We start from the raw sequence: 72089 nt of genomic DNA, 5'->3' as shown, positions 1-72089 counted from the left end.
TTTCAGCAAACGCCCGATTATTGCTGACCGCGGGGTCCTGGTTTTCAGAATGCTATGTCTTGCAGTGTGGCTCAGCCAAGGTTGTCCTGACATACACATCCTGATATGTCCCTGCCTGTTTTATTGTTGATTTTTTCTCTCCCTCGTCAAATACAACAACATAACTTCCAGTTCCTGTACTTAATGCCATGACTTAGGGAAGGGCGATGTGCCAGAAACTCTTTTTATGACCCCATCTGCCTGCTGAACCAACCCAACAGTCAGGTCAGGTCACTTTTTACTGTCATTTCGACCGTAACTGCTTCTTTCTTTCTTTCTTTTTCAATGTTTTTATTAAATTTCATATATATATAAGAAAAAACATAGCATGATAATGAATAGATTATAAATTCAATAGACTTGAAATTACATTAGTAATAGGATAATAATATCTTATTAAACATCAACCAACAAAAGGTACATTAATCAATCAAGTCGATATAAATATATATGAAAAAAAAACAAAAATAATCATCAAAAGAGAAAAAAATTTGAAAATATATAAAAGAAAATATATATTGAAAAAAATACTAAACTAAACTAACATGGGCAATAATAACAGTTTATAAGTATGTGATAGTGTCAAGAAAAAACTCCGGTACTCCATACCAGAACAAGAATAAGCAGAGAAAGGATCTGAAAAAGGCCAAATTAATTCATATGAAAGTGTCGAATGAACGGTCCCCAGGTTTCTTCAAATTTAATTGATGAGTCAAAAATAGTGCTTCTAATTTTTTCCAAACTCAGATAAGAAATAGTTTGAGAAAACCACTGAGATGTGGTAGGAGGATTTACTTCTTTCCAGCTTTGTAATATAGACCTTCTGGCAATTAATGTTACAAAAGCAATCATTCGTCTGATTGGAGGGGAAAACTGATTACCATCCTCATTTGGTATACCAAAAATTGCAGTAATAAAATGAGGTCGTAAATCGATATTCCAGATTGAGGAAATGGCACCAAATATGTCCTTCCAATAGTTATGTAAAGTGGGACATGACCAAAACATGTGGGTCAATGAAGCCACTTCTAAGTGACATCTGTCACATTGAGGATTGATATGAGAATAGAATCGAGCAAGCTTATCTTTAGACATATAAGCTCTATGTACAATTTTAAATTGTATTAAAGCATGTTTAGCACATATAGAAGAGGAATTAACCATTTGCAAAATTTTTTCCCATTTATTTGTTGATATATTGTATCGAAGTTCTTTTTCCCATTCTTGTTTAATTCTATCTGATATTTCTGGTTGTATCTTCATGATCATGTTATAAATAAAAGCTACTAATCCCTTCTGACAAGGATTAAAGGTGAAAATCAAATCTGAAAAATCCAATGGAGTTGAATTGGGAAAAGATGGAAGAACTTTGTGTAAGAAATTTCTAATTTGTAAGTATCTAAAAAAATTAGATTTAGGTAATTTAAATTTGTTAGAAAGTTGATCAAAAGACATCAAAGTACCTTCAAAAAAAAGATCACGAAAACATTTTATACCTTTCCTTTTCCATATGCTAAAAGCTTGATCTGTCAATGAAGGTTTGAAAAAAAAAATTAAATAAAATAGGGCTATCAAGAACAAAGTTTTTCAGATTAAAAAATTTACGAAATTGAAACCAAATTCGTAGTGTATGTTTGATAACAGGATTAGATATCTGTTTATTGAATTTAACTAAATCAACAGGAAGAAAAGAGCCAAGAACGGAGAATATAGAATATCCCTTTACCTCACTACCTTCCAAATTTACCCACTGTGGACACAATGGTGAGTTCGACCGTAACTGCTGGTACAGTATATAGTAAAGACGCGACATTTTTCAGGACCATGGTGCTACATGAAACAGTACAAAAACTACACTGAACTACGTAAATCAACACAAAAACTACACTGGACTACAGACCTACCCAGGACTGCATAAAGTACACAGAACAGTGCAGGCATTACAATAAATAATAAACAAGACAATAGGCACAGCAGAGGGCAGTAGGTTGGTTGTCCGATGGCTTGGGGGAAAATCGGTCACATAAGTAATCAGCAGAATGGCCGTCCGGGATTCCGTCCGTTTCTGTACTCCCGCCGAGTATTTCATTACCACAGATGTAGTCCAATTTAATGTCCATTGGAGAGCAGAATGGACGGGAGAGCCGGCTGGCTAGGGCTGGCTTTTTTTCCTGGCACACTCGCCTCGCTTCCGCTTCCTCGCACACCGCTTACAACGTCCCCACCTCCGGCCACCGGCATCAAGCGACTCTGAGGACTGCAGGCCCGATTCCCTCAGCAAGCCGAGGTCGCGCAATCTAACCAGCAGATTTTCATGAAGGTTTGTTTTTGGGTGATCTCTGTATGGTAGCAGCATCTGGAGATGGTAGATAGTCGCCCTAAACCCTAATTGCGCCTTAAAATTAAGTTAAAAATCTAGATTAAAGTAGCACCAGATCCGAAAGGCCGCTGCTGCCGTGTGTCACGCCGCCTACAGTCCATTTTCCTCCACAGATGCTGCCTGACCAACCAAGTTCCTCCAACTCCTTTGTGTGTTGCTTCATTGTGTAAGGCGGTTTCGATGCACATGTAACAAATAAAGATCATCTTTACCTTTATAAATAAACACCCTTCTTTAATAGAGTCATAGAGTTTCGGGGAAGTACAGCACAGAAGCAGGCCCTTTGGCCCATCTAGTCCATGCTGAACTGTTTAAGCTGCCTAGTTACATCACCCTTCACCCAGACCATAGCCCTCCATGTACCTAACCAAACTTCTCTTCAGCCTTAAGATCAAGCTCGCGTGCGCCACTTGGCGCTAGCAGCTCGTTCCACACTCACAGAACCACTTATGCAAATGAAACATTTCACTGTATCTTTTGATGTTTCACTGTAAAGGTGACAAATGAAGGTAAGCTCTTATTTTTAAATCATTTCAGTTTAAGATGGCACTGTTGACACTCAGCGACTATTTGCCAGGGGCAAACTAAACTAAGAAGATTGCCAGCTGGTTTGTTAATCACACTTTTGCCTCAGATATGATCACTACAATCGATAGCCTGGAACTTCCCTTTCAGAGCTGAGCTTTTCAACTGCCTGTATGGCCTGACATTTTTTGCACTGTGAACTGAAGACATGAAGATGGAGGATGGTCGCAGCCTGGCACTTAAGGCCAAATCAAGGCAGTAGAGTCCGGGCCTGGAGCGGACTTGGGAGGCGATTCGATGCAGCAGAACCAAGGGGGCCTGGGCCAGGGACCGTACTGAAGCAGGAGGGCCCAGGTCCAAAAGCAAGGAACGACCCGAGGTTTGGATGATTTAAACGCCAGGCCAGATTAAAAAAGGTCAGTGTGTCCGAGCTGGAGGCGAGGAATGGGCCAGTTCATCCCTCCAGGGGACTTACTCGACGCTGCATGGAACTGAGGAAGTGGCCTGCCCCAGAATCAGCAGTGGCTGGCTTCACAGCTGTGGACTCACTTTTGTGAACTACAGTTCTGAATGTCACTATGTTATTTACCTACTTTTACTGTTTGCACGATTTTTCCCTCCTTGCACATTGGGTGTTTGACAAGCTTCCTTTTTTAAAATAGATTCTATTGAGTTTTATTTATTCTGTGGCTGTCCGTAAGGAGACAAATCTCACAGTTGTATGTGGCATACGTACTTTGATAATAAATGTACTTTGAACTTTGATTATTATATAATACGATCCATTTGGCTTATATGAGTGTAATACATTTTATTCAATGAGTCTAGCGGAGACTGGAATAAATAATACCAGGACGTTTCAATGCTTTCCTGTTTTAGATGAAGCATGCTAAATATTACAATGTTAAATTGTGCTAAATTTGGGTAAATACATTGGAGACGTTGCCCATAGCAACTAATGATGCTTGTGAGGAAAATGACAGAGAATGTCCCCTGCTGGAAAAGGCCAGAATTACAGACAACATACGCTGGAATCTTTGATCCCGAAATGACAGTAATGACCAGCTGATGAAGATAACTGATTGCCCTCTGAGATTACACCCTAAGTCTCACTGGACTACTTTATGCCGTCTTCGCATTTACAATGAGATAAACAAGGGTGGCACGGTAGCGTAATGGTCAGCACGCTGCTTTACAGCACGGGCGACTCACCGCTGCCCGTAAGGAGTTTGTACGTTCCCTCCATGACTGAGTGGGTTTCCTCCGGGTGCCACAGACCAAGCACCTACCAGTTGGTAAGCTAATTGTTCATGGTAAATCGTCCCATGATCAGAGGATTGCTGGGCAGCATGGCTCAAAGGGCCAAATGGCCTATTCTGTGCTGTTTTTCAATAAAAACTGGCAATAAATATACTCTATTATTTATATTATTTATATTTATAAGTACTCTGGGAGTATTTGAATACAATTCTGGAGTATTGCATATAGTTCTGATTACCCCATCATAGGAAGGACATTAATGAAGAGGGTACAGAAGAGGTTTACTGGGATGCTGCCTGGATTAGAGGGTATGTACCATAACGAGAGATTGGACAAACTTGGGTTCTTTCTCTGGAGTGGTGGCGGAGGCTGAGGGGAGATCTGCCTGTCTCAGAAAGGCAGTGTCCATTATTAAGGACCCAGGGCATGCCCTTTTCTCACTGTTACCATCAGGTAGGAGGTACAGAAGCCTGAAGACACACACTCAGTGATTCAGGAACAGCTTCTTCCTCTCTGCCATCTGATTACTGAATGGACAATAAACCCATGAACACTACCTCACTTTTTTAATGTGTATTATTTCCTGTTTTTGCACGATTTTAATCGATTCGATATACCTATGTTGTAATTGATTTACTTATTTTTTTTCTTCTATATTCTGTATTGCATTGTGCTGCTGCTGCTAAGTTAACGAATTTCACAACACATGCCGGTGATAATAAACCTGATTCTGATTCTGATAGAGGCTTATAAGATTATAAAAGTAGAAAGATAGTGTCTTTTTCCCCAGGATTGAAATGTCTAATACCAGAGGCCACGCATTTAAGGTGAGAGGGAGTAATTTCAAAGGCGATGTGAGGGGTGAGATTTTCACACAGAGAGTGGAATGCACTGTCTGAGATGGTGATAGAGACAGAAGCATTGGAGACTTCTAGATAGGCAGATGAATGTGAAGAAAATGGATTAATATGGACAAAGTATAGGCAGAAGAGATTAGTCAGCCGTCTGATTACTAATTTAGTTGGTTTGGCACAATATTGTGGGCTGAAGAGACTGTTTCTGTGCTGCACAGCTCCATGAGGCACCCAGATAGCGCAGTGGTTAGCGTGACGCTATTACAGGTCGGGCCGTCGTGAGTTCAGAGTTCAATCCCGGCATCTTCTGCAAGGAGTCAGTACGTCCTCCCCCGTGGAATGTGTGGCGTTTCTCCGGCTCCTCCAGTTACTTCCCACATTCCCCGCATAAAATTATGGAAGGGATAGATGAGACAGAGGCGGGAAAGTTGTCTCCACTGGTAGGTGGGACTAGAGCTAGGGGGCATAGCCTCAAGATTCAGGGGAGTAGATTTGGGATGGAGATGAGGAGGATCTGCTTTTCCCAGAGAGTGGTGAATCTGTGGAATTCTCTGCCCAGTGATGCAGTGGAGGCTACCTCAGTAAATATATTTAAGACAAGGTTGGATAGATTCTTGCATGGTAGGGGAATTAGGGGTTATGGGGAAAAGGCAAGTAGGCGGAGATGAGTCCATGGTCAGATCAGTCACGATCTTATTGACTAGCGAAGCAGGCTTGACGGGCCAGATGACCTACTCCTGCTCCGATTTCTTATTCGAAAGACATACCGGTTAGTAGATTAATTGGTCTGTGTAAATTGTCCTGTGATTAGGTTAGGGTTAAATCAGGGTTGATGAGCGGTAAAGATTGAAGGACCAGTAGGGGCTATTCCTCACGGTATTTCCAAACAAAATAACAATTATCTATGTTCTACATCCAATTTCACACTTATCCAAACCTGGTTTAGGGTCTCAACCCAAAATATCGACTCCCCTCTCCTATCAGATTCCTTCTTCTCCAGCCATTTACCTTTCCCTCCCCCACCTTTTTATTCTGGCATCTTCCCCCTTCCTCCTCAGTCCTGAAGAAGTGTGTCAGCCGGAAATGCCGACTGTTTGCTCGTTTCCTGACAAATGAGCTGGAACTCCCGGTCAAGATGGCGGCAAGGTGCAGCACTCCTGTGACCAACGTCTTCTGGATAGTTCAAGAAACCATTTCTTTTTTCACTTGTTTTATGTCTTTTACGTTTGTTTCTTGTCCTGGATGAGATTCTGGAACTGTTGGAGCCCGTGTTTTTGCTGTTCGGGTGCTTCTGCGCTCTGCAGTCTCCGAGAGGGTTCCGGGAGGCAGAGGTAGCATGAGCGAACCTTGTGGCAAGAGGGCTGCAGGATGGCGGGCGAGCCAGTGTTTGGCCCCATTTCACTGATTATAGGTTCCGCTGTTTGCGGACGAGGATGATCAAAACATGGGTGTCGAGATCTCTGAGGACCTAACTTGGTCCCAGCATAGTGATGTAGTTATAAAGAAGGCAAGACAGCAGCAATACTTTATTAGGAGTTTGTAGAGACTTGGCATGTCAACAAATACACTCAGAAACTTCTATAGTTGTACTGTGGGGAGCATTCTGACAGACTGCATCACTGTCTGGTATGGAGTGGCTACTGCACAGGACCGAAAGAAGCTGCAGAAGGTTATAAATCTAGTCAGCTCCATCTTGGGCACTAGCCTACAAAGTACCCAGGACATCTTCAGGGAGCGGTGTCTCAGAAAGGCAGCGTCCATTATTAAGGACCTCCAGCACCCAGGGCATGCTCGTTTCTCACTGTTACCATCAGGTAGGAGGTACAGAAGTCTGAAGGCACACACTCAGTGATTCAGGAACAGCTTCTTCCCCTCTGCCATCCGATTCCTAAATGGACGTTGAAGCTTTGAAAACTATCTCACTTTTTTTAAATATACAGTATTTTCTGTTTTTGCACATTTATTTTTAAATCTATTAAATATACATAATTGATTTACTTGTTTATTTATTATTATTTTTATTTTATTTATTATTTTCTCTCTCTGCTCGATTATGTATTGCATTGAACCGCTGCTGCTAAGTGAACAAACCTCACGTCACAAGCCAGTGATAATAAACCTGATTCTGATTCGAGGTGAGTGCAGACGTTCGAAGATTGTTTGGGTGTTCCAGCGCTCTCCGAGAGGATTCAGGAGGCTGAGACAGCATGAGTGGACCTTGTAGCAGGTAGGCTGCAAGATGGGGCACAAGCTGATGTTTGGCCCAGTTTCGCCGGCTAAAACTTCCATTATTCGCCGGCTATAGTGATGAAGGCAATTGAAGCATCAAAGCGAGTGCAGAGGGAGCGCCGGCTGCCTATCTTTTGATTGGTTACTTTATACCAGAGAGGGAAGAGCATGCCGCTGCACTGGAGAGTGTTGTTCAGGTTTTTTCTGCATTTTGGATATGGACTTCGAACTATAAACTTTTTTTTCAGTCTTATAGTTTATATATTCTGCATTTTCTCGCTCAATTTTCTTATTTTTTTGTGCGGGAGGAAGGATTTGAGGGGTCAATGCGCCTGATCCATTTTGTTCGTTTTTTGTGCAGGAGGGGGGATTTGGGGGTCAATGTACTTGTTCCATTTTTGTTTGTATTTTTTTGCGCGGGAGGAGGGATTTGAGCTTCCATGTGCCTGTTCTGTCTTGCTCAGTTTTTCGTTTTGTGCGGGAAGAGGGATTTGGGGGTTGATGTGCCTGATCGTTTAATTCGTTTTTTTGTGTGTGTGTGGCGGGGGGGATTTGGCTGTCAATGAACCTGTTCCATTTTTGTTTGTTTTTTTTGTGCTGGATGAGGGATTGGGCGGGGCTCGATGTGCCTGTTCTGTTTTGCTCTGTTTTTCGTTTTGTGTGGGAAGAGGGATTTAGGGGTTGATGTGCCTATCAGTTTTGTTTATTGATCATTACAGAATGTCTCTCTGGTGCTTTCAGCTCCCTCCCCCTTTCTAGTGTTTATGCATCCAGATAGGATGCTTTCTATGATTCATATTGATTAAAAATTAGTAAGGGTCAATGGGGACATGTCAAATTCCTTTAGCCTTCTAAGGAATTAGAGGCATAGCTAAGCTTTCTCTATGGTGGTGTGACCAGGACAGACTACTGGTGATGTTTCTCCTTGGCATTTGAAACTCTCAAAGGAAGGATGTGCTGCCTTGGAGAAGGTTCAAAAGAGGTTGGCGAAAATGATCCCGGGATTGAAAGGGTTGTCATATGAGGAAGGCGCTAGGCCTGTACTCACTGGAATGAGGAGGGTGGTGGGAATCTCATCGAAACCTATCAAATGTTGAAAAGGCTGGATAGAGTGGATGTGGAGAGGCTGTTTCCTATCATGGGAGAGTCAAAGACCAGAGGACACAGCCTCAGAATAGAGGGGCGCCCTTTTAGAATGGAGATGAGGAGGAATTTCTTCAGCCAGAGAGTGGTGAATCTGTGGAATTCTTTGCCACAGGCCGCTGTGGAGACCATAGCAGAGAGTTGATTGGTGTGTAATTGGTCAGGGCATGAAGGGATACAGGGAGAAGGCAGGAGATTGGGGTTGAGAGGAAAAATGGATCAGCCATGATGAAATGGCAGAGCAGACTCGATGGGATAAACAGCCTAATTCTGCTCCTATATCTTACACTGCTAACACCTGACTGTGCAGCCAGATTCAAGGAGAACCTGATCAATAAATTTGCTGATGATACCACAGTGGTGGGGCTCATCAGCAAAAATGATGAAACAATGTACAGGGAGGAGGTCAAACACCTAGAGAGCTGGTGCAGTGACAACAACTTGATGCTTAATGTCACCAAAACCAAGGAGATGATCGTCAATTTCAGACGGTCTCAGCCTGAGCCCACACCCCTCAGCATCAGCGGCTCCACAGTGGAGAGAGTGGAAAACATCAAGTTCCTTGGGGTGCAGATCTCGGACAATCTCACCTGGTCCAGAAACACCACTGGGATTGTGAAATGAGCTCAGCAGAGTTTGCATTTTCTGAGGAAGCTTAAACAAGCATCACTCCCCACTAACATCTTAACTACATTCTACAGAGACGTGGTTGAAAGTGTGCTGACCTTTTGCAACACAACCTGGTACTCCAGCTGCAGTGCTGCCGACAAAAAAGCCTTGCAGAGGGTGGTTAGGGGAGCAGAGAAGGCTATTGGGGTCTCCCTACCTTCTGTCCAAGACTTCTTTCAGAGTTGATGCACCCAGAAGACACGGTACATCATTAAAGACCCCTCACACCCTCTCCATGAACTGTTTGTTCTTCTGCCATCAGGTAAACGTTACAGGAGCGTCAAAGCTAAAACCACAAGGCTACAAAACAGCTTCCTCCCACGGACAGTCAGACTGCTAAATAGCTGCTCTACCTGACTCTGCTTTGGACACTTTTAACTTGCACTGGACATTTATAATTTGTTTTTAACTGACATGTGGCTGTTGTGCTTTACTATTTGTTGCTATGTTTATTATTTAGAGTTGCATTTGTTATGTTATGATTGCACTGCTCCTGGGAAACGCTGTCTCATTCTGCCCTGCAGAGCTGATGTACGGTTAGAATGACAATAACGTTTTTGAATCTTGAATCTTGAATCTTATGCTCTAAGCTGCAACTCTCTTTCCTTGTCTAGCTAATAAAATGGCCACTGAGTGTAAAGAGTAAAACTAACGGTCCTGCTCATAGTTTGAAATAACTGTGAGAAACGTGATGAATCTGTTTGAGTTGAGCTGTTCTCAGATCCTGGCAATCCTGGAGATGAGGAGAAATTTCTTTTGCCAGGCAGTGGTGAACCTGTAGAATATGTGACCACGGGTGGTTGAGGTAGCCAAGTCATTGGGTATATTTAAGGCAGGGGTTGATGGACTATTGATTAGTCATGGCATGAAGAGATATGGGGAGAAGGCAGGAGATTGGGGCTGAGAGGGAAGCGAACCAGCCATGATGAAATAGTGGAAAAGACTCAATAGGCCAAATGGGTTTGCTCCTCTACCTTATGGTCTTGGGAACCTCTGGAAAACCTTAGCTGTTGTGAACAATGTTTCTCACCCTCTGCATGCTACCTTGGCTGAATGGAGGAGTACTTTCAGTAATCGACTATGACAACTGCGCTGCTCCAAAGAGCGATATATGTCATTCTTACCCTTGGCCGTCAGGCTCTATAAAGAGTCAATCTATAGCTGGGGAAGTGATGACTCTCTCATTTTGTTAACCTCTGTTTATGTTCTGTTTAGCTCTGATTACCACACCCTGATATCGCGGACAATCTGCGCAATACTGCCATCACTTCTTATCTGGTTGGTGCGAATTCTTGTATTATCATTTTATCGGTGTGAACTTGCAAATCCTGTCTCCTTTGGCTTGTTACATCTTATTTTTAAAGTAACTTTTTTTATTCTTTCTTACTTCTAATATTTGCATATCTATGCACCTGTAATGCTACTGTGGGATTAATAAAGTGTCTATCTATCTTATGGTCTCTCAATCTCAATGCAATTGGTGCATATTAAGATGGTGTCATGGTCCCTTCTAGCAATCACCCACCTGGCTATTTACCTCAGGAATTGGGCCTCAATCACCTCGTTTAGTTTCCAATCATTCCCGGGTTTCACTAACTACAAACACCTGCTTTCCATCAGCAAATGCAGTATAAAAACCCTGTGACCACAACAAGGAGCTGCCAGTTCGTTGATTGTCTCTGCTGTGAGCAACTTTGTTCCAAGGTTCTTAGGACTACCAGTTCTAGGTCCAGCATCGCTCCTGGATACTGACTCCATGCTCGCTATGTTAATAATGCCTCCTGACTCTGCCTCCATGCCTGTATTCTGCACTTGGGTTTGTCTGCTGCCACCCTCATGTAACAGATGGAACACAAAGCAGGTAGGTGCAGTAAGTCATGAGGAAAGCACTCTGCATATTAGCCTTCCTTGCTAAGGGATGGGGGGGGTTAAAAGAAGTAATTTTACTATTGTACAAGGACACCACACCTGGTGACCTGGGTGCAGTTTTGTTCTCATTATTTGGCAGAGGATATACTAATCATCCTGAAGTGATCCATTTGATCAGGGGTTCCCAATGTTTTTTATGCCACAGACCAATACCATTAAGCAAGGGGTCTGTGGACCCCAGGTTGGGAATGCTAGCCCTGTACTAGATTAACTTGTGTTATCCAGTTGTGAGTGGCTAGAAAGATTGGATCTGTGCTTTTTGCAGATTGGAAGGATGAGAGATAATCTTATTGAAATATAAGGAACAGGACTGGAGATGTTGACATTTGGGAGAGTCTTGCTGATAAAAAGACTTGTGTACAGGGCAAGGATGCAGTCATTTGAAACTATGATTCATTGGACAGCACTGATATCTGGAGATCTCCACCCCAAAGGCTTGTGAGATATTTATAAATCCAGTTCAAATGAGTCATCAAGCTCGCTGATGACGCAACGGTGGTTGGCCTCAACAGCAACGATGAGATGGGCATACAGGAGGAGGTTGAGCGGTTGGTAAAGTGGTGCAACTGCAGCTTCAGTCTCAACGCGGACAAGGCGGAAGAGCTGATTGTGCAAGCTAACCACTCCTCACTACACTACACGTACACGGCTCCTCTGGGGAGAGTGTTGGGAGCACCAAGTTTCTCGGAGTGCACATGGCAGACGATCTCACCTGATCGCTCAACCAACATTCCACAGGAGTGCCATTGAGAGTGCCCCGACCAGCTGCATCCCCATCTGCTGCAGGAATTGCAAGGCCTCTGACCCTAAGGCCCTTCCAAGGAAAGCTGGGAGGATCATCAGGGTCTTTCTTCCACCCATCCGTGACATTTACCAGAAGCGCTTTGTACGTGGGGCCCTTGGCATTGTCAATGATTTCTGTCACAACCGCGGATTCGGCAGCACAGCAGATGCGGCAATTGCGCTTGTGAATGTCCACGTGTAAGCTAATTATTATTTCATTTTGATATTATTTAACTCCATTCTTTCTGTCGTAGTGCATGTTGAGACTTGAACCCAGCACAGCAATACTTTGCTGCCTGCTTGCATTCAGCCTCACCTGAGAAAATTGGACTGTCAAGTCAACTGGCTCTGAGGACTAAAGGTATTCATTTTTTATTTAGTTATTCCTTTCAGCTGCAGTGTTGGCCTCAGGTTCCATCTGAGAGTCATAGTTAATGGCCCTGTTTGGCCTAGTGTTTATTGATTTCTTTTCCCTCAAACTCTGTTCGCATTAAAGTCTGTGAACTATCAATCTGCTTCAGAGTCTCACATTCCGCAATTGGGCCATATTCGAACCCAATGACAATTTCTCCCATCTGTCCAACAATCTATCATCAGGCAGGATGTACCATAGCATGAGGACATGGAGGAATCAGCTTTTTCCCCTCAGGCCGTGAGACTTCTGAACACCCTGCCTTCACCCAGGTCTCGTAGTCTATGAAGTGTCACCAGTGTTGTGCATGTTTACTTTTTAACTTGCGTCATGAATGGACCTCGGTATTTGCCAAGCTATTTGAAGTTCTATTACCCGATGTGTTGTGTGTGAGTTATATGCACTGTGTTGTGCACCTTGGCCCAGAGGAGCGTTGTTTCGTTTGGCAGTGTGCATGTGTATGGTTGAATAACAAACTTGAGAAGTGATGGCTACACATTCAATCAGGGAATTGCGAGCAATGTGGAACTGGGACAGAAGACCATAAAAATCATAAGATATAGGAGCAGAATTAGGCTATTTGGCCCATTGAGACTGCTCCGCCATTTCATCGATGGTTGATCCATCTTCCCCCTCAGCCCCAATCACCTATCTCCTCCGTGTATCCCTTCATGCCCTGACCAATCAAGAATCTATCAACCTCTCCCTTAAATATACCCAATGGCTTGGCCTCCACAACCGCCTGTGGAAACGAGTTCCACAGGTTCACCACTCACTGGCTAAAGAAATTCCTCCTCGCCCCATTCTAAAAGGTCACCCCTGTATTCTGCGGCTGTGTCCTCTTGTCTTAGACTCCACCATCCTCTCCACGTGCACTCTATCAAGGCCTTTCAACATTTGATAGGTTTCAAAGAGCCCCCCACCATTCTTCTGAACTCCAGTGAGTTGAGGCCAAGGATAGCCAAGGTCATATTCAATGGTCAAAATCGTATCTTTCGTCTCTTGCACAAGTGCTGCATGCGTGCAAAGATGCAATGAAAAACTTACTTGCAACAGCATCACTGGCAATGTAGCATCACTTAAGTGGCATTTGCATGAAAAAGCACACATTAAATATGAATCAAGTGCAATTTTTACAAGAAAGCACAATTAGAACAATAAATAATGGACGTCTATCTTGGGGTAAATTTCTCAATATGCGCATAGTGTTGCTAAACTGCTGTGATTAGGGTTGTACTGGTTAGATCAGGACCTGACTGGTTGAAGGGAAGTAGCTGTTTTTGATCTGTGTCCCGATCTGATTGCGAATGTTGCAAAATATGATGGAGCTGCTTATGACGTGTCTCATTCAATTAGATCACATTCAACGAAGTGTTTATATTGCAGAAGAACACACATACATGGTAAATATTGTTAAATTGTAAAATAAGACGCACATTTGTCTGTGAACGTCAAAGGAAGTAGGGTGGAGATGCATGTTTGTCCAAAAAGATTTTGTTTTGAAGGTTGCAATCTATTTTTAGGCCATAAGACATGATAGACTGATGGACCAGTATAGCACATTCAGACCATTCAGCCCACAATCCAGCTAAAAAGTCTGATACTAGCCTCAGTGGAATGCTCCTTTCAGCACATAGATCTTCAGAAGGGTCACACACAAAAATGCTGGAGGGACTCGGCAGATCAGGCAGCATCTATGAAACAAATAAACAGCCGACATTTCTGGTCAAGACCCTTCCTCAGGACTGAGAAGGAGGGGGGAATACGCCAGAAAAGAAAGGTGGCAGGGGGGATGGGAAAGAGGATAGCTGGAAGGTGATGGGTGTAGCCAGGTGGGTGGGAAAGGTAAAGGGCTGGAGAGGGAGGATCTGATAGGACAGTGGACCGTAGAAAGGGAAGGATGAGGGGACACTAGGAAGAAGTGATAGGCAGGTGAGAAGAGGTAAAAGGTGGGGAATAGAGGAAGGAAAAAGAGGGAGGGACACTTTTTTAACTGGAAGCAGATATGTATATTCATACCATCAGGTTACAGGCTACCCAAACAGATTATTAGATGTTGCTCCTCCACCCCAAGGGTGGCCTCATCTTGGCACAAGAGGACCAATGTGCCGGAATAGGAATGGGAATTGGAATTACAATGTTTGGACACTGGGAAGGTCTGCTTTTGGCAGATGGAGTGGAGGTGCTCGATGAGGTGGTCCCCCAATTCACAGCGGGTCTCACCGGTGCAGAGAAGGCCTTCAAAGGGGATTGGGCTTGGGCTGACATGTTGATCTAAATTGTCACTTTTCTTGTAGCTTAACTTTCTTTATTCTTGCTTGCATATCTCGACAGTCGCCTGTTGTCCTGTAAATTTTCAATAAATTTTTAGCAATTTGTAGAGTAGCTGATTCTACTTTTTCCCGTAGTTTCTTTGTCTGGCGCCTGTGTCACGCCAGCATAAACCAACTTGCTTCAGAGGCGGTCCTTGTCAAGTTTGAGCTGGTTTTCAGTATAAAGCCAACCACGACTTCTTTGTCTTTCTTCATTTCTTTCTTTATTCTATCTTGCAGTAGAGTGAGTTCGATTCTGTTATTTCTTTGTTACGAAAACCTAACAAAACAGCTATCATTTTTGCCTCCTCCTTGACTTCACAAGAATTTTCTGGACAATCAGATCCAAAATGCAGTACAGAAATGGTGGTTTCATCATCACCATGTGCTGTGTCATATGACATGGCCGCATGACCATGACTGTTCTGGGCAAACTTGTCTACGGAAGTGGTTTGCCATTGCCTTTTTCTGAGTATTGCCTTTACAGGATGAAAAGGTAGTTTATGGTGACATGTTGGAAAGTCGAAGAATGCACAAGAGAGAACCTGCAGATGTTGGAAATCCAGAGCAACACACGCACAAGATGCTGGAGGAACTCGGCAAGCCAGGCAGAAAGAGGACAGTCGACTTTACAGGCCGAGACCTGTCCATAATGTCGACGGTACACTCCACGGTGTCTGTGTTTCTTTACAAGATGCGTGACCACTCCCCCCCAGCCAGTATCAATACTCCTCAGAGACGGTCTGCGCGGCACCAGCGGTGGCATAACCAGGACTTTTGACAAGCACCAGCCGCTCATACGACCATCCACCACCTGCTCCCATGGCTTCACTAGTGAGGGGGGAGGTGGGGCTAAGCAGGTGTTACCCCTTGCCCAAGGGTGACCCGCAGGCTAGCCGAAGGAAGGAGCATCGTGCACCTCCTTTGGCAGAGACATATCTCCACCCCGCCACACTGAAATGGTGGGGTACTGTTTAAACTTGGAGGCCTTTTGCTATCAATCTGGAGATAGAAATTCAAAATACTGCCTCACTAAGGAGCGTAAATGCAATTATTATGTTATACCAATCATTGCAAGAAAACTGGTGACCATCAAACCGCCAGTTGTTCATAAAAACCCTAGCCAGTTCACAAAAGTCCTTTGGAGAAGGAAATCTGTTGCCCTTGCCTCACCTGTCCTTCATGTGACCCACAATAATATGGTTAACCAAGAACTGCTCTCTCCTCAAGAGGACCTCAACCTTGTTGTAGGGTTTGGAGGCTTGTGTACCTCAATGACCTGGAGAGCTGTGTTGGCTGGAGTCAGGGCCTTGTGCTTTGGCTCTTGGTAGGGTCACCAATGGCAAATAGGTCAAAGGGTAGAGGACAGACAAAGAGTGGTCCACCAGTCCTCCAGGTTCTGGGGTTCAGCTCAGGGCTAACAACTCGGACTGGTCAAGCAAAATTGTCACAGAAGCAGCACTGAAGAATCCTTCTAGATCAGTGTGCAATTGAGGAAGCTGAAACACACCTGGAACACTTTAGAGAAGATGGCCAAGGACAAACAGAGATAGAGGACCTTCATTGCTGCCCCTAAACACCAGCGGCATAATGGGCAATAAATAAGTAATTTTACTACTCTCTGAATTTGCTGTTCTACCAAAAACAAAGATCAACAGTGGTTATTCTGAATATGGCTGCAAAGAAAAAGGTCGGAAGTCTTCGATTTACTTTATTGTTGGAGAAGACCAAGAGTAAGGGAAGCGCTCCTTCCCTCCGCTAGCCGGCAGGTCAGCCTTGGGCAAGATGTAGCACCTGCTTAGCCCCCAATCAGGGTCACTAGAAGCTATGGGAGCAGGTGGTGGTATGAGCAGCCGGTGCAGATCAAGTCCTGGTTATGTGACCGGTGACACCAGGCAGACAATCTCAAGAGAATTGATCATGGCTGGGGTCACCCGCCTTGTAAAGACACTTCTGTTGAAAGGTTTGCCAAGAACAATCGTGATCAAAGACCATAATCACCCATGTGATATGACATGGCATGTAACAATACATACATGTATAAAACATGCCATGTACCTTACTGCAATTTAGTTTTTATTATTGCACTACTGATTTTAATTTAATTTTGTTTATATATGTACTTACTGCAATTCATGTTTTTCCTTTACTGTTATGTACTGCTGCTGTATAAGAACAAAATTCACAACACAACATAGGCCGGTGATATTAAGCCTACTTCTGAGCATTATGAAGGACCCCACGCACCCCTCATACAAACTCTTCTCCCTCCTGCCGTCTGGGAAAAGGCACTGAAGCATTCGGGCTCTCACGACCAGATTATGTAAGGGTTTCTTCCCTCAAGCCATCAGACTCCTCAATACTCAGAACCTGGACTGACACCTTACTGCCCTATTGTCCTGTTTATTATTTATTGTAATGCCTGCACTGTTTTGTGCACTTTAAGCAGTCCTGGGTAGGTTTGTTGTCTAGTGTAGTTTTTTTTTTACGTAGTTCAGTCTAGGTTTTGTACTGTCGTGTAACACCACAGTCCTGAAAAACGTCTCATTTTTACTATGTACTGTACCAGCTGTTATGGTCGAAATGACAAAAGTGACTTTATTTTATTGTCACCAAACAATTGATAGTAGAGCGTACAATCATCACAGCGATATTTGATTCTGCACTTCATGCTCCCTGAAGTACAAATCAAATTAAATAAAAATTTAAATTATAAACCATAATTAGAAAATAGAAAAGGGAAAGTGAGGTAGTGCAAGTTGGGTCCGGATATTTGGAAGGTAAGGCCCAGATCTGGGTCAGGATCTGTTCAGCAGTCTTATCACAGTTGGAAAGAAGCTGTTCCCAAATCTGGCCGTACGAATCTTCAAGCTCCTGAACCTTCTCCCGGAGGGAAGAGGGACAAAAAGTGTGTTGGTCGTGTCCTTGATTATCCTGGCAGCACTGCTCCGACAGCGTGAGGTGTAAAGTGAGTCCAAGGATGGAAGATTGGTTTGTGTGATGTGCTGGGCTGTGTTCATGATCTTCTGGAGCTCCTTCTGGTCTTGGACAGGACAACTTCCATACCAGGTTGTGATGCACCCTAGAAGAATGCTTTCTACAGTGTATCTATAAAAATTAGCGAGGGTTTTAGGGGACAGGCCAAATTTCTTCAGCTTGACTTGACTTCAATTGCACAGGTTCCTGATATTCCACCGCTCTCACTTTAGTGTTCTTTTAAAGACAGGCCAAACGGAAGGGCCCTTTGCAGGAGTTAGGGGGCATGGCCAGAATCTCACGCAGTAAACCACAGTCAATTTACACTAGAGCACTATATGCTCTAGTTTGTTATTCATGAAGATTCTGAGGCCTCTGTTAGTCAGGGTCTACCATGGATATTACATCCTAGCTGTCTAGATGCGCAAGCCAGGGCAGGATGATATGGAGAGCAAGCTGTTGCCCATGTAGCAAGCTCCATCTCTCCACGCATCCAATGAACCCAAAGGAATGGTGGGGACCTAAACATTTTGGGACCAGCAACACCGCAGGAGTCGCCAGTCAGCATTGAACTCCACATAAGACTCCCTCAGGGGCCCCAACAAAAGGATTTTTCCCTCGAGTTTTACTCCCGCAGCCTTCCCAATCAGTGTGCACAGTCGCAAGGCAGCAGAGGTTTGAGATCAGAGTTTTCCTTCTCCTGGATGAGCTGCCAACCACAGCACCCCCACCCACCTCAAAGTGACTGGTTTTAAGGTGCCAGTAAGCCGCCTTTGCCCCTTCTCTTTCAGTAGAAATAATCCCGCCAGGTTTAAAGGTCAAGCTACACATGAAGGCCAGGATCTGGACTTGGTCGTCAGAGGCTATTTGAGACACACACCATTGAGAATATTTAATAGGTATTAGGAGCTTACCCCCATTACAGCCTGAAGGAATTATCGATAAAGATGTTTTAATGTTTTCTTCACCTGGCTGAAATAAGTGTCATTATAATAAACCTTTTGTTTATTCTCATTATTGCTTGTCTTGTCTGTTTACTGTTGTATAACCCTTGTTAGGAGTTTACTGCCTATGCCTTGGTCAAACAGTAGCTTATCTTTCCCTTGTCAATAAAAGATATTTTTTACAATGCTATGATGTGTTCATCTCTGCCATGACTTAAAAATAGCAAAGGGACCTTTGAGTAGGTCTTTGAGTAGTAGTAAACAAGGATGAGTAGGCCTTGAAACCCAGGCAAAGAATGGAGCTCTTTTTTAACACTGTTACATGATATAAAATTGATTTTTTCCAGAGTGAAGTGTGGTAAGAACAATTTCCTAGTTGTTACACACCCCACAGTGAATCATAAGCATGAGATTCTGCTGATGCTGGAAATCCCTCACACACTCACACATTCCTTTTAAAATGGAGATGACAAAGAATTTATTTAGCCAGAGAGTGGTGAATCCTGTGGAATTTGTTGCCACAGGTGGTTGTCGAGGCCAAGCCTTTATGTACATTTAGGGCAGAGGTTGATAGATTCTTGATGATTCAGGGCATAGAGGGATATGGGGAAAAGGCAGGAGATTGGGGCAGAGAGGGAAAATAGATCAGCCATGATGAAATGGTGGAGAAGACTTAATAGGCCAAATGTCCTAATTCTGACATTTCAGGCAGAGGCCCTTTTTCAGGACTGAAAAGGAAGGGGGAAGAAGCCAAAATAAAAAGTGTATCAGACAGCTACCCCTGAAGTAAGTCATCCTTACAAACTGAAGATGATTTTTCCTGATAGATATTCCAACTCTGTCCCTACCCCTCCCCTGATTCCATCTGCCCGTCATCCACCGCCCCTTCTCAAACCACCGTTCGCTTCTGATGTTCCTCCATCTTCCCTCTCTGCTCTCAGTCCTGATGCTGGGTTTCAGCTGGAAGCATCAATCCCTTTCTAAATTCCTCCAGGCTGTTGCTTGCATCAGACTCCAGTACTGGCAGCCTCTACAGAGCCCTGTGATTGAGGGAAGTACAGTTCCCATACCAGGCAGTGATGCAGCCAGTCAGGATGCTCTCAATCGTGCCCCTGCAGAAAGTTCTTGGGATTTGGGGGGCCCATACCAAACAAATATCAAACCTGTGGTAAAAGAGGTGCTGTTGTGCCTTTTTCACCACACAGCTGATGTGTGCAGACCACATGAGGTCCTCGGTGATGTTTACGCTGAGCAATTTAAAGCTGTTCACCCTCTCAACCCCAGATCCATTGATGTCAATAGGGGTTAGTCTGTCTCCATTCCTCCCGTAATCCACAACCAGCCCCTTTGTTTTTGCGACATTGAGGGAGAGGTTGTATTCTTGATACCGCTGTGTCAGGGTGATGACTTCTTCCCTGTAGGCGGCCTCATCATTATTTGAGATTAGGCCAATCAGTGCAGTGTTGTCAGCAAATTGGAGCTGTGGGTGGTGACACAGTCATGGGTATACAGAGTAAAGGGCTTAGTACACAGTCCTGAGGGGCTGCTGTATTGAGGGTCAGAGGGGCAGAGGTGAGGGAGCCCACTCTTACCACCTGCAGGCGATCTGACAGGAAGTCCCAGATACAGCTGCACAAGGCAGGGTGAAGGCTGAGGTCTCTAAGATTCTTGTCAAGTCTGGAGGGAATTATGGTGTTGAATGTTGAACTTTTTAGTACAAGGACAGCATTCTCATATAAGCACCCTTCTCCATATGTGTAAGGACAGTGTATAGAGCTGTGGCCATTGTGTCATCTGTCGATTGGTTGTGTCAGTAGGCGAATTGTAGGGGGTCCAGTGTGGATGGTAGTATGCTGCAGATGACCAGCCTCCCAAAGCATTTGCTTATTATTGAGGTGAGTGCGACAGGACACCAGTCGTTCAGACATGTTATCTTGGCATTTTTAGCAGGATGTTTTGAAGCAGGAGGGCTGGGAGAGGGAGAGACTAAAAATGTCTGTAAACACAGCTGCCCGTTGTGCCGCACACACTCTGAGAACATACCCTGGGATGACGTATGGTAGAGCCTTGTCTACCCATTGGAAACGAGAAGTCTGGAGAGATACATGAATGGGAAGGGTACGGGGTGCTATGATCTGTGTGTGACTCGGCAGCATTAGGCAGAGTAATTGTTTGGCACAGACTAGATGGGCCAAAGGGCCTGTTTCTGAGCTGTAGTGGTCTATGACTCTAACCGAAACAGTTAGAGCATTGGAAAGGGAAGTGGGCGGGGGGGATGTTTGAGATCTGAATTGGGTTTTGGGAAAGAGGAGGGTAATGGGACTGATGGGATTGCTCTTCTAGGGGTCTCCAGTGCCTTTCCAGTTCCCTTTGAGACCTCTGTTTCCACCACAGTATTAGTAATCCTCAGATGTGGTCCTCCTGGTGATGGGGTGGGAGTGGAATTGATGATCTTGGGCTGGATACACTGGTGGACTACCAGCTGAGACACAGACAGGCCTGCCAAGTCCATTCAAAGGGCAGTCGGGATCTAACCCTGTAACTCTGACTACTGTGGAGCCAAGTCATTGGGTGTATTTAAAATGGAGGCTCTTGAATAGTGAGGTAGTCAAAGGTTACAGTGAGAAGGCAGGAGAGTGGTGTTGAGGGGGTTAATAAATCAGCCGTGATTAAATGGTGGAGCAGGCTTGAAGGGCTGATTGGCCTAATCATGTTCCTATGTATCTTACAATCTGCTGGCAGACTGCAATCACACTTCGACCCTCTCTGTGCAAGGACGACCTATCACCATCCCTATAAGACATTTGGTGAACCCGATGGATGATTAAGTCAGTCTGGCAGTTTTATTAACAAAATCTAATTTTTCTGTTTTACTTACTGCCCATTACGCCGCTGGTGTTTGGGGCAGCGATGAGGGTCCTCCATCTCTGTCGGTGTTCATCATGTCAGTAGCTTCCTCTCGGTTTTCACTACTGTCAGTCACACAAGTCCCGGGTGGAGACTCAGGAATACCGTCACACTCAGATGTAGAATGATTCTTCATTTCTGTTTCCATGACAACTTTGTTTGACCAGTTAGGATTGTTGACCCAGAGTTGAACCCCTGAGCCTGGAGGACCGGTGGACCACTCTGAGTCTGACCTTTTCCCTTTGACCTGTCTGTCATGGGCAACCCTACCAAGAGCCAAAGCATAAAGCCCTGACTCCAGTCAACATAGTTCTCCAAGTCATTGGGCCATGCAAGCCTCCAAACTACGACAAGGTTGTGGCCCTCTTGGACATTTTCTGTTTCACTTGCTCATAAACTTTGAGTAAACCCGCCAGGTATTGCTTAAAGACTGCTCCATCAAGGAGACAATGGCTGATGTACACACCAGCTGCAGTTATGGTGTAAACATAAGGTGATAAGAACGTTTAGAGCAGCCACGGCAGGAACATTTTCCTCAGCTGTGTCATACCAGACAGAAACCAATAAGTTTGCAGTACATCTGAAGGGTCCATTAGCACAGTCGCTAGGTTCCAGAAGCAGAAATCTGGTTCTGACTGTTCTGGCCTCTGTAGGCTCAGTTTATTCTCAATGAACATCCATCATTAAGGAGCCCCCATCACCCAGGCAGACAATCTCTGGAGTTTTGATAATGGCTGGGGTCGCCCGTCTTTGTAATGACACTGCCCAGACGAAGCCAATGGCAAACCACTTCTGCAGAAAAATTTGCCAGGGGCAATCATGGAGAGGCCATGGTCGTCGCCGTCATGCGACACGGCGCATAATGGACGGACGAATGACTGTACCAGGAAGCAAATGAACAATGTTTGCAGAGCTTGCAAGCAGGAGCTGAAGGATAATCTGCCCAGTTCTGTTTAACCGGTGTGAAGTGACCACCAGGTGTCAGGAGAGAGCCAGCAAATATTGTGTCAAGCAACACACTCAAAATGCTACCGGCGCTCAGCAGGCCGGGCAGCCTCTGTGGAGGAGAGTACAGTCAGCATTTTGGGCTGACACCCTGAGGCAGAACTGGAGAAAGGCAGATGAGGATGAGGGGAGAGAGAAGCACAAGGTGATAGGTGAATCCGGGAGGGGGAGGGATGAGCTGGGAAGTTGATTGGTGAAAGGGACACGGCTGGAGGAAGGGGAGGCCGATAGGAGAGGGCAGAAGGCTATGGAAGAAAGTAAAGGCAGAGGAGCATCGGAGGGAGGCAATGGCAGGCAAGGAGATAAGGTGAGAAAGAGGACAAATGGTGAAGGAGAGGTAGGGCAATATCAGAAGAACGAAAAATCATTGGAGGCTACCCAGACGGAATATAAGGTGTTGTTCCTTCAACCTGAGGGTGGCCTCATCACGGCAGTAGAGGAGACAATGGCTTGACATATCGGAATGGGAACGGGAAGTGGAATTAAAATGGGTGGGCACTGGGAGATCCTGCTTCCTCTGGCGGACGGAGAAGCCGTCTCCCAGTCTACGTTGGGTCTCGCAATCTAGATCGGGTCTCACTGATATACAGGAGGCCACACTGGGAGCATCGGACACAGTATATGACCCCGAACAGGCTCAGAGGTGAAGAGTCGCCCCACAGATTTTCTCTTGTTTGAAATATTCATTCAAGACTTCCAGAGGAGATTGCCAATGAAACTCCAAGATGCCAAACATCCTGGTGAGCTGACCAACGTTAATCTCAGGCATTCATCCAAAAGGACCACAACCTTGTCGTGGTCTGGAGGCTTGCGAGCCTCAATCACCCAGAGAGCTATGTTGGCTGGAGTCAGGGCTTTATGCTTTGGACCTTGGTAGGGTCACCCATGCCAAACAGGTCAAAGGGTAGAGGCCAGGCTAAGAGTGTCCACCGGTCCTCCAGATTCGGGGGTTCAGCTCAGGGCTAACAACCCTGACTGGCAAAAACAAAACTGTTACAGAAACAGCAATGAAAAATCCTTCTCCATCTGAGTGCGACGGTATTCCTGAGTCTCCGCCCGGGACTTGCGTGACTGACAGGAGTGAATAGTGAGAGGAAGCTACTGACAGGATGAAGGAAGCCCTGAACACCGCCAGAGACGGAGGACCCTCATTGCTGCCCTAAACGCCAGCGGTGTAACGGGTGGCAGGTAAGTAAGTGATCCAAATACACTCAAAAGCATTGCGTGTGTCTAGTATGGAAGTTGAAGTTGCAACAAGGCAAAGGTTAAGATAACGTCCAGGCAAGGATGTGCGCAGTCAGCTCAGACAAGAAATGTCTTTAAGAACAGTTTTTAAGGAACATACCTTCCCTTTACATACTGGGGCTGATCAGCATATGGACACATGTTTAGGATAGGGATTCCCAATCTGGGGTCCATGGTTATCAGTAAGGAACCATGGCATCAAAATAGGTACAGAACCCCTGGTTTGTTTGTTTATTTATTTTTATTTACTGAGGTACAGCGCAGACCAGCCCCTTCCAGCCCTTTGAGCCGCACCTTCGGCAATCCCCTGATTTAATCCCAGTCTTACCACGGGGCAATTTGCAATGGCAGTTAACCTGCCGACTGGTAAATCTTTGGACTGTGGAAGGAAAAGCCAAGCACCTGGAGGAAATCCACGCGGTCTGGGAGACAGGGTACAAACTCCTAAGCGACACAAACAAAATGCTGGAGGAACTCAACGGGTCAGGCAGCATCTATGGAAAAGAGAAGGCAGTCAACAAGTTGGGCCGAGACCCTCCTTCAGGACTGAGAAGGACAGGGTGGGTGGGGGGAGGGGAGATGCCAGAATAAAGTGGCGGGGAGGGGAAAGCTGGAAAGTGATAGGTGAAGCCAGGTGGGTGGGAAAGGTCAAGGTTACCACAAAGAGGGGATCATCACTTCCCCAGCTATAGGTTGACTCATTAAAGAGCCTAGTGTCTGAGGGTAAGAATAGCCTCATATAGTGCTCTTTGGAGCAGCGTAGCGGTCTAAGTCTGTTACGGAAAGGCTCCTCTGTACAGCCGAGGTGGCGTGCAGAGGGTGGGAAATGTCTAGAATTGCCAGGATTGTCTGTAGGATCCTTCGTTCTACTACAGCCCCCAGTGTGTCCATCTTCGAGCCAGCCTTTCTAATCAGTGTACACTTATTGTAATTCACAGCTTTTCTTTTCTATTATCATGTATTGCATTGCACTGCTGTCGCAAAGTTAACAAATTTCAAGACGCATGCCAGTGATATTAAACCTGATTCTGATTCTGGAAGATGACAGCTCCAACAATGCCACACTCACTCATGTTAGACTCCTTGTAAATAAAGTTTCTGCAACTAATGACAGTCACTCTCTTTCCTTCAACATAGAAACATAGAAAACCTACAGCACAATACAGGCCCTTCGGCCCACAAAGCTGAGCCAAACATGTCCTTACCTTAGAAGTTACGAGGCTTACCTATAGTCCTCTATTTTACTAAGCTCCATACTATCTAAAAGTCTCTTGAAAGACCCTATCATATCTGCCTCCACCACTGTTGCTGGCAGCCCATTCCACGCACTCACCACTCTCTGAGTAAAAAAACTTACCCCTGACATCTCCTCTGTACCTACTCCCCAGCATCTTAAACCTGTGTCCTCTTGTGGCAACCATTTCAGCCCTGGGGAAAAGCCTCTGACCATCCACACGATCAATGCCTCTCATCATCCTGTACACCTCTATCAGGTCACCTCTCATCCTCCTTCGCTCCAAGCAGAAAAGGCCAAGTTCACTCAACCTATTCCTGCTCCCCAACCCAGGCAACATCCTTGTAAATCTGCTCTGCACCCTTTCTATGGCCTCCACATCCTTCCTGTAGTGAGGTGGCCAGAACTGAGCACAGTAGTCAACAGTCTACAACAACACACACAAAATGCTAGTGGAACACAGCAGGCCAGGCAGCATCTATAGGAAGAAGCACTGTCGACGTTTCGGGCTGAGACCCTTCGTCAGGACTAACCGAAAGGAAAGAGAGTCAACAGTCAACAGTCTAAGGTGAATTCGAACTACATCAAACACAAGAAGACCTGCTGATTTTGGAAATCCAGTCCAAGACACACAAAATGCTGGAGCAACTCAGCAGATCAGGCAGCATCTGTGGAACAGAGGAAACAGTCAACATTTTGGGCCGAGACCCTTCATCAGGACTCAAAACTGTTTGACTGAAACAGAGACAAGATTCAAAGTGATTTTAAAAGTCTAAATTCCCAGCCTGAAGTGAGTTGGTCTTGTCTGTTCATATCCATAGATGCCCTGCTGTGATCCTCCAGCATTTTGCAAGTGTTCCTCTGGATTTCCAGCGTCAGCAGATTTTCTTGGTTTTGGGCTTGTAGCAATAGGTTTTCTGACACAGAGCTGGCATCTAAGTAGATAGGAGAATGACCTCATAATGAAATTCAAACAAGAGAAAATCTCAAACAAGAGAGAATCTGCAGATGCTGGGAATCCGAGCAACACTCACAAAATGCTGGAGGAATTCAGCAGGCCAGGCAGCATCTATGAAAAAGAGTTTGATTTCTTTCTCTGGGGAAAAAGGCATTGATTGTGTGGATAGCCAGAGGCTTTTTCCCCAGGGCTGAAATGGCTAACATTAGAGGGCATAGTTTTAAGGTGCTTACAACCATTACAGCACGGAAACAGGCCATCTCAGCCCTTCTAGCCCGTGCCGAACGCTTACTCTCACCAAGCCCCACTGGCCCGCACTCAGCCCATAACCCTCCATTCCTTTCCTGTCCGTATACCTATCCAATTTTCCTTTAAATGACAATACTGAACCTGCCTCTACCACTTCTACTGGAAGCTCGTTCCACACAGCTACCAGTCTGGGTAAAGAAATTCCCCCTCGTGTTACCCTTAAACTTTTGCCCACTAACTCTCAACTCATGTCCTCTTGTTTGAATCTCCCCTACTCTCAATGGAAAAAGCCTATCCACGTCAACACTATCTGTCCCCCTCATAATTTTAAATACCTCTATCAAGTCCCCCCTCAACCTTCTACACTCCAAAGAATAAAGGCATACCTTGTTCAACCAAAGGCCTACCTTGGAAGCAGGTACAAAACTGATGTCAGGGATAAGTTTTTCACACAGAGAGAGGTGTGTGTGTGGAATACACTGCCAGTGAAGGTGATAGGGGCAGATTCAATATGGTCTTTTAAGAGTTAGATAGGTACATGGAGCTTAGAAAATTAGAGGGCTATGCGGTAGGGAAATTCTTGGCAGTTACCTGGCTGGGACAACATTGTGGGCTGAAGGGCCTGTAATGTGCCGTAAATTTCTATGATCTATGAGTACCGTTGATGTTTCAGGTCGAGGCCTATGGCAGGATTTGGCCCAGAACATCGGCTGTTTCCTCTTGCTGCCTGGCCCACTGACTTCCTCCGGCATTTTGTGCGTGTGGCTCATAATAAAATGCATCACTTTCAGGCAGCCATCAATGCAAGCGGTTCCTGACTCTAATAAAGGCAGGAAACTTCAGAGCTCGTACAGCTGGATCTGACAGAAGGCAATTACTAGCTCTGGGCAAATGACACTTGGAGGTCCTTGTACAGAATAATGCAATGGACATTAATTCAGTCCGTGAGGATTCGGCTTTGATTTCTTTGAGACTCGAATGAGAAAGGATATAATTTATGTAATCATGCAAGATTAACTGAGCGCTGATTCACAAATACAAAGTTTTTCAATCATCCCCGTGCTTGCTTTGATTAGATGTCAAATTTGTGCAATAGGTCTAGGGTGCTGTGATGAGCAGTGGACACCCTACAGGTTTGGCTCTCGAGGGCTAGGCTTTGCCCAGGGGCAAGTGCAGAGTCGCTGTAAGAACATAACACCTCTCGAACATCGGTGACACCCGATGCACATTAGGGGTGGGGGGGGGCCACTTTAGAGAGAACCTGCGTTCTCTCTACCACAAAATGCAAGATCTCCCAGTGGCTACCCCATTACAATTCAACATTTCCATTATGTCTGTCTGTGGCCTCGTCTACAGAGACGATGAAATGTCCCTAATGTATCTGTGTCTACCACCACCCCTGTTCCACTCACCCACCACACTCTGTGTATAAAAAGAAGTTAATGTTAAATGATTTGGATAAGAACATAGATAACATATTAGTAAGTCTGAGGAGGACAAGGAAATTAGTGCTGTAGTATTGAATTGATTTTATTTCTTCAATCCTTCATATACATGAGGAGTAAAAATCTTTGTTTCATCTCCATCTAAATGTGCAATTTATAGTCATTTATAATAAATAGTATGTGCAACAGGACAGTCAATATAACATAGAAATACAGTTGTATCAGCGTGAATTAATCAGTCTGATGGCCTGGTGGAAGAAGCTGTCCCGGAGCCTGTTGGTCCTGGCTTTTATGCTGCGGTACCGTTTCCCGGATGGTAGCAGCTGGAACAGTTTGTGGTTGGGGTGACTCGGGTCCCCAGCGATCCTTCAGGCCCTTTTTACACACCTGTCTTTGTAAAAGTCCTGAATAGTGGAAAGTTCACATCTACAGATGCGCTGGGCTGTCCGCACCACTCTCTGCAGAGTCCTGCGATTGAGGGAGATACAGTTCCCATACCAGGCAGTGATGCAGCCAGTCAGGATGCTCTCAATTGTTCCCCTGTGGAAAGTTCTTAGGATTTGGGAGCCCATGCCAAACAATTTCAACCGTCTGAGGCGAAAGAGGCGCTGTTGTGCTTTTCTCGCCGCACAGCTGGTTTGTACAGACCACGTGAGCAGACAGTGAAGAGGTGTGGTCCAAGGTTACAACAAGTAGGATAGGGAATGGCAAATAAAATTTGACTCAGACAAGTGCAAGGAGATTCATTTTGGGAAGTTAAGACAAGGCAAAAGATACAGTGTGAATGGCACGGCCATGGGGAGTGTCACTAAATGGAGAGACCTTGAGCGCAAGTATATGCCTCTATTAGCTGATAGACCATATGGAGCAGAAATAGGCCATTCAGCCCATCAAGTCTTCTCCACCATTCCACCTTAGCCGATCCATTTTCCCTCTCCTCTCCAATCTCTTGCCTTCTCCCCGTAACTCTTCATCCCCTGACTAATCAAGAATCTATCAACCTCTGCCTTAAATATGCCCCCTAATAGGAGGCATAGATCGACTGGACAGCCAGGGCAGAAACCAGGGAGCATAGCTTTAAGGTGACTGGAGGAAAGTATGTCAGATGTAAGTTTTTTTTTAATGCAGAGAGTGGTGGGCACGTGGAACGCCCTGCCAAGAGTGGTGATAGAGGCAGAAACATTAGGAACTTTTAAGAAGTTCTTAGATATGCACATGGATGATTGGAAAATAAATGGAAGGCTATGTAGGATGGAAGGGTTAGATTGATCTCAGAGTAGGTTAAAAGATTGTCACAACATTAGGGGTCGAAGGGCCTGTACTGTTCTGTAGGGTTCAATGTTGTATGTTCAACGTATGCACAGGAAACTAAGGGATAAGTGTTGGCCTTGACAGTAGGGGAGTGCTGTGTATTGAGTCATTTTGTATATATACCATATATGTGTATATATATAGGTTGATTAAGCATTCTTGTTTGTTTAAATAATCTATTATATGTATAAATACATAAATTGCATGCATCATCACGGTTCCACGTGATTTGTGCGGGCTTCGCTTGAGGTAACCCTGAAGTTAGAGTCACATTTCAGACTCCCATGTCATTTTGAATTCGTTTTGAAGCTACAAAATGGGGCGGCACGGTAGCGGAGTGATCAGCACAACACTTTACAGTACCGGCGACCGTGGTTCAATTCCCGCCACTGCCTGTGAGGTGTTTGTATGTTCTCCCTCGTGACTGCATAGGCTGGTTGGTGGCGTAGTGTCATCAGCGCTGTCCAGAGCAAATGGTCCCAAGTTTCACGCTTTCCATCCATGCTGGGTTGAGCGTCGAGCTAGCAACTCAGCCTCGTTAAAAAAAATAATAATAATAATTCAGAATGCTACAGAAACACCACATGATGAGCAATCACCAAAAATATCGGGGCAAAAAGCATCTCATGACAGCGCCCCAATAAGGGTATTCTTCTATTCTTCTGACTGCGTGGGTTTCCTCCGGGTGATCCAGTTTCCTCCAACAGTCCAAAGACATACCGGCTAGTAGTTTAGTTGATCATTGTAAGTTGTCCCTGTGATATGGCTAAGGTCAAATCAGAGGTTGCTGGGTGGCCTGCCTTGAAGGGCCATAACATAATAGAGAGAGCTCTCCTGTTCCTTCCTGTCGGTGTGGAGCAGGGGCGGATTTGAGGCCTGTCCACCTATAAACTGAGAGCGAGGCTTGATCGATTTGCAAAGGCCGGGCACAGGCCGAAACCTGGCAGCGGAGTCCAGAGGGTATCGTTGCAACAGGGCCCAGGTCCTAGTGCAAGGAGCAATCTGATATTTGGACGATTTAAGCACTGGGCCGGATGGATTGACAAGGGCGGGAGCTGGGTCTGCTCGCTGCTCTGCGCTGAACTGAGGCTGAGGCCTGCTCTGGGCTTTGTGTCTGAGGACTCACTGTTGCTCGCAATGCTATTTGCTTACTTTTATTGTTTTGGTTTCCTCTCTTCCGTTGGGTGTTTGACTGTCTTCTTCCTTTAATGGGTTCTTTTGGGTCTTCTTCTTCTGTCGCTGCCTGTAGGGAGACAAATCTCAAGGTTATATAATGTGTACGTACTTTGATAATAAATGTACTTACAACTTTCTTTTTTAACTTTGGATGCACAGAGCGAAGTTGAGATGCGGGACCATAGCTCCTTGAAAATCAATAGAGTGGTAAAGCGAGTGTACGGCATTAGGGGCTCTGAGTTCAGGAGTCAGGAGGAATTCTGCATTTCCATGAATCTCTGGTTAGGTGCATTTGGAGTGCTGCACTCAATTCTGGTCACCCATGACAGCGAGGGTTCCCAAACTGGGGTCTGTGGACCCTTCAGATAATGGTAAAAAAAAAAGCTGGCATAAAAAAGTTTTGCAGGAAGGTACTGAGAGGGTGCAGAAAAGGATCACCAGAATGCTGCCTGGATTTGGGGGCGTACATTATATGGAGAAACAACGCACACAAAATGCTGGTGGAACACAGCAGGCCAGGCAGCATCTATAGGGAGAAGCACTGTCGAAGTTTCGGGCCGAGACCCTTCGTCAGGACTAACCGAAAGGAGAGATAGTAAGAGATTTGAAAGTAGTGGGGGGAGGGGGAAATGCGAAATGATAGGAGAAGACCGGAGGGGGTGGGGTGAAGCTAAGAGCTGGAAAGGTGATTGGCGAAAGTGATACAGAGCTGGAGAAGGGAAAGGATCATGGGACGGGAGGCCTCGGGAGAAAGAAAAGAGGGGGGGCACCAGAGGGATATGGAGAACAGGCAAGCAACTAAATATGTCAGGGATGGGGTAAGAAGGGGAGGAGGGGCATTAACGGAAGTTAGAGAAGTCAATGTTCATGCCATCAGGTTGGAGGCTACCCAGCCGTTATATAAGGTGTAGTTCCTCCAACCTGAGTTTGGAATCATTTTGACAATAGAGGAGGCCATGGATAGACATATCAGAATGGGAATGGGACGTGGAATTAAAATGTGTGGCCACTGGGAGACCCTGCTTTCTCTGGCGGACTGAGCGTAGGTGTTCAGCGAAACAGTCTCCCAGTCTGTGTCAGGTCTCACCAATATATAAAAGGCCACACTGGGAGCACCGGACACAATATACCACACTAGCCAACTCACAGGTGAAGTGTCGCCTCACCTGGAAGGACTGTCTGCGGCCCTGAATGGTGGTGAGGGAGGAAGTGTAAGGGCAGGTGTAGCACTTGTTCTGCTTACAAGGATAAGTGCCAGGAGGGAGATCGGTGGGAAGGGATGGGGGGGACGAGTGGACAAGGGAGTCGCGTAGGGAGCGATCCCTGTGGAAAGCAGAAAGAGGGGGGGAGGGAAAAATGTGTTTGGTAGTGGGATCCCATTGGAGGTGGCGGAAGTTACGGAGAATTATACGTTGGACCTGGAGGCTGGTGGGGTGGTAGGTGAGGACAAGGGGAACCCTATCCCAAGTGGGGTGGCGGGCAGATGGGGTGAGGGCAGATGTGCGGGAAAAGTGAGAGATGCGTTTGAGAGCAGAGCTGATGGTGGAAGAAGGGAAGCCCCTTTGTTTAAAAAAGGAATACATCTCCTTCGTCCTGGAACGGAGAAGCTGGACAAACTACAGTTTTTCCTGGACCAGCGGAGGCTGAGGGAAGACCTGATGGAAATTTATGAGAAATATAGATGGAGTAGACAGCCGGTATCTTTCTCCCCAGTGTTGAAATACCTAACATTGTGGTGGTTGTCCATCATGTCCAATGGCAACATGTGGAGGAGCATTTTTAAAGTGTAAAAGCCATTGCACAGGGGCAGTTCAACTCTCTTGACCTCAGAAGTCCATGTCCAGTGGTACAAACAAACTGGGGTATCCCTTGGTTACGGTAGATGACCATGATGTCATCTGTGCCCTACGCTCTAGACAGGCTGTTGCAGAACCTGGCCGTTGGATCTCACTGCAGATCTCATCCGTCCAGTCCTCCAGAGCTGACTTCACATACGGTACCCAAGGTGTTGTATCTAAACGCACGTAGTATAGGAAATAAGGTGGATGATCTCGTTGCTCTATTACAGATGGCCAAGTATGATGTTGCGGCCATCACGGAACCATGGCTGAAGGATGGTTGTAGTTGGGAGCTGAACGTCCAAGGTTACACATTATATCGGAGGGATAGGAAGGTAGGAAGTGGGTGTGGTGTAGCTCTACTGGTAAAGAATAGCATGAAATCAGTAGAAAGGTGTGACATAAGATCGGAAGATGTTGAACCCTTGTGGGTGGATTAAGAAGCTGCAAGGGTAAAAGGACATTGATGGCATTTACATACAGGCCTCCCAACAGTGTCTGGGAGGTGGACCACAGATTACAACAGGAAATAGAAAAGGCAAGTCGAAAGGGCAATGTTATGGTTGTCATGGGAGATTTTAACATGCAGGTCAATCGGGGAAAATCAGGTTGGTAATGGATTTCAGGAGAGTGAGTTTGTTGAATGCCTAAGGGATAGCTTTTTAGATCAGTTTGTCATTGACCCTACTAGGGGATCAGTTATGTAATGAACCAGAGGCAATTAGGGAGCTTAAAGTGAAAGAACCCTTAGGAACCAGTGATCGCAATATGATTGAGTTCAATTGAAATTTGATAATGAAAAAGTAAAGTGTGATGTAGCAGTATGTCAGTGGAGTGAAGGAGATTTCAGTGGTATGAGAGAGGAGCTGGCCAAAGTAAATTGGAAGGAGCTGCTGGCAAAGATGTCAGCAGAGAAGCAATGGCTTGCATTTCTGGGAAAACTGAGGAAGATGCAGGACATATGTATTCCAAAAAATGAAGAAATACTCAAATGGTAAAATAGTGCAACCGTGGCTGACAAGGGAAGTCAAAGCTATTGTAAAAGCAAAAGAAAGGGCATACAACAAAGCAAAAATTAGTGGGAAGATAGAGGACTGGGAAGCTTTTAAAAAGCTACAGAAAGCAACTAAAAAAATCCTTAGAAGAGAAAAGATGAGATATAAAAGCAAGCTGGCAAATAATATAAAAGAAGTTTTTTTCTCAAGTATGTTAAAAATGAAAAAGAAATCTGAGTGGATATAGGACCACCAGAAAATGGGGCGGGAGAAATAATTAACGGTGGACAAGGGAGATGGCTGATGAACTAAATGAGTGTTTTGCATCAGTCTTCACTGTGGAAGACACTAGCAGTGTGCCAGATGTTGCAGTGTGTGAAGGAAGAGAAGTGAGTGCAGTTACTATAACAAGAGAGGAGGTGCTCAAAAAGCTGAAAGTCCTAAAGGTACATAAGTCACCCGGGCCAGATGAACTGCATCCTAGGGTTCTGAAAGAGTTAGCGTTAGAGATTGTGGTGGCACTAGAAATGATCTTTCAAGAAAAAAAATCATTGGTACTGGCATGGAGCCAGAGGACTGGAAAATTGCAAATGTCACTCCACTCTTTAAGAAAGGAGGAAGGCAGCAGAAAGTAAATTATAGACCAGTTATGAGAAAATCTGCAGATGCTGGAAATTCAAGCAACACACACAAAATGCTGGTGGAATGCTGCAGGCCAGGCAGCATCTATAGGGAGAAGCACTGTCGACATTTCGGGTCAAGACCCTTCGTCAGGACTAACGGGAAAAAGAGATAGTAAGAGATCTGAAAGTGGGAGGGGCAGGGGAGACCCAAAATGATAGGAGAAGACAGGAGGGGGAGGGATGAAGCTAAGAGCTGGAAAGTTGATTGTCAAAAGGGATACAAGGCTGGAGAAGGGGGCATATCATAGGACAGAAGGCCTTGGAAGAAAGAAAGGGGGAGGGGAGCACCAGAGGAAGATGGAGAACAGGCAAGGAGTTATTGTGATAGGGAAAGAGAAAAAAAATTAATAATTAGGGATGAGGTAAGAAGGGGAAGAGTGGCATTAACGAAAGTTAGAGAAATCAATGTTCATGCCATCTGGGCAGCCTCCAACCAACGGTCCTTTCAGGTGAGGCACCACTTCACCTGCGAGTCAACTGGGGTGATATACTGTATCCAGTGCTCCCGATGTGGCCATTTATACATTGGGGAGACCCGCCGCAGACTGGAGACCGTTTCGCCGAACACTGGCGCTCGGCCCTCCAGCAGTGGCGGGATCTCCCTGTGGCCACACACTTCAATTCCACAGACCACTCCCACTCTGATATGTCTGTCCACGGCCTCCTCTACCGTCAAGATAAGGCCACACGCAGGTCGATGGAGCAATACCTTATCTCCCACCTAGGTAGCCTCCTACCTGCCGGCATGAACATTCAACTCACAGACCTCCGTTGATACCCCTGCCCCCCCTTACCCCCATCCCTATCTATTATTTCAGTCTGGTTCTCTTTCTCTCTCTTTTTTCCCCCCTCACTATAATCTCCCCCCAGCTCTACCTTTCTCTTTTATTTCCCATAATTTTCCACCTTCCCCCCCCAGCCCATTTCCCTTCAGCCTATCACTTCCCAGCTCTCTACTTTATCCCTCCCCCCACTTCTTATTCCCCCCCTTGACCATCCCATGTTACTTCACTCCTGATGAAGGGTTTCAGCCCAAAACTTCGTCACTACCTCCTCCCATAGATGCTGTCTGGCCTGCTGAGTTCTGCCAGCATTTTGTGTTTTTATTTATTTCCAGCATCTGCAGATTCACTTGTGTTAACATTCTAGGTTGAACAAGTTAGGTCTCTATTCATTGGAGCGTAGAAGGTTGAGGGGGGATTTGATCGAGGTATTTAAAATTTTGAGAGGGATAGATAGAGTTGACGTGAACAGGCTGTTTCCATTGAGAGTAGGGGAGATTCAAACTAGAGGACATGATTTGAGAGTTAGGGGGCAGAAGTTTAAGGGAAACACGAGGGGGTATTTCTTTACTCAAAGAGTGATAGCTGTGTGGAATGAGCTTCCTGTAGAAGTAGTAGAGGCCAGTTCAGTTGTGTCATTTAAGGTAAAATTGGATAGGTATATGGACAGGAAAGGAGTGGAGGGTTATGGGCTGAGTGCGGGTAGGTGGGACTAGGTGAGATTAAGGGTTCGGCACGGACTAGGAGGGCCAAGATGGCCTGTTTCCGTGCTGTGATTGTTATATGGTTATATAGTAAATCTCCTCTGCACTCTCTCTATTTTGTTGACATCTTTTCTATAATTCGTGACCAGAACACAATACTACAAATTTGGCCTCACCAATGCTTTGTACAATTGAACCCACGTCGTCTGTACTGTAAAGTGTTGCTACACTATTTTGCCACCTGGTTGTTCTAGCCAGCTCTGATTTTAAATCATCAACCAATCACACAAAACCTCAAGAGACTGCCGAAGAGCGAGTGACAATATGTGGGACGAAAGAATTGTCGGTGTTTCTGGACAAAATGTTAATCCTCCCACAGCCGCAGCTGAACCCACTGACTTCTTCCACCAGATTGTTTATTGAAGCTATAAAACTAGCTCATTTCTTTTCTCTCTCTGCCCTTGCTGCCTGGCCTGCTGAGTATTTCCAGCATTATGTTTATTTCAGCTTTCCGGTATCTGCAGTGTTTTGTCATGAGCCCGTCAGACCTCGGCAGTTTACTGTAGAGTGGTGGGCTTCGGGGTTTCTTGAGCTCCTGTATTTACTGATTGCCGCTTTGCCCAGCTGCTCTCTGTTTAGTCTTGTCAAGTTAATTGTGGCAGGCACGTGTCTCTGGCATTCTATGATTATTTAAAAAGGATTCTCGTTGTGCTGTGCAAGCGCAGTTTTCCTGTGTGTTTGTGGAGAATGATTTGCCTCTCGATCGTGCACCCGAGGCTCTGTTGGCACTCCAATGTCAAACCTCTTGTTTTCGTCTCTTCGCGGGGAAAGAGAAGTGCCGTTCCTCCACTCCTGGGTTGTGTCATTGCCAACATCCGCCGTGACAGAGAGAGAGAGAGAGAGTGAGTCCGCCATCCTCCGCACCTGGGACCAGGCCAGCGAGCGTGCATCATGGCAATTTTATATCCTATACCTCTAAAATTGTATTTTAATTACCTTCCCTCTGTTCTGAATCATTTTCTGATCACACCTTCTGCAGAGATATCGGTCTCAAATAACGATATACAGTAAACTCCAGGAATAAGTGCTGAGCATTTGCAACAAATTTGTTTTCCTATATCCACATTTTCCTTTTGCAGACATGTTAATTTAATGCAACAGCACTCAAAGGGTCTCCCTCTCCTTCAATGCTGTCGGGGCCCTGAGTCTCGGGCAAGGTTTAATTGACAAAGTTTGTGGATTGGACTTTGCAGTTCACGTTACGATGTCTTCCTGGATTCTGGTCGTTCCTTGTTTTTTACTTTGGTGTGATTTTGATCAGGGCGCCCTGTAGATAACGAACGACAGAGTGCTAGATTGAACTGAACTGAATTCTCCTGGACTCGTTCGATGACTTTTGTGGGTTTATGTTTGATATTCGGTGTTTCTTGCTGTTTTTACCATTAGTGCAATTATTTTTAATTTTTTGAGTGTTGGAGAGGTTGATGTTTTTCTTTGAATGGGTTCCATGGTTTCCTTTGTTTTGTGGCTGTCTGTGGAGAAGAAAACTCTCAGGGTTGTGTACTGCATACATACTTTGATAATAAATGTACTTTGAACTTTGAACCAATAGGAAGCGAGATTAACCAGGAAAAGGTTAAAGATTTGGAACAGGTTCGTCAATGGGGACTGTGGAGAATGAAAAGTGTTGGAATGACATTATCAGTGAATTTCTTCACAATGGCCAGCACATTGAGTTCTGTGACACTGATATAAATATTTATTTAATCTTTTATCTGATCATTTGATTTGCTATTAGATTGCATGCTGATTTCAGAGTCAGAAAGAGACTTCCAGTAATGAGAGGAACTGGTCTGTTGGTTTTAAATAGATTTTATTTCACGTTTCGAGTTTGAGAGTGGGAACATTGAGAGGCACTTATGACTGATGACAAACTAACTGGCCAGGCCCTTGACAACTTGGCACTCACTTCTGACGCCAGTTGATAATCAAAGTGGCCGACAAACCTCTTGGGTCATTTTCATCCAGCTCAGTCAGTAAATTGGTTTCCTGATGAGATAGCCATTTAAATCATCTCCAGGTACAATCTCTGCAGGGTAACAATCAGGCTTGGCTTTGAAGGTGCATCGTAGCACGGACAAAGGGGTAAAGAGTTAACCCTTTAGTACCCAAAGGTGAGAAGAAGGAACAAGACAAAAGTGGCAAAAACGAAAACAGGTCTTTTAGTCTATGGGCTAGATGCAGGTCATTGGGACGAGGCAGAGTAACAGTTTGGTATGGAGCAGATGGCCTGAAGGGCCTGTATCTGTGCTGTAATGTTCCGTGCCTCTATGACTCTGCTGTTTCTTTGGGTCCATTCAGTTCAAAAGTTCTGTTATTATCAGAGTATGAATCCTTATACAACTTTGAGATTTGTCTTCTCCAGGTAGCCACGGAACAAAGAAAAGACATGAGTCGTTCAGAGACAAACATCAAACACATAAAAACGGCATCGCGATCATCAGCCCCCAAATCCCCTGCCATGCAGAAAATGGAATGAGAGCATTGAACCCCAAACAGTCCCAAACTATCAGAACAAGAAGAAATCAACCTGCAAACCCCCTTCCCCTTGCACAACAAAATGGAAAAGAAACGGGTGAAAAACACAGATTATAAAAACCATAAGTCTTAAAAAGTCCATAGCATCCTCCGACATCGCCGACATTATGCTATAATGTTACACATATTTATTCTGATGGACTGACTTTTTTAATGACATTGCTTCTACTTAATCACATTGGGTGGCAAGGTGGAGATATGTCCCTACCAAGGGAGGTGTACGGCACTCCTTCCCTCTGCGAGTCTACAGGTCACCCTTAGAAAAGGAGTAGCATCTACTTAGCCCCTCTCCCCTTCCTATCAGGGTTATGTGAAGCCACGGGAGGAGGTGGTGGATGGGCGTATGAGCAGCCGGTGCATAACACAAGTCCCAGTTATACGACCACTGACGCCAGGCAATCTCCGAAGAGTATTGATAATGGCTGGGGTCACCCGTCTTGTAAAGACACTGCCCAGAAGAAGCCAATGGCAAACCACTTCTGTAGAAAAATTTTCCAAAAACAATCATAGTCATGAACAGACTGTGATCACCTATGTCATATGACATGGCACATAGCAGTGATGTCATATGACATGGTACATAATGATGATGTCATACAACATGGCTCATAATGAATGAACTTAATCACGTGGAATAAATAGAAATAACTAAGACATGATCAAAATTGTTTGTCAAATATTAATACAATCCTTGTCTGAAAAAATAGGGGTGGTTGTTATGACATGAAATTTCTGAAATCATTGGTGAATGTGGAAGACAATAATGTGAATATTGAAATGTTGAGTGATGTTTGTCAAAGTTAAAGTAAGTTTATTATCAAAGTGTGTATATATCACCATATACTACCTTGAGATTCATTTTCTTGCAGGTATTCACAGGAAAATGATAGAATACAACAGAATTTATGAGAAATAAACAAAGACTGGCAAACAATGTGCAAAAGAAGAAAAAATGTGTACATTTAAGAAAATTAAAATTAAAAATTATACTGAGAGTTGTAGTATCCTTGAAAGTAAACGAGTTTGTTGTGGTATCGGTTCAGAGTCAAGGTGAGTGGAGTTGTCCATGTTGGTTCAGGAGCCTGAATGTTGAAGAATAATACCTGTTCCTGAATCTGGTGGTGTGGGATCTAAGGCTCCTGTACCCCGGCCCAATGATAGTGGCGAGATGAGAGCGTGGCCTGGATAATAGGGGTCCTTGACGAAGGATGCTGCTTTCTTTTGGCAGCATCTCTTGTAGATGCACTCAGTGGTAGAGAGGGGTTTGCCTGTGATGGAGCGGGATATATCCACCACTCTCTGTAGCTTTTTCTGTTCCTAGGTGTTGCCACTTGTAGAACTTTCTTTTGACCTTCATTAGTATGGAGCAGGAGATCATGGACAAACTGATTGGAGTTGAAGTGGGAGATTTAATAGAAAGTTCAAGAACCTCAAGAGACATCAATTGACTTCTTAATAGAAGTCAAGTAATCTCTACCAGGTGGAACTGAATCTTTGCAGTGGAAATTCGGCATCTCCCCATTGGCTTTCATCAACTTTTATAGACAGACCACTGAAAAGATTCAGTCTGCAACAGGATTTGGTATGGAACTGCTCTACTCAAGAACACAGGAAATTGAAGAGAGTTGCAGTCACAGCCCAGACGATAATGAAAAGCAGCCTCCCCTCCGTGGACCCTGTCTAGACTTCTAGCTGCCTCAGAAAAGTGGCTGATGTTATCAATGACCCCTCCCACCCCGGTCATTCTATCTCTAGGCTGAAGTTACCAAAGCTTGTGTCAAGGACAGCTTGTATCCAACTGATGACTGGACCTCTTGTGAAATAAAGATGAATTTTGCCTTCACAATCTACATTATAATGACCATGCGCCTTAGTATTGACCTGCACTTTACTTCTTCTGTAATTGTAGTTCAAAGTTCAAAGAAAATTTATTATCAAAGTACATACATGTCACCGTATACAGCCCTGAGATTCATTTCCTTGCAGGCATTCTCAATAAATCCTATGGAATAATAACCATAACAGAATCAGTGAAAGACCGCCCAACTAGGGTGTTCAACCAGCCTGCAGAAGACAACAAACTGTTCAATAGATAAATAAGCAATAAATATTGAGAACATGAGAAGAAGAGTCCTTGAAATTGAGTCCATAGGTTGTGGGAACAGTTCAATGATGGGGGAAAGGTGAAGTTGAGTCAAGGTATCCCCTTTGGTTCAAGAGACTGATGTTTGAAGGGTAGTAACTGTTCCTGAACCTGGTGAGTAAGTTCTGAGGCTTCTGCGCCACCTTCCTAATGGCAGTAGCAGGAAGAGAGAACCGCCGAGCTTGCAGCATGTCCTGTAACAGTATATTCTGCATTCTGTTATTGTTCTTCATGTGTGCTAGCTTGAAGTACTTGTGCTTTGAAATTATCTTTATGGATGCCATGCAAGACTACTGTATCTCGGTAGGTCTGATATTAATAAACCAATACCAATTGTGTCTTCAGGGAGGGGAAAAATTCAGTTCACTGTGAACCTCCAGTCACCCTCCATTTTAACTCTTTCTCCCATTCCCGCTCATCAGCAAGATGGAGGCACAAAAGGTGCACAGGAACTGGAATCTGGAGCAAAATTGCAAACTGATCAAGGTTAAAGATTCTGCAGATGCAGGAAGTCCAGAGTAACTCACACAAAATGCTGGAGGAACTCATCAGGTCAAGCAGCATCTATGGAGGGGAAATAAACAGTTGACGTTTCAGGCTGAGACGCATCATTAGGAGTGGAAAGGAAGGGGGAAGACCGGCAGATTAAGAAGGCAGGGGAGTGGAATGGAGTAGAAGGTGAAGCCAGGTGGGTGGAGGAGGGAGGGGGAGATGAAAGAAGCTGGGATGTGATTGGTGGAAGAAGTGAAGGCCTGGAGAAGAAGGAATCGGAAAGGAGAGGAGGGTGGACAATAGGCAGTGAGCGCAGAGCATCCCTGTGGCCATCCCCCTCAATAATAAAAGTATCCTGTATTGGATACTGTTGTGGGGATGAGGCCTTTATTCAAAGGTTGTGCCCTGGTCCTAGACAGCCCCACCATCCTCTCCACTTCCACTCTGTTGAGGTCTTTCAGCATTCGATAGGTTTCAATGAAATCACCCCTCATTCTTCTGAATTGTAGCGAGTACAGGCCCAGAGCATGAAGGAGGAGAGGTGAGAAGAGAAGGAAAGTCAGAGTGGGGAAGAAGAGGGGACTGATTAATGTTAAGTATCCCTCTGCCTCCACAGGTGCTACTTGACCCGGTAAGTACCTCCAGCAATATTTTTGTTTTGCTCCGGATTAAGGGTGGCACAATAGCATTGTGGTCAGCACAACGCTTTACAGCGCTAGAGTTCATTCCCGCCACTGCCCGTAAGGAGTTTTTACAATCTCTGCGGGTTTCCTCCGGGGCTTCAGTTTCCTCCCAAAGTCGAAAGACGTACCGGTTGGAAGGTTAATTGCTCATTGTAAGTTGTCCTGTGATTAGGCTGGGATTAAATCGGGCGATTGCTGGGTGTTCCAGTTTGAAGAGCTTAAAGGGCCTATTCCACACTTTATCTCACTCATTAGATATATAGAGATATAGCTATACAGAGACAGCCATGTCTGTTTCCCAGTAATATGGCTTTTTTTCTGCTGATTGTTGAGTTATTTAACAACCCAGAGCACTGGCAAAAACAAAATTCTTTCACCGAGGTCTGATCTGAAGTTCATATTTGACACCTCCTTCTAGTCTACATGACCCTAGGCATTTGTACGGAGAGTGTGAAACCTCTCAGGTACAGCCTCTTCCTGCAAGTCGGATCGATTCAACAAAGCATTTTTACAGACAATGTTACCATTCAGTTCAAGAAGACTGGAATATAAAAGCAAGGATGTAATGCGGAAGCTTCATAAGATGCTACTGAGGCCTCACTTGGAGTATTCTGAGCTGTTTTGTGCCCCTTACCGAAGAAAGGTTGAGCTGACATTGGAGAAGGTGCAAAGGCGATTCATGAAAACTATTCCGGGATTGAAAGGTTTAATCATATCAGGAGGGTCTGATGGCTCTGGGCCTGTACTCGCTGGAATTCAGAAGAATGAGGGGTGATTTCATTGAAACCTATCGAATGTTGAAAGGAAGTAGAGTGGAAGTGGAGAGGATGGTGGGGGACCAGGGGGCACAACCTTTGAATAACAGTCACCCAGCTACCCAGGTGGTGAATTTGTTGCCACGTGCAGCTGTGGAGGCCAGGCCATTGGGTGTATTTAAGGCAGAGATTGATGGGTTCTTGATTGGCCATGGCATCAAAGGTTACGGGGAGAAGGCCCGGTACTGGGGTTGAGGAGGAGATAGAGGAAAAAAAAGGATCAGCCGTGATTGCATGGCGGAGCAGACTCAATGGACCAGGTGGTCTAATTCTGCTCCTATGTCTTATGGTCTACCCGCCTCCTGTAACGTTGGGCTGACTACATCCATGTAACTCTGATGGATTATCTCCTCACTCTTCCGTCCGTGCCGAAGGTCATCCGGCTGCTGCTCCAGATCCCGAACATACTGAGTTCCACATGGTCTATGAATGTGGCAGCCTTACTGAGGGGGTTCTTGTATACTTTCCTGTCATTCATTCCATGGGGGGGAGGGTTTCTTTCGCTTTGCGGATGTCCGTGAAGAGTAAGAATTTCAGGTTGTATATTCTCTACACTCTGTGATATTAAATGGAGCCATTGACTAGACTACTGACCTGGGACAGCATGTCTTCCTGTTATCATCTTTCCACTTTAATGTATCGCCATTAACGGGCTCAAGGTGGTAAAGAGTTCCACATTTCTACCTATGTTTGGGTCAGGAAGTTCCTCCTGAGCTACTAGTTCCTAGCCTATATTTATAGCACTTTGATCTCCTTTAGCTGAAATATACACTCAATGACCTCCTGTACTGAATTATGTGTCTACTGAGTGTATGGTTGCCCATCCACCTCAAGGTTCAACATGTTGTGCGTTCAGAGCTGCTCTTCTGCACATCACTGTTGTAAAATTGTTTGAGTTACTATCACCTTCCTGTCAGCTTGAACCAGTCTGGCCATTCTCAGCTGATTTTTGCCCACGGAACTGGACTTTTGTTTGGTATTTTTTGCACCATTCTCTGTAAGTGCCGGAGACAGGTGCGGGTGAAAATCCCAGGAGGCCAGCAGTTTCTGAGATACTCACGCCACCCTGTCTGGCACCAACGATAGTGTAGTGGTGAGCACAACGCTTTTACAGTGCAGACGACCCAGGTTCAATTCTCGCCACTGCCTGTAAGGAGTTCGTATGTTCTCCACATGACTGCATGGGTTGCCTCACAAAGGAAGGAAGGTGTACCGATTGGTGGGTTAATTGGTCATTGTAATTTGTCCCGTGGTTAGGCTAGGGTTAAATCGGGGTTGCTGGGCAGTGCGACTCAAAGTGTCAGAAGGTCCTGTTCTGCGTTGTGTGTCTCTCAATAAATAAACTAATCGTTCTACAGTCAAAGTCATTTAGATCACATTTCGTCCCCATTCTGGTAAGAAAAACAATTGAACCTCTTGACCACATCTGCATGCTTCAATGCATTGAGTAGCTGCCACATGATTGGCTGATAAGATATCTGCATTAATGAGCAAGTGTACCTAATAAAGTGACCACTGAGTGTACATTAAGTATAATGGTGCAGCATTTTTGACATTTTTATTAACAATATTACAGATATTTACACATTTTTTAACAGTTTGCAATGGATTTTGCAAGACCCTGTAAATTAGACATATTCAATGCTAGCCATCTTCCCATATAATTCATGGTAGATTGCAAGGTCAATATATTTTGGAATAATAGTGTCTCTTAAGTCAAGTCTGTGCTCTTCCAAATCCAACCCCTTGATCACACTGATGCCTATTCCTCCATTATCCAGGTGCTGGAAATCCCTCTCCAAAGTGGATCTCTCTTTCCTTGATTATGTTGCTTCTCAATGCCTCATATGTTGATTGACCTTCTGATCATTTGCCCTTAAAGTGACCAGGTATCAGCATTTCTTGATGATGTTCTTGCGAAGAGCCTTGGAGTATTTTAGGATATTAATGGAATGATAGAGCTATGCAGTAAGGAAACAGGCCTTTTGGCCCATCTAGTCCACGCCAACCATGATGCCTACATGTAGCCCACACATCTCTAAACCTTTCCTATCCATGTACTTGTCCAAATGTCCTTTAAACCTAGAAATCATACCCAACACTACCAATTCCTCTTGCAGTTCGTTCCACATAACCGGCATGCTCTAAAATCATCGCTCAGTTGAATATTTGAACCTGGTACTGGTATCTACCTTTCCCTTCTAGAGGTACCAGCACCCTCTACTGCTCCTTACTCACTGCGGACCTCCCGTGTTGCCACTCAGGAGAGACAGAAGATGAAGCCCACCCTGCTGCTCTCTGCCACGTGAAGGAGCCAGAACACCAGCCAAGGTAAGTCCAGATACCCCATCACCACTATCACACCAGCCCAAGCCAACCAGCTGAGAACAAGAGCCACTCTTACCCCATTATGGTGGTGCCCTGTCCTTGTTCCCTCCTCTTAAGATGCAGGTAACTCCTCATTCTAGTTAACGAGGGTGGGGGGTATCTCTCCTTCAGCTATGATATTGACCTCAGTTGCATTGCCACCACTGACGTCTTCCGCCCAAGAAGATTACCTGTCCACGCTCGTTTCCACCAGCCTATTGTTCATGATAGCTAAGGCCCCAACACCTCCAGAGAGACCATTGCACCGAGAGTGGCTTTGCCTGGGTCCCCCGTTGGCCGTCTCGGACAGCTGCTTCTGCATGACGGCCAAGGAGACCTTGTTGGAGGCCAGGAAGTCCTTGACGGAGATCATCTCGCCCGACATCCGCCGCCCTTCGGTCTCGCTGTCACATACCGTCTCCACCGAGACGTCCTGCCTCCTGGACTTGGAGGCCAAGGGGTGCACCGCGTTGCAGTGTGTCCGCGGCTTCCTCCGGCGTCGACAGCACCGGCATTCCATCTTCCTCAGCAGCCAGTTGAGGAACTGCTTAATGATGATGGAGGAGACGTTAAACAGGGAGTAGATACAACAGACGCCCACCAGGATGAGCAGGAAATTGGACGCGCGGTACAGCGTCTGGTGGGGGTAGGCCTGCCGTTGGCTGCTCACCAGGTCCCCGAAGCCGATGGTGCTAAACGCCACGAAGCAGAAGTAGAGGGACTCGGCGTATGTCCACCCCTCCATGGGCGAGTAGATGGCCGAGGCGCAGCAGCAGATCGCGAGCGAGGCCAGGCCCAGGATGAGCACAACGTAGTAGACGGAGGGCTTCCAGCCGTCCAGGCTGTCGACCTCCCCCGAGTGGACGGACGCCCGGCAGGCGGCCGAGCCCTCCTCGCCGCCCCGCTGCAGCCCCCGCTGATGGAACCAGCGCAGAACGAACGCCAGCAGCGTGATAATCCGCTCCAGGAACAGGTTGAAGAACAGGATGGTGGCAGCGCAGCCTGCCAAGCCGTAGAAGATCAGGAAGGCTCTGCCACCGGTGGTTGCTGGCGTGGTCATCCCAAAGCCTGCGAAAGAGAGAACAAAGAAGAACATGAGCGTTAGGTTACCCCGCGAAACCCTCAGTCTCTTTTCATTTCAGGTAGCCACAAGAAGGGGCTTCTCCTCGAAACCTATTCAATATTCAAAGGCCTAGATAGCGTGGATATGGAGAGGATGTTTCCTAAAGTGAGAGAGTCTCAGACCAGAGGGAACAGCTTACGAATAAAAGGACATCCCTTTAGAACAGAGATGAGGAGCAATTTCTTTTTTTTTGTAATTTATTTTTTATTGAAGTTTATCATCAAACAAACATTTCCATAATGTATATGTACAGTATCTGAAATACATATCATATAATCATATTTGTCACAAATCTGCACATAATAATTATCTGAGGTATACACTTATAGAAAGGAGAGGAGAGAGAGAACAATCTAAATAAGCAAACTATGTACAAGTATGGAGTGATCTTTTTTTTACAACAGATTCATTGACTTGTGAGAATAAAATCAAGCATATGAGGTGTTATGTAGTTAACACGAGGAGGGCCTATTTCTACCGTCAAGATGAAGCCACACTCAGATTGGAGGAACAACTCCTTATATACCGGCTGAGTAGCCTCCAACCTGATGGAATGAACATTGACTTCTCTAACTTCCGTTAATGCCCCTCCTCCCCTTCTTACCCCATCCCTGACATATTTAGTTGTTTGTTTTTTTTCTGTCTCTCTCTCTCTCTGCCCATCACTCTGCCTGTTCTCCATCTCCCTCTGGTGCTCCCCTCTCCCTCTTTCTTTCTCCCGAAGCCTCTCGTCCCATGATCCTTTCCCTTCTCCAGCTCTGTATCACTTTCGCCAATCACCTTTCCATCTCTCAGCTTCATCCCACCCTCTCCGGTCTTCTCCTATCATTTCGCATTTTCCCCCTCCCCCTCCTACTTTCAAATCTCTTAGTATCTTTTCTTTCAGTTAGTCCTGACGAAAGATTTCGGACCGAAATGTCAACGGTGCTTCTCCCTATAGATGCTGCCTGGCCTGCTGTGTTCCACCAGCATTTTGTATGCGTTGTTATGTAGTTAAACCGTTTTTCCCAGTATGAATCAAATTGTTCCAAAATATGATTAACAGATGCTGTTATCTTCTCCATTTTGTAAATGTCCATTGTAATTTCCATCATACATTTAAAGTTGGGCTCTCCTGTGATAACCATTTCCTAGTAAGTGCCTCTTTACCAGAATTTCATTTTTTTTAAAATCTTTTATTATTTTAGCGATGCACCACAAAATAGCACCTTCTGACCCTCCAAGCCACACCCTCAATTAATCCATAACTTAATGACCAATCAATTTACAATGACAATTAACCTACCCTGTATGTCTTTGGACTGTGGGAGGATGATGCACCATCAATAACTCTGAGACGTGGGTTAAGGTAGGCTTTTATTGGCTGGAAGAAAGCACAAGCAGCAAGTGACCACCACACAACATCCTGGAGACTGAGGGGGGAGCAGTGCCTCCAATCGCCTTTATACCGGGGTCTGTGGGAGGAGCCACAGGAGCAGTCAGCAGGGGGGCGTGTCCAGACAGGTATATGTAGTTCACCACAGAGGAACCCAGAGGAGCCCCCTCGCACTCCATGGGAAGGACATACAGAAACTCCTTACGGAGGGCGCCAGGATTGAACTTCAAACGCCGGAATGCCCCGAGCTGCAATAGCGTCATTGTAACCGCTGTGCTACCATGGCACCTTTAGACAAGAGGGTGGTGAATCTGTGGAGTTCATTTTCACAGGCAGCTGTGGAAGCCAGGTCATTGGGTATACTTAAAGCAGAGGCTGATAGGTTCCAGTTAGTAAGAGAGTCAAAGGTTACATGGTAAAGGCAGGAGAATGGGGTTGAGAGGGATAAAAATCAACCATTAACCAATGGCAGAGCAGACTTGAAAGGATAAATGGGCTAACTCTGCTCCTATGTTTTATGGTCCAAATGTTCTTAAGAGACTGCGGAATCTGGGATCTGGAGCAACACACAAAATGCTGGTAGAACTCCTGTGAACCACTCTGGTGTCAGCTACCACTGAGCACCGAAATGGGTCCTTCAACCCAGAGCCCTCCCCACCACTAACCATGTACTCCAAGAACATAGATGCTGGAGCCTGGAACAACAGAGAAGGGAAACAGGTCCTTCAAAGTCAAGGTCAATGTTAAGCTTAGTGTCAATATGTGTCTGCACTGGTGCAAACACAAAAACAACTTGCTGCAATATTAGCATCATAAAAGCACATTTTCAGAACCAAAATCAGGTTTAATATCACTGGCATACATCATGAAATTTGCTAACATTGCAGACAGTAGCAGCAGTACTGAAGTTCCTCCGTTTGGGGATCATTTCTCTTACTGCGGACTGATGAACACTCTGGTCTTCAGAAGTGCTTTTGTAGCCTTTTCCAACTTCATGCATCTCTCCAATTCCTCTTCCAAGGTCCTCTGAAAGTTGTTTTGACCGAGGTATAGTGCACATAAAGAGATCTTTCTTTAAGAGCAGGCTCTGTCAATAACCTGATTTGTGTGTCTTTTTTATAGGGCTGGGTACCTCTACAACCCACACCTCCAATCTCATCTCATTGATTGGAACACCTGACTCCAAATAGCTTTGGTAGAAGGCATTACCCCGGAAGTCCACCGACGTTTTTGAACCTAGTCTGTGAATGTTTAAACAGAGTACTCAGCATTGATGAGTGGTACAATTGTTTGTGTGTTATTAGTTTAGGCAGATTGTGTTTGTCTATTATTGTGATTTGGATGAAAATCAGACTACATTTTATGAGTAATTTATGCAGAAAACCAGGTAATTGCAAAGGGTTCACTTTCTTCTTGCATCTGCAACAATAGTGAAAAATCTGTGCATTATAGCAACTATATATTAAATAGTTAAATTAAATAAGTAGTGTAAAATAGAAATTAAAAAAGTAGTGAGGTAGTGTTTATGGGTTCAATGTCCATTCAGATGGCAGAGGGGAAGAAGCTGTTCCTGAATCACTGAGTGTGTGCCTTCAGGCTCCTGTACCTCCTCCCTGATGGCAGCAATGAGAACAAGGCATGACCTGGGTGATGAGGATCCTTAATGACGGGTGCTGCCTTTTTGAGGCATTGATCCTTGAAGATGTCCTGGATACTACAGGGGCTAGTGCTCACAATGAAGCTAACTAAGTTTACAACTCTCTGCACTTTGAGCAGCAATGAAGATTCGCCATCCCTATTTGTCTGTACCATCGCACAGAGATATAGAAGGATTGTTCACTGCTGTTCCCAGAACAATTTTTTGACCAGTCAGTGTTGTTAGGCCTGAGCTGAACCCCTGAACTTGGAAAATGGGTGGACCACTCTTAGTCTGGCCTCTACCCTTTGACCTGTTTGACATGGATGACCCTACCAAAAGCCAAAGCATAAAGCCCTGACTCCAACCGGCATAGCTCTCTGGGTCATTGAGGTACACAAGCCTCCAAACCCAACGACAAGGCTGTGGTCCTCTTGGAGGAATGGGAATATAGGGAGAACAAGATGGGATTAATGATTCTAAATCTGAATCTGATTAGTAGAGATTGAGTTTAAGAGTAAGGTACATGCACAAGTTGCTGAAGGAACGTAGCAAGTCAGGCAGCATCTATGGACAGAAATAAACAATTGGTGTTTTGAGCCAAGACCCTTCATCAAGACTAGAAAGTGAAGGGTCATAACCAGAATAAGAAGGTGAGGGAAGGAGGCAGGAGTACAATCTCAGCCTGAAACGTCAACAGTGTTTCCCCCTATAGATGCTGCCTGGCCTGCTGCATTCCACCAGCATTTTGTGTGTGTTGCTTGGAATTTCCAGCATCTGCAGATTTCCTAGTGTTTGCATCTTATACGCCTCTATCACTGTGACTGATCTCATTACATGAAGACCACTTTAACTGGGATGCCACGGAGATTCTGGCACAGCTTTCTTAGTAATCTTAATAATACTTTCTTATCAACTTGCACGGCAACTTTGAGGAACCTATTGACATGGAGCCCAATATCCATCTGTTCCTTCACACTACTAAAGATCCTGCCCTTAACTTTGTCCTTCCAAAGTGTATTACTTCACACCTTTCCAGATTAAACACTGTCACTCAGCAGGTCAGGTGGCATCTATAGAAAAGTCAACTCAAGTTTAGTGTCATTTAACTATATACATTTATGTAGTGTATATAACCATATAAGTGTCAACCCCAGTAATACATATTGCACACAAAAGAGTAAACAGTCAACGTTTCGGCTGAGACCTTTCATCGGGACTGGAGAAAAAGAATGAGGTCAGAGTTAGAAGGTGGGAGTAGGGAAGGAGGTCATACGAGGTGGTAGGAGATAGGTGAAACTGGGGGAGGGGGTGAAGTAAAGAGCTGAGGTCAATGGGTGAAAGGGCTGGAGAAGGGGGAATCTGAAGGGAGAAGAAGGAAGGCCATGGAAGAAAGGGGAGGAGCATCAGAGGGAAGTGATGGCAAGATAAGGTGAGAGAGGAAAATGGGAATGGGGAGAGGTGAAGGTGGGGGGGGGGAATTACTGGAAGTTCAAGTAACAAGGTTGGTGATGGTGTGGGAGGCAATGGCTTGGTGCTCTTTAGTGGGGAGGTCAAGGGGTAAGCAAGAGGTGTCTGGGGATTGTCGCCTGACCTCAGCAAGGTAGAGGTCGGTCCGTTAGACTACAACAACAGGTTTGATGGTGAGGTCAGGATTATTTCAGGGAGAGTGGAGAAGAGTGCGTTCGGAAGGAGAGAGGTTAGATTTGGAGAGGGGATTTCCAGCATCTGCAGATTTTCTCTCATTTGTGTCTCGCTGTCGCTTCTCAGAACAACCCTACATCTGATCAATGTCTTATTGTAACCGGGAGCAGCTTTATACACTGTCCACAATACCACCAACATTCATGTCATCTGCAGCCTTAGTAACACATTCTTCTATTTCCTCGTCTAAGCCATTAATAAAAGTCACAAAGAGCAGAACAGGTCCATGCAGAACACCACTAGTCACAGACCTCCAGGCAAAATATACACCATCTACATGAGAAATTCTGCCGGTGCTGGAAATCCAAGGCAACACACCCAAAATGCTGGAGGAACTCAGCAGGTCAGGCAGCATCTATGGAAATGAATAAGCAGTTGGTATGTTGGGCCGAGACCCTTCCTTAGGACTGGAAAGGAAGGGGGAAGGTGCCAGAATGAAAACGCAGTGAATTATGTGTCAATAATCACAGCGTTAAGCAGTATTGCACCCATATTGTACTGTCTCAGTACTTTTATATTTGTGTGCTGTAGCACTTACTTTTTATTCGCAGTTATTTTGTCAATAACACTATTCTTTGCATTTCTGGTTAGATGCTAACTGCATTTCATTTGGCTTTGTATCTGTACTTGGCACAATGACAATAAAGTTGAATCTAATCTAATCTAATAAAGAACTTCAGCTCCCAGTGGGCAATGTGGGTGGTTCAACCATCGGGGCATGACGGGATATAGTGAGAAGTCAGGATATTGGGGCTGAGAGGAAAGTTGAATCAGCCATGATGAAATGGTGGAACAGACTTGATGGGCCAAATGGCCCAATTCTGCTCCTATAGCTTACGGACTAGTCGGAAGTTTCGATAGTGACCTGGACACATGTGCTCAGCATTGAGCTGGAGCAGTTCAGAATAAAATGTTCTAGCGTTTACCCACACCGAGCTTGTCTTCATTAAGAACAAACCTACCAGGTACGGGGAAGGGCTGGAGGATAGCCGGAAAGTGACAGGTGAAGAAGTCAGGTGGGTGGGAAAGGTGAAGGGTTGGAGAGGAAGGAATCTGATAGGAGAAAAGGAAGGAGGAGAGGACCCAGGGGGAGGTAATAGGCAGGTGAGAAGAGGTAAGAGTCCAGAGTGGCAATAGAAGAGGAGAGGAGGGGAGGGAAATTTTTTTACCATCAGGTTGGAGGCTACCCAGACGGAATATGAGGTGTTGCTCCTCCATCTTCCATCTACTACCACCCTCTTTCTTCTGTGGGCAAGCCAATTCTGAATCCATGCAGCCGGTTTTCCCCGGTTCCCCTCCCTCCTGACTTCCTGAATGAGTGTAGCACGAGGAACCTTGTTGAACAGCTTTACCATTTACATCATGCCCACAGATCTGCCTTCCTCATCCCACCTTGTCACTTCCTCGAAGAAGTTAGTCAGCCTCGTGACAGTCACAGATCCACACTGACTATTCCTAATCACACTACACTTCACTGACCGCTCGCAAGTCCTATCTCTAAGAATCCTCCCCAATACCTTGCCCACCACTGAAGTAACACTCACTGGCCTATAATTCCCAGGATTATCCCTATTAGCTTTCTCAGACAAAGGAATAACATTTGATTTACTTTTTAAAAACACAAAATGCTGGCAGAACTCAGCAGGCCAGACAGCATCTATGGGAGGAGGTAGTGACGACGTTTCGGGCCGAAACCCTTCATCAGCTGATTTGGCACAACATTTTCGGCCAAGTGACCTGTTCCTGTGCTATATTTCTCTTGTCCTTCTGAGAGCATTTTCCCCATGGATAAAAATAATCAGAATCAGATTTAATATCACCAGCATATGTCGTGAAATTTGTTAACTTTGAGGCAAGAAAGTTTTGTGTCCCCTGTAAAATTTTCCCTATTTCCACATAAATATGACCTAAAATGTGATCAGATCTTAACGCAAGTCCTAAAACTTAATAAAGAGAACCCAATTAAATAAATAACACAAAAAAGCATTACACTCGTTCACCTATTTCTGAGAAAAGTTATCCAATATTACATGTATTTGTTGGAATAAGTAGGAGAACCTTTGCTTTCAGTAGCTGGTGTGACTCCCTGTACAGCAATAACTTCAACCAAATGTTCCCGGTAACATTTCCGGTTGATCAGTCCTGCAGTCAGCTTGGAGGAATTTTAAACCATTGCTCCGTACAAAACAGTTTCGGTTCATCAATATTTCTGGGATGCCTTGCATGAACAAGCCTCTTATGGTCAGGCCACAGCATCTCAGTTGGGTTAAGATCTGGACTATTTCTTGGCCATCCCAAAACACGAATTTTCTTTCTTTTAAACCATTCTGTTGTTGAGTTGCTCTTGTGTTTCCGATCACTGTCTCGTTGCTTCATCCAACTTCTATTAAGCTTCAGGTGACAGACTGCTACCCTGGCATTCTCCTGTAAAACGTCTTGGTAAAATGTTGAATTCATCGTTCCCTCAACGACTGCAAAGTATCCAGGCCCTGAGGCAGGAAAGCAGTCCCATACCATGATGCACCTTCCACCATGCTTCACAGTTGGGAAAACCAGGTAACTGCAAAGGGTTCACAAACTTTTTCTTGAAACTGTAATAATAGAGAAAAAATTGTGCATTACAAGTACTGCAAAAAATAGAAATAAAAAAGTAGTGAGCTTGTGTTCATGGGTTCAATGTCCATTCAGAAATTGGATGACACAGTGGAAGAAGCTGCTCCTGAGTCATTGACTGTGTGTCCTCAGGCTCCTGTACCTCCTCCCTGATGGCCACAAGGAGAAGAGGGATGTCCTGGTGAAGGGTCCTTAATGATGGACATCATCTTTTTGAAGCACCGCTCCTTGAAGATGTCCTGGATACTGCAAAGGCTAGCACCCACGATGGAGCTGACTGAGTTTACGACTCTCTGCAGCTTACTTCGATCCTGTGCGGTAGCCCCCTCCACCACCACCCCGTACCAGATGGTGACGTTCGATAGAACCTTCTGGTTTACAGCACTAGCTGTTGACTTGTTGGAGTTCTTCGCCCCATGGTACTTGGATATCACTAACACATTTTAATCTCCATCTGCTACTGCAGTATCATTTGATGATATCACAGAATATTTTATGGTTGTTGAAAAGCATAAAAGTTAATTATTCCCTTTTGTTATATACACAGTGTTGTGATAGGCAATAGAAATTAATCCTGTCCAGTATCACAATAAATATTTATTCTAGACTAGCAGTAAGAGGCTGACTGACTGAGTACAGATGGGTTAACTGCCATGCTTTGTCACCTACTGAGGTACAGATGTGAGACTCGGTCTGAGTCAGAACTATATATAGAGTCGTGGGAAAGTACAGCACAGAAACTGGCCCTTCAGCCCATCTAGTCCATCCCAAACCATTTAAACCACCTACTCCCATCGACGTGCAACAGGACCACAGCACTCCACACCCCTACCATCCATGTACCTACCCAAGCTTCTCTTTAATGCTGAAATCGGGCTGGCATGCACCACTTGTGGCGGCAGCTCATTGCATACTCTCACCACTCTCTGTGAAGAAGTTTCCCCTCATGTTCCCCTTAAGCTTCTCACTTTTCACCTTTAACCCACAACCTCTAGCTGTAGTCCTACCCAACCTCAGTGGAAAAAGCCTGCTTGCATTTACCCTATCCAAACCACTCATAATTTTGTACTCCTCTTATCAAATCTCCTCTCAATCTTCTACATGCCAAAGAATAAAGTCCTAATCTATTCCATCTTTCCTTATAATTCAGGTTCTCCAGTCCCAGCGACATCCTTGTAAATGTTCCCTGTACTCTTTCAACCTCATTTACATCTTTCCTGTAGGTAGGTGACCAATACTCCAAATTAGGCCTCACCAACATTTTATTTACAACTTTGACATAACATCCCACCTCCTGCACTCAGTACTTTGATTTATGAAGGTCAATGTGCCAAAAGCATAATTTCTCCTCTGTCCCGCTTCTTTATTTCTGATCTCCCCACTCAGGCTTCCCTCTTACCTCTTCTCTTCTCATCTGCCCATCAACTCCCTCTGGTTCCCCTCCCCTTTCTCCCACGGTCCATTCTCCTCTCCTATTATATTCCTCCTTCTTCAATCCTTTACCTTTTCCACCTATCACCTCTCAGCTTTCACTGCATCCCCCCTCCCCCACGCACCCGCCTTCCTCCTCACTTGGTTTCACCTTTCACCTTCCAGCTTGCACTCCTTCACCTTCTCCCAACTTCTTATTCCCACCCCCTTCCTTTCCAGTCCTGAAGAAGGGCTTCAGCTCAAAGCAAGCTCTCTCTGTATTCTTCTCCATAGATGCTGCCTGACCTGCTGAATTCCTCCAGCATTTTGTGCATTGTTGCTCTGTGGAATCTCTTGTGTCTATGCTTGTCCCAGAGCCACTGGTCTCCGTCCAGTGGTTGTGGAAACATTTCAATGAGGAGGCAAGAGTGAAGTTGAGTGAAGTTATCCTCTTCAGTTCCAGAGCCTGCTGGTTGAGGGGTGTGAACCGTTCCTGAACCTGGCAGCGTGAGTCCCCCTCGAGTTCAGATGTAAACCATCCCTTTTGTACAGATTCAAGAACACTTACTATCAAAGAATGTATACATTATACAATCTTAAGGTTTGTTTGCTCACAGATAACCACAAAGCAAGGAACTTGAAAGAACCCGTATTAAAGAATAAAAACAAAAATAAAAGACCAACACCCGATGCAGAAGAAAAAGAAAGAACAAATCACGCAAACAGCTGAAGCGAGCAACAGCATTCCGAACCAAATTTGCATGCTCAGATCCGAACCCTGGAGTAGGCCCGAAGCCTCACTTGTCGGTTCATCACATGAGCGGGGACAGTCTTCATAGTCTCAATGCCACTGAGATAACCATCGTGGGGAACGAGCAGAATCGCCCGATGCACTGACTTTTCAGTCTATCTGAGCCGGTGTTAAAATTGATCAAACAACGAAACAGCCAACGACTCTGGTGCCCTGAAGAGAGAGGAGTGAAGATCAGAGAGAGCGAGTGAAATTGGCTCTCGCCTCCGATCTGGGCTGGCGTTTGAATTGGACATAACTTCCCCCGAAGAGATCCCAGTAATCCACAAATCTGGACCCCTGCCCCCTGCATCTATTCTTCACCAACATATTCTTACCCTCACTGGGGCGTGGCAGGCAACTACCGTTGAGATCCTGCTCTTCAGCTTTCTTCTTAGTTCCCTAGATCTCCCTTCAGGACCTCATCTCTTTTCCAATATGTGTCACAACTTCTGTCTGCTCACCCTCCCCATTTAGGATGCTATGGAACTAGTCTGAGACATCCCTGCCCCTGGCACTTGGAAGACAGCACACCATCTGTGAGTCTTTCTCTCGTCCACAAAACCTCTATTCCCCTGACTCCCTATCACATCCTCTCTTCTCTACCTCCTCTCCAATTCCCTTCGGAGCTGGTTGCTGGTAGGTCGTCCCTCCCAATGGTATCAAAGGTGGTATACTTGTTATTGAGAGGAGCAGCCACAGGCACTGGCCGGCTATTCACTTTCCCTCTCTCGACAGACACCCACCGACTCACCTTCTGCATCTTAGGGGTGGCTACCCTGAATCTTTAGTCTATCACTTCCTCATTCTCCAGAGTAATCCAGCTCCAGCTCCCTAACGAGGTCTGTAAGGAACGTTAGAATGAATTTCCGATGTCTGAGTCTACCTCAAAGTGGCCCTTACTTGCACCGCACTCTCTGTAAACTATATTCTGCATTTTCTTTCTATCTTTTGAACTGCCACAAAGCATGGAATGATCTGCGTAGATGGTAAACAAACCCTTTTCACTGGATCTTGGTACAGGTGACAATAATGAAACCAATTACACTCACAGTCTCTGTCTCTCTCTTTCTCACACACACCCACCCTCTCTCTCCCTTACTCTACCTCACACTCTCTCTCTCTGTCTCAGACTATCTCTCTCAAACACACCCACTCTCTGTCTCTCACGTACATTATCATTCTCTCTGTCGCTTGCACACACACACTCTCTCTCTCTCATTCTCGCTTTGACACACACTCTATCTCTTCCTTATGTGAACCCTCTCCCTCTCCCTCGCACACTCTTCTCCCTGTCGTAACGCCCTGTCCCTCCTACACATAACCTTGCACTCCCACACACACACACACACACACACACACACACACACACACACACACACACACACACACACGTCTCCCTCCCTTTCACGCGCACACATTCTGTCACCCTCACGCACCCACGCACTCCCTCTCTGTTAAGCGTGCAGGCTCTTTCACACATGCACACACCCCCTGTGTCTCAGACATGTACAAACTCTCTACCCCTCATGCATATATATTCTCCCTCCATCACACACACTCCCTTTCCCTCACCCACACACAATCCCTCTCTACACACACACACACCCTCTCTCCCACAAACTCTCTCCTCCCTCAAGCATGCACACTCTATCTCTCTCACTCTCCCTCATACGCACACACCCTCTCTCTCACCCACACACACTCTCCCTCACTCACATGCATACTCAGCCTCTCTCCCTCTCACACACACACACAGTCTGTCTGTCACTCATACACAGTGTCTCCACACACACACACACACACACACACACACACACACACACACACACACACTTTGTAGCACTTGCACAGAATACTTAACAGAGCTAAATCTCTCAACGAGTTTCACAAAACCCTGACCAAAGTAATAAGGAAGTGTCTGAAACCTTTGTCAGAGAGATACATTTCACAGAGCCGGTTACAGGAAAGCAGCACTGGAGATTACTGCATGGCTGCCACTGGTAAAATAATTAAGATCACACATACGCAGGAGACCAGAACTGAAGGGGGGAAAAGAGGGATGTAGTTCAAACACTACAGAGACAAGGAGGGACGTGCATGGAGGTTTTTAGACAGGACTTCACCTGCCCTCTTCCCCTTTAGCCAAGACTTTCATACCACAATCTTAACACTTTGAAAACCCAACCCCTACATATACTGTCCTTGGGCAACGTTGCTTTATGCTAACTGAACTTTCTGCTGATCTGCTGAGATGTTTCAAACGTTATTTCAAAATCCTGGTCTATCTGAGCTTAGAGCATTAGCAGAACACGGTGCTTTTCTGTCTAGTGGCCAGAACGAGGCGTGTTCATCTTTCGTTCATGCAGGCTCAGTGGCCACTTGATTAGGTGCAGGCGAGGAACCTGGCGCGGTCCTCAGCTGCCGTAGCCCGGCCACTTCAAAGCTCGACGTGTTGTCCGTTCTGCACACCACTGTTGTAGCCTGTCATTGTTCAAGTTCCTGTCTCCTTCCTGTCAGCTTGAGCCAGTCCGGCTGTTCTCCTTTGACCTCATCATTAACAAGGTGTTTTTGCCCACAGATCTGCCACTCACTGGATGTTTGTTCTACGAGGGGTGATTGATAAGTTTGTGGCCTAAGGTACAAGGAGTTAATTTCAGAAAACCTAGCACATTTATTTTTCAACATAGTCCCTTCCTACATTTACACACTTAGTCCAGCAGTCGTGGAGCATACGCATCTTGGACCTCCAGAAAGTGTCCACATCTGGGGTGATTGATAAGTTCATGGCCTAAGGTAGAAGTTATACAGCTCTCGTTACATGCACATGCAAGTCAACTCTTTGAGTGATTATGCAGAAAGTTTGAAGTTAATAACTCATCTCCTTCCATCTTAGGTCACGAACTTATCCAAGATCCATATGCCCCATGACCACAGGACTAAGTGTGTAAATGTAGGAGGGGACTATGTTGTAAAATAAATGTGCTAGGTTTTCTAAAATTGAGTCCTTTTACCTTAGGCCACAAACTTATCAATCACCCCTCGTATGCACCATTCTCTGTAAACTCTATAGACTTTTATCATAAGACCATAGGAGCAGGATTAGGCCATTCATCCCATTGACTCTGCTCCACCATTTCATCATGACTGATCCATTCACCTCTCAACCTCGTTCTCCTGCCTTCTCCTGATAATCTTTCATGCCTTGAATAATCAAGAAACAATCAACCTCCGCCTTAAATATACCAGACACCTGGCCTCCACAGTTGACTACGGCAATGAATTCCACAGATACACCACCCTCTGGCTGAACAAATTACTCCTCATCTCCTTTCTAAATGGACATCCCTCATTGTGCTTCCCCACCATAGAAATCATTGTCTCCACAACCTCTCTATCGAGGCCTTTCTGCATTCGATAGGCTTCAATGAGATTCCCCCCTCATTCTTTTAAATTGCAGTGCATACGGCCCAGAACCATCAACTGTTCCTCCTATAGTAAACCTTTCACTCCCAGAATCGTTCTCGTGAACCTCCTCTGAAATCTCTCCAATGTCAGACCCAAGACTCCTCACAATTCTCCAAGTGCTTTATAAAGCCTCAGCATTGTATCCTTAGTCCTCTCAAAATGAATGCTAACATTGCATTTGCCTTCCTCGCCATTAAACTTTTGGACATCCTGCAAAGTGGACTCCCAAGTCACTTTGAACCTCAGATTTTTGAATTTTCTCCCCTTTTAGAAAATAATCTACACTTTTACTTCTTCTACCAAAGTGCATGACCAAACACTTCCCAACTCTGAATTCTTTGCCGGTTCTTCTAATCTGTCTAAGACCCTCTGCAACCTCCCTGTTTCCTCAATACTATGTGCCCCTCCACCTACCTTCGTATTGTCTTCAAACTTGGCCACAAAGCCACCAATTCCATCATCCACATCATTGACATAGAAGACAAAAAGAATCAGTCCCAACACCGACTCTTGTGGAACACCACTAGTCACCGGCAGCCAATCAAAAAAGGCTTCCTTCATTCCCTCTCTTTGCCTCCTGCCGATTAGCCAATGCTCTATCTATGCTGGTATCTTTCCTGTAAGGTTATAGGCTCTTATCTTGTTAAGCAGCCTCATGCACTGCACCTAGTAAAAGGCCTTTTGAAAATCCAAGCACGCAACATTCACCAATTCTCCTTTATCTATCCTGCTTATTATTTCCTCAAAGAATGCCAGCAGATTAGACAGGCAAGATTTTCCCTTGAGGAAACTAGGGCCTATTTTACCACGTGCCTCCATGTAGCCCAAAACCACATCCTTTGCGATCAACACCAACATCTTTCCAACACTGAGGTCAGACTAATCGGCCTAAAATTTCAAACCTCCAGTATACTGCTTGTGTCTTCAACAGTGAAGACTGAAGTAAAATACTTATTCAGTTCATCTGTCATTTGTCCCACATTACAGCCACCCTAGAGTCATTTTCCAGCTGTCCAATATCTACTCTTGCTTCTCCTTTAATGTCTGAAAATCTTTTGGTATCCCCTTTCATATTATTGGCTAGCTTATTTGAACTTTTCACCCCTTATGACTTTTTAGGTGTCTCCTGTTGGTTTTAAATAGTTTCCCAATCCTCTAACTTCCCACTAATTTTTGCTCTATTATATGCCCTCTCTTTGGCTTTTATGTTGGCCTTTCAGCCACAGTTGCGGCATTCAAAGACAAAGTTCAGAGTTGTATTCTGCATACATGTTTGGATAATAGAATGAACCTCTGAACCATTTGAACCTTTGATTCGGCCTTTAGAACACTGCTTCTTCTTTGAGATGTATCTATCCTGCACGTTGGGATTTGCTTCCAGAAACTCCAGCAATTGTTGCTATGCCATCATCCCTGCTAGTGTCTCCTTCCAATCAACTATGGCCAGATCCTCTCATGCCTCTGTAATTCCCTTAATTCCACTGTACATAAGAACATAAGAGATAGGAGCAGGAGTAGGCCAATCGGCCCCTCAAGCCTGCTCCGCCATTCAACAAGATCCAGGCTGATCCAATCTTAACTCTAGTTTTCACCGCATCCCACAAGGCAACAGTGCCAACCAACAGGGCACCATGCCGCCCATTTTATTTTATTATTCATTCTGCCCAAACCCATGTGATCACCCGGGGGGAAAAAAAAAACGATTTGCCAATTGAGGAGAAAAAATCTGGAAAATTCTTCTCCGACCCATCCAGGCTATCAAAAACTGGCCCAGGAGATCACATGGCTGATCTAAACCTAGCCTCATGTCCACTTACCTGCTCGCTCACCGTATCCCCTAATGCCATTTTTATCCAGGAAAATGTCTATCTCCGTTTTGAATTTATTGAGTGTAATAGCTTCCACAGCTCTCTGGGGCAGTAAATTCCACAGCCCCACTACCCTCTGAGTGAAGAAATTTCTCCTCATCTCAGTCCTGGAATGGCATCCCCTTATTTTAAGATTATGCCCCCTAGTCCTAGTTTCACCCATCATTGGGAACATTCTCCCTGCATCCACCCAATCAAGCCCCTTCACAATCTTATATGTTTCAATAAGATCGCCTCTTATTCTTTGGAACTCCAATGAGTAGAGTCCCAATCTACTCAACCTCTCATCATACATCAACCCACCCATCCCTGGAATTAACCTAGTGAACCTTCTCTGCACTGCCTCGAGAGCCAGTATGTCCTTTCTTAAAGGACTTTTGTTGATTGGAAGGAGACACTAGCAGGGATGATGGCATAGCAACAATTGCTGGAGTTTCTGGAAGCAAATCAGAACGTGCAGGATAGATACATCTCAAAGAAGAAGTAGTGTTCTAAAGGCCGCACACAGTACTCCAGGTGTGGTCTCACCAATACCCGGTACAACTGCAGTAAGACCTCCCTGTTCTTATACTCCATCCCCCCCAGCAATAAAAGCCAGCATTCCATTGGCCTTTTTGACCACCTGCTGCACTTGCATACTAACTTTTTGTGTTTCCTGCACCAGGAACCCCAGATCCCTTTGCACAGAAGCACTTTCCAGTTTCTCCCCATTTAGATAATAACTTGCTCTATTATTTTTCCTGCCAAAGTGCAAGACCTCACACTTGTCAGTATTATATTTCATCTGCCAAATGTCTGCCCAATCACTCAGCCTATCTATGTCCCCCTGCAGGGTTTCAATGTCCTCCACACTCATTACACTCCCTCCCATCTTTGGGTCATCAGCAAACTTTGATACGTTGCACTTAGTCCCTTTCTCCAAATCATTAATATAGATTGTAAAGATTCCAACACCGACCCCTGTGGAGCACCACTAGTCACCAACTGCCAGTCTGCGAATAAACCATTTATCCCAACTCTCTGTTTTCTGTTAGAAAGCCAATTCTCCACCCATGCCAGAATATTATCCCCAATCCCATGATTTTTTACTTTAAGTAATAATCTTTGGTGTGGCACCTTGTCAAATGCCTTTTGGAAGTCCAAATACACCACATCCACTGGTTCCCCTTTATCTACCCTATATGTTATGTCCTCAAAGAACTCCAACAAATTTGTCAAACATGATTTCCCTTTTGTAAAGCCATGCTGACTTTGTCCTATTAAGCTATGTTTATCCAAATGCCTTGTTACTGTTTCCTTAATTATCGATTCCAACATTTTGCCAACCACAGATGTTAGGCTAACTGGCCTATAATTCCCAGCCTTCTGTCTATTGCCCTTTTTAAATAAAGGAGTTACATTAGCATTTTTCCAATCTGCCGGGACCATGGCCAAGTCCAGCGAGTTTTGAAAAATTATCACTAATGCATCCACTATCCCGACCGCCACTTCCCTTAAGACCCTAGGATGCAAGCCATCCGGTCCAGGGGATTTATCCACCTTCAGTCCCATTAATTTATCAAGTACCATTTACTTGGTTATTTGAATCGTAGTTAGCTTCTCTCCCCCTAGAGCTCCCTGTTTATCCAGTGTTGGGATATTTTGAGTGTCCTCTACTGTAAAAACTGATACAAAATATTTGTTCAGCGTTTCCACCATCTCCATGTCCCCTACCATTAATTTCCCGGTCCCATCTTCTAGGGGACCAACATTTACTTTATCCACCCTTTTTCTTTTTATGTAACAATAAAAACTCTTACTATCTGCTTTTATGTTTTTCACCAATTTACTTTCATAATCTATCTTCCCCTTCTTAATCAATCTTTTTGTTATTTGCTGCTGATCTTTAAAAGCTTCTCGATCTTCAATCTTCCCACTAGATTTAGCTACCTTATATAATTTTCTTTTTAGTCGTATACTTTGCTTTATTTCTTTACTCAGCCACGGATAACTATTTTTTCTTTTACACCCTTTTTTCTTCAGTGGAATATATTTTTCTTGATAGTTGTAAAATAACTCCTTAAATATACACCACTGATCAAGTACCGATCTACCCTTTAATCTATTTTCCCAATCCATCTTAAGCAATTCCACTCTCATACCATCATGGTCTCCTTTATTTAAGCTCAGTATGCTTATTTGAGATCCAACCTTCTCATCCTCTAATTGAATATGGAATTCGACCATGTTATGGTCACTCATTCCAAGGGGATCCTTTACTAGGACATTTTTTATTAGTCCTGTCTCATTACGCAGGACCAGATCTAAGACTGCTTGCCCCCTTGTTGGCTCAGTAACGTATTGTTCAAGGAACCCATCCCGAATACACTCAATGAACTCTTCTTCAAGGCTGCCGTGTCCGACTTGATTAGTCCAGTCAATATGAAAGTTAAAATCCCCCATAATTATATCTGTTCCCTTATTACAAGCCCCAACTATTTCTTGATTTATGCTCCAACCATGTAATTCTAATAAATCTGCCTTTCACTTCTCCCTCTCAAACTGCAAGATGGATTCTATCATATTACGATCACTACCTCCTAAGGATTCCTTTACCTTAAGCTCCTGACTCAAATCTGGTTCATAACACAACACCCAATCCAGAATAATCGAGTCCCCCAGTGGGCTCGACCACAAGCTACTTTGTAGGCATTTTACAAATTCCCTGTCTTGGGATCCAAGCACCAACCTGACGTTCCCAATCTACCTGCATATTGAAATCCCCCGTGATCATTGCAACATTCCCCTTTTGACATGACTTTTCTATCTCCCACATCCTGTAACCCACAACCTGGCGACTGTTCAAAGGCCTGTATGTAACTCCCACCAGGGTTTTTTTTACCTTTGCAGCTTCTTAATTTTATCCACAAGTATTCTGCATCTTCCGATCCTATGTCAACTCTTTCGAAGGATTTGATTTCAATTTTACCAAGAGCACAACACCACCCCCTTTGCCTACCTGCCTATCCTTTCAATACAATGCGTATCCATGGACATTTAGCCCTCAACGTTTCAGCCACAACTCAGTGATGCCCACATCCTCATACCTGTCAATCCCTAACTGTGCTGCAAGATCACCTACCTTATTCCATATACTATATGCATTCATATATAACACATTTTGATTTTGTCCCCCTTTTACGGGGCAGCTCATCCCACAGGGTGCAGTTTTGCCCTATCAACTGCCCTGTTCTCCCTACACACTGCCTCTGCCTATAAACCAACAACCCTCCGCTCCAGTCTCCATCACCCAACCAAATTAGTTTGAACTCTTGTGTGGGCAAATCCAAGGAGTTCAGCAGTTCCTGACTTACTCAAACCACCAACAGTCATTCCATGGTCCCACACAATGAGATCACACCTCTTTCCCCCATTCTAATGTTCAGTCTGAAGAAGAACTGAACCTTTTTCACCATGTCCGCGTGCTTTGAGTTGCGCCATATGATTGGTTGCATTAATAAGCAGATGTACAAGTATACCTAATAAAGTGGCCACAGAGTGGATGTTAGTTTCCACAAATTGTGTCGTCAGTTGACCCTTGGGTGCACAGGGACAGGGTAACAGGTGGGAGCTGAGTTGAAGGGAAGAGATAGGAATTGGAAAGGGGCTAGGCAGAAGAGTGGTCATATCAAGGTCTTGGAGCAGAGTGGTTGAGAAGGGACTGTAATAACACAGAGTTGGAGAGAATTTAGTGAAATCAAATACAGAGTAACACACAAAAATGTGTGTGAAAACTCAGTATGTCAGGCAGTATCCATGGACGGGAATAAGGGGTGGAAGGGGAAGGAGGGGAATGAGAGGGGTGGAGGGTGGAAGGGGAGAGGAGGAGGGGGAGAAGAGAGGGATGGGGAGATGGGTGGAGGGGAGGGGAGAGGGATTTGAGAGGGTGAGGGGAGGAGGGGAAGAGGAGGGGGATAGGGAGGGGGAGGAGAAGGGAGAGGATGAGGAGAAGGGGAGGCAGGAGGGAGTGGGAGGCATGGGAAGGGAATGAGGGGGAGGGGAGGGGAGAAGAAGGTGGGAGGAGGAAAAAGAAGAGCAAAGGGGAGGGGAGAATGGGAGGGGAAAGGGAGGGCGGATGGTGAGTGGGGGAGGGTGTGAGAGGGGTGGAAAAGAGGAAGGGGAGAAAGGAAGGGGAGGGGAAGAAAAGAGGACGGGGTGGGGAGGGGGGAGGGGAGTGGATGCAGTTGTCAGCCTCCAATTTTGAAGGAAAGGAAGCAGATAAACAAAAAGAGGTGAACAAAGAGGCCTATGTTTCTCAGCTTTTGCCTCACCGCCATAAAGCAGTTCAGTGCTATATAACAAAGATTATTCGTGGGTCAAATCAATTAAAAGGGATATATCGTATTATTTTTAACCACAGAAGGGGTACCTTCAGCCCATCGAGCCCATGCCGGTCGATAAGGGCAACTATCCCACCAGCCCCATCCCCTCTCACGTAGCTCCACAACTCTTTTCGAAACCTTCTTAAAGCCATTTAACCCACACACCCGCGGCAATTCACAGCGGCAAATGAACCGTTTTGGGGATGTGATCAGAAACGCGAGCATCCGGGGGTGTGGGGGGGAAGACACGCGGTCACGGTGGAGGAGGTGCAAATACCGTGCGGGTAACGCCGGGGGTCGGGATCGAACCGGGGGTCTTGGAACTGTACAGTATTTAAACTGCAGCTGCGGATTCGCATCAGAGCTCGCTCCAAGGATTTTTTGAAATTCTATTTGAGGGAACTGCAAGATTATCCTTCCAAGTAGGAAAGATTGAACTGAAAGTAACACTTTTATGTTCTTGGGGGCACAGGAGACGATATACGTTGAAATCTGAAGTTTTATTCCTTTTTCTTCCTTACCCACCCCCCTGACCAACCCCCCACCCCACCCCCGCTAAACACACACTCACATTACAGATGCTGCTCGACCCGCACAGTTCCTCCCCCTTTCAATGAGTCTGCAATACACACACGTACACTGACCTATAGTGGAGACCACGGTCCCCACGAAGTAGAAAGCTCCCGTGAAATCCCATCTGGGTCTAGGCGGGTCTACCCTGATGCCGGCGCCGTACGCTTTCTCGTACTCCCGGAGCAAGGCGGCGAGCTGACCCCGGCTGACGTTGTGACTCCGGCTGAAGTTGGCCAGCCTCCGGCCCCACGCCCGCTGAGCCCGCAGCTCCCGCGGCCGCTCGATGGCCGAGAACACGGCCGCGCCCAGCACCAGGTAGCACAGGATGAAGAGGGCGAGCAAGGCGAAGCGCGCGTTGTCCTCGTTCAGCCGGGAGAACGGGCAGCAGCAACAGCAGCACCTGCCACCCCCACCCCTCCAGCCCATGCCTCGCCACTTCCCAAAGGGTGAGTGCAGCTTGCTGGAGGAAGGCTCTCACCCTCACCCCCTCACTCCCCCCTCGCCTGGTCTCTCAGCAGCCTCTTGTCCTCCCATATAAGGAACAAGGGTCTCCCTAACTCCTAAAGCAACGCTCCGCCGCACGGCCGGGGTGCTTAAAAACTCATCAGGCAGGAGGCAGGAGAGTTGAGCCAAGACCGAGATGAGATTAGTCACAATATCACAGTCCGCCACCTCTGCTGCAAGTAAGTTTTTCTTTGCACATGACAGAAAATTCCTTCCTCTCTCCACATATTTTTTTTTAACCTGGCGTCTTTCCCCCTTCCTTTCCAGTCCTGTCCAACATTTCATACGAGTAAACTCGACTCGACTGGAATAGGCTTTTGTACAAACCCCTCACCCGCAACCTGTACTGAAGGACGTGTAGACTCAACGTGCAAGAGAGAGACAGACAGGAGTTAAGTCAGAGTACCAGATATTTCAAGGAAAGCCAGTTTTGCCATTTTAAAAAAAAAGTTTAATTACTGAATGCTGAAAACCTAGTGCTCACTGCACGGGAACTCCCGCGGGGACCTGTCACATAAATGTTGCATGTTGGCCTTGAGGTGAGTTGGGGAGATGGGGAGATCTCTCTCTCTCTCTCTCTCTCTCTCTCTCTCTCTCTCTCTCTCTCTCTCTCTCTCTCTCTCTCTCTCTCTCTCTCCTCTCTCTCTCTCTCACTCTCTCTCTCACTCTCTCTCTCTCTCTCTCTCTCTCTCTCTCTCTCTCTCTCTCTCCTGTTTCAACCAAAGTCACGTCATGTGTGCAAGTATTGTTGCTGCAACCTCGCCGTTTCCTTATCATTTTTTTTTCTGTCAATTTTTTTCTGTTTAAACGAGGCTCGATGCTCAACCCAACCCGTGCAAGGAGCCGGCCGGATTCGAACCCGACACCACACGCCTCGGAGTCCGGCGCGGATGCCACCCCATGTATACACGTGTGCGGCTTGCAAGCACGTCGTAGCAACATATGAGCAGTATTTACAAGGAAAGCAGAAATCGAGTCTACTTTATACATATTTTATCATATTCAAATTAGAACAAAACTATTCATTGAAAAGGCAGCATCTATAATTAAGGACCCCCATCACCCAGGGTATGCCCTCTCCTTATTGCCACCATCAAGAACAGGAGGCTGAAGGCACAGACACTCAAAGATTCAGGAACAGCATTTTCCCCTTTGCCGTCCGATTTCTGGATGGACATTGAACCCATGAACACGACCTCACTACTTCTTTTATTATTTCTATGTTTGCACTACTTATTTCATTTGGTAATTACATTGTCCTGCTGCCGCAAAGGCAACCAATTTCACGTCGTATGCCACTGATATTAAACCTGATTCTGATTCCGATTCTTGTCTTATGAGATGGCCGATCATGGTCTTGTGACTGTGATTGTTCTTGGCAAATGTTTCTACAGAAGTGGTTTGCCATTGCTGACTTCTGGGCAGTGTCTTTACAAGATGGGTGACCCCAGCCATTATCAATGCTCTTCAGAGATTGTCTGCCTGGCGTCAGTGGTCACAAAACCAGGACTTGTGATCCGCACCGGCTGCTCGTACGACCATCCACCACCTGCTCCCATGGTTTCACATGACCCTGGTCGGGTGGGGGGCGGTGGAAGGAGTGCCTTATACCATCTTTGGTAGAGACGTACCTCCACTCAACCACCTCATTCTTATAATAGATTTCAGTAGGTACATTTAATGTCAGAGAAATTGGTACAATATACATCCTGAAATTCTTTTTCTTCACAAACATCCATGAAAACAGAGGAGTGCCCCAAAGAATGAATGACAGTTAAATGTTAGACCCCAAAGCCCCCCAACTCCCCCTCCCAAGCACAAGCAGCAGCAAGGCAATGACCCCCCCCCCATCCCCACCAGCAAAATAGCATCAGCACCCTCCACCAAGCACTCAAGCATACAGCAAAGCATCAGTAAAGACAACGACCACTCATTCACTCAGCAACTCGACACACCACAGACTCTGTCTCGCCGAAAAGGGGAAAAGAGGTGTCCCCACCTCACATAAGAAAAGAAGATTAGAACAAAAGTACTCATTTTTATGTAAAAGTGATCAAAGTTGCCACGTTTTTGCTAAATTACAATGATTAGCCTCTTAGTTCAAGAATGATGGAAGGGATGTAGCCAGTCTTGATCAAGGATCAAGAATCGATTTTATTCGCCATACACATTTACATGTGTTAGGAATTTGCTGTGATGTGTTGGTCAGGGAACATGCAAATAAAAGCAACATTCAACAATGATAAAGAAAAAAACATTGTATAAAAATGAAGTCAGAGAATAAGACCAAAAGAGATGGGAGAAAAATTGAGTCTGCTCTGCCATTTCAGCATAGCTGATCCATTTTCCTTCTCAAGCCCAATCTCTCACCTTCTACCTGTACTCTTTCATGCCCTGACTAATCAGGAACTTATCAATCTCCACCTTAAATACACCCAATGGCCCAGTTCCATTGCACAGATTCATAGCCATCTTCCTCATCTCCAGTCTAAATGGACATCCCTCTATTCTCAGGCTGTGCCCTCTGGTCCTAGACTCCCCCGCTATAGGGGACATCGTCACCACATCCACTCTATCTGGGCCTTTCAACATTTAATAGGTTTCAATGAGATACCCCCTCATTCTTCTAAATTCCAGCAAGTACATGCTCAGAGCCATCAAACACTCCTCAAATGATAACACTTTCATTCCAAAATCACACTTGTTAACCTCCTTTAAACCCTCTCCAATGTCAGCACATCCTCTCTTAGATAACGGATCTAGAACTGCTCACAGTACTCCAAGTGAGGCCTCAGCATGTCTGATAAACCCTCAGCATTATATCCTTGCTTTTATAATCTTAGTCCTCTTGAAATGAGTGCAAACACAGCCCGGATGGTGGGGCTCTTTGATGATAAATCTTACTTTCTAGAGGCAGCGTCTCTTGTAGCCATTGCCCTTGATGGGGAGGGATGTGCCCACAATGTCCTATTTTTTTTACATTCTTATGCGCTCAGATTACCATACCAGTCTATGATGCAAGCAGTCTGGATACTTCCAACAGTACAACTGGTAGCATCTTGTTTTAACAACCAATCCCCCCTGCTGGCAACTTAACACAAGTTGTCACCCTGATATGATGTGTTCTTCAATCACTCCAGTAATGATGTTCCAAAAGTTGATCCTTTATTAGCAATGATCAAAACATACAATCTGAAAGCGATGCAATTAAAAACAATTAAGCAGTTGACAAAAGATATGACACCTGGCGGTCCCCATAACCAAACTAAACTATCTATAACAAAACACAAGTAACACAAACACAAGTTCCTGGTGGAACGCAGCAGGCCAGGCAGCATCTATAGGAAGGAGTACAGTCAACATCTCGGCCCAAAAAGTTGACGGTACTTCTTCCTATAGATGCTACGTTTCACCAGTATTTTATGTGCGTTGCTTGAATTTCCAGCATCTGCAGATTTCCTCATGTTTACATAACTTACTCCCTTTGCTTGGAGCATTTATTATGTGTATTATGGTAACTGGTCATACACATAATAAATGCTCGACACAGAATACAATGCAGAGTGCACCAAGTTCCTGGGAGTTCACATCCCAGATGATCTCCTTTAATATCACCTCCCTGAATAGGAAGACACGGCAGGGTCTCCACTTCCTAAGGAGATTGAGTAAAGCAAGTCCTGCCACCCTCATCTTAATGGCATTTTATAGGAACACCTTTGACAGCATCCTGACAAGTTGTATCTCCATCTGGTATGTGAGCAGTTGAGCATTGAACCAGAAGTCCCTACAAATTCTTAGGCATCCTAACTACAGTATATATGTGTATGTACCTGAGACATTTAGATAGTACTATATACAAGTGTTTATCCATGGCTTGGTATGGTAACCATTCTGAAATTACCGAGTGTAGTGGACATAGGTCTGTATTTCATGGAACTACCCTCCTCTCTCTGGACTCTGTCTACACTTCACAACGAGTCACTAAAGCATCCAAGACACAATCAACCCCAAACATTCTCTCCCCTTCCCATCGCCACATGCATACCCAGCTGAGTAGACAATAAATCAGCCTGGACGCACATACTCAAGGGAAGCTTCCACCTCTGCTGTTATTGGGTGGTAAGATGGACACTTAACCTCAGAATCTACCCTATTACACCTGGCATCTCACTGTCTGTCTGCACTGCACTTACTCTGTAACTGGAACATCTTGTTAAAATGGTTCAATTTAATATCAGAGTTTGTATGGAGTGTACAACCTGAAGTTTTGACTCTTCGCAGACATCCCCGAAACAAAAAAAACCCCAAAGAATGGAAGATAGTAACATCAGAACCACAAGGCCCCCTCCCCCTTCCATACACAAGCAACAACAAAAGCATCGATCTACTCCTTCCCCTCCCCCCACTTGCACCAGCAGAATCGCTGAACAACTCCCCCCCACCCCTCACCACCATGCAAGTATTAGCAAAAGCAAAGGAGACCAGAGTCAATGTTTCAGGCCGAGACCCTTCAGCAGGACTGGAGAAAAAACGCTCCAGTCTTACCGACGGGTCTTGACCCAAAACGTCAACTGTACTCTTTTATAGATGCCTACCTGGCCTACTGAGTTCCTCCAGCATTTTGAGGGAGAGAGACAGAGATCACTCCTTCAATAACACGAGGGGAGATCAGCAACTCGCTTTTCCAATGTTACAATCATCCACATCGCTTCTCCAAGCCCTTCCGACTTGAGGTCCAACAAGCTCTCACTCACCATCAAGAGAGAGAGGAAAGGATCTGCGTTTTGCAATTGTGCTACCTTGCATTACTAAATGCACTGTTGCAATGAATTGATCTGTACAGACAACATGCAAGACTAAATTTTCACTGTACTTCAGTGCTTTTGGCGATAATAAACCAATTTATCTCTCAGGTAACAGATCTCCGGTCTTTCACCCTCAATTAGACCATTGGATTCAGAGAACACGTAGACACGTTCCCCCTGGATCAGCAGGCAAGGTGCAGGGAAATCATTTGAAGGCAGGAGCCTTTCGTGGTGACAGATATTCTGTCTAGGAGAGACAGCACAACATAAACTTGAGTAACATTTTGACATTACAATTTCAGCAGCCAGATGTGCAGTTGGTGCAGATCACTGTTGTCTCTAAGCTGCACGTGTGTGTGGTTGTGCCATGACTGAAACGCTCACACATACATAGCCTTTGTTGCTGTGCAGCTGGAATTTTCCTTTATGTCAATATCATTTTGAAATCTGTGTTAATATAATTGTGAGATACTTTGTTAATGAATATAATCCATAATTTTTCTGAATAATAGACGTGCCACAATCTTTACTTTGAAGCATTTTAGGGATTCAACATACTTACAGTATCAGTGTTTCAAGATACAACACTATTACAAATTGCAACAATAAACACAGAATGGAAGCTGGTAGCTCATTGTTAATAAGCCGCCGGCCCACCGAATGCAACGTGAAAGGTCTTCTTTGTTGTACTATGTATCACCCTTCCATAAATATATAAGATCAAAAGTATCTGAGTTTTTAATTTTAATTCTAAATATTCATAACATGCATTTTACAAATGTACAATGTACTGTGTATGTTAATCAAAATGGCTTCATTGGTTTGCTAGAGTAGGAATGCTTTTATGTTTGATAAGTGTTTTCTCTCGCAGTTGTTTAGCTTTGGACTTGCTGATATGGGGATTGTATTCATATTTTAACCAATGGGGAATGTTATTTTTATTTGTGAGGCTGGGAGCTTGGGGGTTTCACGGTCTTTTCGGGGGAGGCAGGAAGGAGACGCCGAGGAAGGTGGACGTGCACTGCACTGCTCGGTTGACCACCAGGGTGGTCCCAGGTGCAAGGACGTGGAGGTCGGAGGAAAGTGTCGAGGGGTCGAATGGTTCGATGGTTGAGCTCCAACGATGTGGTCTAAACTGACTAAACTTTGATAAGTTGGCGCCTTTTACTTTATTTTCTTTTCCTTCATATATACTGTATTGCATAGTACTCTTTTAGTTTTAGTAAAATCTTTAAAGTGTATTCCATAACGGTATTTGGTGTGAGTTTGATATGGTGTGTGTACGCGCGGCATAAACTTGATGGTGGGGTTGGTGAGTGGCTGGATCTCCTTTTCCCCTAGACATACGCCAGCCTGTTGGGTAAGTGGTCCATTTGTGGGGGCTCGTCCGGGATTGGACTGTAAGGGGCTGTGGAATCGCACAGGCAGCAGTGCGGAGATGGACAGAGATAAGATTGTTAACTGGTGCGAGTTGGAAAATGTACCGGTTCAGTATGCCTGTGTAGTGAGCGGAGTGGATTTTCGAGTTTCGGGAGACGCGTTAGTGCGGGGGTTAAGTTTGGTGAAGGGTATTGGGCAGGTAGAATTGGTAGCTAGACGGTGTGGTAAAGAGGTAGAGTCTAGTTGGGTGTTGGTACGTACGAGTGCTGACGTCATGACGTTGGAACTGCCGGTGACGGTCAGTGTCCTGGGTGAGGTGGGGCCGTGGGGGCTCTACACCCTCTCGGAGGATGAGGATGATGAGACACCGGAGAGGAGCTGGAGCTAGGGGTGG

General features: G+C 45.2%; 1 protein-coding gene across 1 annotated transcript; it reads right to left on the bottom strand.

The window, feature by feature from the left end:
* Positions 1-44272: 44272 nt before the first annotated feature.
* On the bottom strand, positions 44273-65432 carry LOC132381752 (potassium channel subfamily K member 13-like). The gene is made up of 2 exons (XM_059951324.1): positions 65078-65432; positions 44273-45153 (listed from the first exon to the last, which is right to left on the bottom strand). Exons 1-2 carry the CDS (start codon positions 65430-65432, stop codon positions 44273-44275), a joined length of 1236 nt encoding a protein of 411 aa, XP_059807307.1.
* Positions 65433-72089: the final 6657 nt, after the last annotated feature.

Source organism: Hypanus sabinus, chromosome 26 (assembly GCF_030144855.1).
Source record: "Hypanus sabinus isolate sHypSab1 chromosome 26, sHypSab1.hap1, whole genome shotgun sequence".
Classification (NCBI taxonomy): Eukaryota; Metazoa; Chordata; class Chondrichthyes; order Myliobatiformes; family Dasyatidae; genus Hypanus; species Hypanus sabinus.
This window is presented reverse-complemented; position numbering and strand designations above follow the sequence as displayed.

What these genes read in the sequence shown, in the direction of transcription:
- LOC132381752 (XM_059951324.1), bottom strand. Translation starts at nt 65,432, where the DNA reads ATGGGCTGGAGGGGTGGGGGTGGCAGGTGCTGCTGTTGCTGCTGCCCG. An exon ending in GACCGTGGTCTCCACTATAG is followed by an intron (nt 45,154 to 65,077) that starts GTCAGTGTACGT and finishes TCTCTTTCGCAG; the next exon opens with GCTTTGGGATGACCACGCCA.